Consider the following 69,277-nt stretch of genomic DNA (forward strand, 5'->3'; position numbering starts at 1 on the left):
AGTGAAGTGGCTGCTGACATTCACCGCTGATGCCCGCGCGTCTCTCTCGCAAAGCTGCCTCGGGAATGCAGCCTGGGCCATCTCTCATCTCCCCAGTTTGCATCCTTCCTTCCAGGGTGAGTCCATCACTGCCGGTCACAGCCATGCCCGAGTGTGGCGTTCAAGGTCCCTCAGCTCTGCCTCCAGCATCCCAGTCTCTCTAGCCTCATCCCCTGCTTGTTTTATTTATTTAAAAATACATAGGTATTGATCCCTTATGTGCCTGGTAGTGCTCTACATCCTGGAGATACAGCAGTAGAACAGATAAAACCCCTGCCCTCCTGGACAGACCCGACAGTCAGCAAGTTATTAATAAATAAATATGTAGTGTCAGACAGAGAAAAGGGCTTTCAAGAAAACCAAAATCAAAACAAACCAGACTCTTCCAAGGGAGCTGCAGACAGAATTCAGAGGGTCAGTGAAATCAAAAGGGGGAAATTTACATTTTTATTTCACTTGTTTCATGAAATATAGCATTTCTCCTCAATTATAAGTGTGGGCAGTACATCGTGTGGTACTGGCAACGCTGTGACTTTGTCACCAGCAGAAATCAGATATATCCTATCACATTACAGCGGTTGCAGACATTTTAAAATATCATTGACACTCATCGGCACTTCAAAATTGTGGGAGTTAATAGAGGTGTCACTAGATCTTGTTATCTAATGCGTTAATAGAGAAGCACCTATAGGGCTGTATCACACATTTGTAAATATTTTGAAAACTCTATTTCAGTTTGCTAAGTCGCTTCAGTTGTGTTTGACTCTGCGACCCTCTGGACTGTAGCTCCCCAGGTTCCTTTGTCCATGGGATTCTCCAGGCAAGAATGCTGGAGTTTGCCATGCCTTCCTCCAGGGGATCTCTCCAACTGAGGGGTTGAACCTGCATCTCTTTTGTCTCCTGCATTTGCAGGTGGGTTCTTTACCACAAGTGCCTCCCTATTTCAGTATAATTGGCTTCTTTTGTAATTCTATGTATCTTTTATGTATTTAAAAAGGCTATTCTGGGAAGGGGTCCATAGGCTTCACCAGAGGCCCAGAGGTCTGTGGTCCTAAATGGGTGAAGTCCTGCAGTGGAGAGTGATGAGAGGAAAGTGCCTCCTCCCTGTTCATTTTTCCCAACTCTGGTATCATTGAGGGCTCTATCAAACTCGTCAAACTCTGGTATCATTGAGGGCTGAACCCCTATCAAACTCGTAAAAGAAAAAGAAAACCTTTATGGACTCAAGCCATTGTAGTTAGATCTCTGTTATTAGCAGTCAAATAAGACGCCAACTGATACAGCCACAGTCCAACTACCTGTTAAATGTCTCCATCTGAACACAGGCCAATGGGTCTGATGCTGGGTCTCCGTGTTTCTCTCAAGGAACTCCTGGTCAGGGAACTCAGACATCTGGGGGAAAAGGGAACTAACAGTACAAGAGCTACACACCCATCCAGCTATCCATCCATCTCATCCATCTAATCATCCATCCACCCATCCACCCAACCATCCATCCAGTTATCCATCAGTCTATCCCTCTATCCATCCATCCATCCCTGTATCCATCCAGTCATCCATCAGTCCGTCCATCCACCCACCCATCCATCCATCCATCCATCCACCAACCATCCATCCATGCATGCAATACCCAACCCTCCATCCATCCATCCATCCATCTGTTTGTATGTCCAGCTATCTGACATACTTTTAGCAAGCATCTATGTATTCTGGGCCTTGTGCTAGACACAGGAGCTAGAGATGTGACTAATATATTTTATGTGATGCCCATTTGCCTCTATATGAGTAGGATCTCTCTAGAAGGAAACATCAGAAGAAAACCATGGCTGTCCCCATAGAGGGAGACAGGGCAGCAGGAGACATGGGTATTCATTCCTTTTGAGCTTTGAATTTTGCTTTGTATGTATGTATTCACTATCTAAACAGTTTTAATTAAAAATATGTGTTTGTCTCATGTAAATTGTCAGAATTTGCCTTGCTCCTGAAAGGATTTGAGGCAGCTTACAAGAATTCACAGAGATGAATAGATGCGGCTATGCTGTCAGGGAGTTGACAGCCTCATGGGGAAGAGAGACGCGTAAACAATTCCAAAACAGTGTCACTCAAAGGGTAGAAGGGCACGGGGCTACACTCAGTCCCGGCTCCTGAGCAATGACCTGGCACAAGAGTCACCTTGGTCTTGCCCAGGCTGAGCCTGAGAACCGAGATGCCCACCTCTGGGTTATATGGCCGGGAATCCTCCCGCCCCCACCCCACCAAGTTCAGGCACCTCTGTGAGCTGACTCGTGAGTCACGGAGCCAAACTCATGTCCGTATCGCAGGTCGGGTGGCTGGAAAAGCAGCCCGTGGAGTGGGGGGGCAGGGATCCTCCTTGCCGGCCTGGTACTCGTGTGTTTGTTCCACACAAGGCCCCTGGGCCGGGGGGTGAACACATGGGGGACAGGAGGGAATTGTCTCCCGGGCCCTGATGTCCAGCACGGCCAGGACCCCTCCCACAGCCCCCGATTGGGAAGACGGGGCTGCGGGCTGACGGAGGACAGGAGCCAGGATTGCATGGCCGGCCGGGCCAGGGGAGAGAGAGGAAGAAAGAGAGAGAGAGGACCAACCTGGCTGCTTGGAGGATTCGGGCCTTTTCAGAACAACCCTTTGAAATCGAGCAAGAATAACTTTAAACAATAAGATGCTTCTCTCTCCCCCTCGGCTGTTGCCCAGGCAACACCAGAGTGCTCAACAACTGTTTAGTTTTTTAAGAAACCAAACCTCCCTCCCTTTGGTCAGCCACCGCCAGGAAGATGGAGAGGCGGCGAAGGCGGCCCTCGTGGCCCATTGTTTGGGGACCCGGGTCAGCTGCCTGCAGCAGTGACATTTAAATCTGACGCCGCGTATTATAGGTGAACCTGGAACTGCACTCCTCAAGCTCCTGCCCGGACTCCTTGCCCGTGTGTGTGGCTCTGGCAGTTTGGAGGCGGGCTCACAGAAGAGAGGCTGACCTTCGCCTGCAAGGCAATTCGTGGCCTGAGTGGGTTTCAGGAGGCCACCTGTCCCCAACCCTCTGTGTCACTAGTCCCAGGAGAATCCTTGTCAGGCCAGGGACAGCGCACCCGTGGGGTTTTAACCTCGAGTGTTTAACCTCGGCATGCATGTTCGGGCCTCAGCCGTGCCCGACTCTTTGTGACCTCCTGGACTGTAGCCCACCAGGTTCCTCTGTCTGTGGAATTTTTCAGGCAAGCCTACTGGAGTGGGTTGCCATTTCCTCCCCCAGGGGATCTTCCTGATCCAGGGATCAAGCCCGCATCTCCTGTGTCTCCTGCAATGGCAGGCAGATTCTTTACCACTTAGCTACCTGGGAAGCCTGTTTAACCTCGGAGGCTCTCCAAAAATCTCCGCCTTTGAGCAGAGAACACCAGCAGCTCGCCTCTTGCACAATTTCCTTGAAGGCAGTTGGATGCCATCATCTCCATGGGGGCCTCCAACGACCTTGGGAGGGAGGTTTTTTTGTGAGCCCAGGTGCAGGCAGCTCTCGGAGAAGGCTACGGGGTGTCAGGCACTTTTAAGCAGAAATCCTTATGACCATGCAAGGAGGTAGGTGCTACCAGGATCCCATTTTGCCCAAAGTGAAAGCTGGGGCTGCAGGGATGGACGTGACAGCCAGTGGGTGTGCCAGGATTTGAACCCAAGCTGGCCCAGCGACAGCGTCTGCACTCCTGTGTCTCAGCCCGGACTGCCTTGGCAGGGCTCTGCGTCACAGGCAGGGACACATCTTTCCTGGCTGCTGGGACTTGGCCAGTGTGCCTTTCTGGAGGAGAGACTGACGCCCGGCTTGGCCTCCACAGAAGGGAAGTGATGAGTGTTGGCCACATGAAGTTCTGGGTCCAGCATCCTCAAACAGATCAAAACAAAGATTTAAAACCTCACTTTGCTCGTCTGTAAAATGGCAGCGCAGTTGTAGAGATAATAATAATAGCTGCCCCTTAGAGAGAACTTACTATGTATTCAGCAGTATTCAAAGTATTTTACATCTATTACTTCATTTAATCATCAGGGTAACTCCAGGCACAGGCAGTATTATGATCTCCATTTTCACATGAAGAAATGGAGACCCAGGGAGGCACAGTCACTGACCCAAAGGCACAGCTGAACCTGAGAACGAATTGACAGAAACCAGGGCGGGCGGGGCCACTCCTGGCACCTAGTAGGTTCAAAGCAGAGGCTGGCTTTCATTCCCCAGGAAGATAAACAGAGGGGCTTCTGTCTCTGGGGTAACAAAACATGGGAGAAAGTTAAATTTAGAAAAGCGAAACCAGGTTAGCACAAGCCCCTTCTCCAGCTCAGCCGCAAAATCAGGAGGGGAAATTGCCTTCAGCCACAACAAAAAGCCAGCCGGGGAAGCCTGACAGGGCTGAAATGAGAAAGACCGCGTGGGGGAGGGAGCCCGCGGCTCGCAGGCGGAGTGCCTGAGACCTGCTCCGCCAGGCCTGGGACAGGGGGCCCTGCCCCGGGCCGGAGTCCCTTGGGGGCCCGCGCTGAGTCCCGCGCAGTGACAAGGAACACAGGCCGATGACAAGCGCCAGCGCATTACATCGACAGGTCTCGCCACACCCAGCCCAGGCCCTTCCACCGAGGAAACCGGAGTAAGTTCATCCGCTGCTTCCCACCTCCACCCGGAGAAGGTGCCGCCCGCCCCCGTCGTTTAGCGCTGCTAAATGGCCAGCCAGGGGGCGCGGCAACAGAGGGGGTAATGAACTCCCATTGGCTTCTTTCACGAGATCACTGCCTTAATTTAAGAGGCCTGAGTGAGCCTCATTTCCCCAGTGCGCGTTGAGTAATTAACTATTAATAAAAGCATTACTGAGTTAACCACGGGGGCATGTTTAATTCATGGGGCAGCCCTGGAACAGGACGGAGGCTTTGGCGCAGTGGGGGATTCCTCCCAGAGCAAAACATGGACAGCAGAATGCGGTTGCCCCCAGGCCACTGGTCCCCCTGCGGCGGGCAATTCTTCCTGTCGCTAACCAGAAGGGCGGAATCCCAGGAGGCAGGTAAGACTCCTGGCATCCCAGTAGAGGGCTGCAGAGCAGAGACGTGGAAAGACCTGCCGTGAGGAATCCTGGCTTCGCTTGCGGGCAAGGGAGGTGAGTGATCTTGGGCGAGTAACCTGGTCCCGGGAGCCTGTTTCTCCTCTGCAAAGTGGGGCGACTGGTAACACTGACCTCCCAGGCATGGACTGCAGAGGCGAAAAAGGATGGGAAAAGATGTGGTTAACGACCAGATGCCCTTCGCTTGGGTGGGGTTATCTTTAGGACCTCCCCCACCCTCCCACCTGGAGATAAAGTGTTGGCAGCGTGGAGGAGGAGAGATACTTCCCTGTTCAAGAACAACCTGAGCAATTTCTATCAAGACACCTCCTTGGAACCTGGGGGCTTTTCAAAGGAGAAGACCGCCCCCCCCCCTTACCCGTGCGCACCTGTGACCTCCCACGGAGAGCTAATTCCCGTGGTGGTGAAACGCACCGGCCCCCTTCCGCTCACACCTGGGCCTGCGTCTGGTCTTCCCCCAGCCTGGTATGCCTGTCTCCTTTTGTCTGCTTGGCAACTCCTATCCAGTCTTCAAGGCTCACTTCAAAAGGGACAGCTGCTCCTGGGGATCTTTGCTCTCCTCCTGCCCCAGGCAGAATTGGTTGCCTTTTCTCTACCTTCCACACCGTCTTGTTATGGCATCTATCCATCCGCCCATTTATCCATCCACCCATCCATCATCCATCCACTCGTATTCACTGAGCACTAATAGTGTGCATCTCTGATGATGTTTTGAAGTTTTGGATAAGTCTGGCTTTCCTTGGACTAGTGGTTCTTAATCTTTGGCGGGGCGGGGGGTGGGGGGTTAAGAAACCCTCCCCCAAGAAAATGAACGAACATGTTAGATGTTGCTTTCCTCTTCAGGGATCCCTGGTCATCCGCAGAGCAGACAAGCGGAAGGCGGGCACTGCGAGGTGTGAGCCCCGCCACGAGGGCTCCTGGCTGTGCTTGGGGGCGAGGGAGGTGAGTGACCTTGGGCCAGACGTGTGGTGGATGTTGTGATAGGCTGCAGGTCGCCCTTTGGGAATGAAAGACTTACTCCACGAGCCCCTGGGAGTGTGGCTGGAAGGATGGTCAGCCCTCTTTGGAGGGCTGTCTTGACTGGAAGAAAACTGCCTCATCCAAGGCTATGCCACCTTCCAGGGTAGACTCAGTTCCAGCGACAGACCAGTGTGGAAGCGCAAAGGCCTGAACCTCTCTCACCCTGGCTTGGGACAGCTCTGCAGGGTCATCCCAGCTCCAAAGCTCCCCATGGGGCTGACTGAGGCCTTTGTCACACATGCCTTGAAGCTTGACTTCTTCCTCCGCTGAAACCTGCCTCCAGGTGCCTCCCTTCCGCAGGTGTTTTTCCAAGCCCCCTCTCTAAATAACATCTTGGACTTCAATCTTTACCTCTGGGTATACTTCCCAGGGAACCCATTAGATTTAAAAGCCCTGCAGAAGTTTCTTGAGGACAGCAACAGCATCTATAACGCCTTGTGTATCTCTAGCAGCTCTCGCTGGGCAGGGCATGGGGGGGCTAGCTCCAGAAACAGTTATTGAATGCATTTGAATGCATTTCCTCCTGCTTCTCTGTTCTGTTCCTCTGTTGGCCCAGCAGGAGAGTTCTCATCAGATATCCAGGAGAAAAAGATGAACCCGTTGGCATGATGCCAGCTGGACTAGGGCTTGTGGGCCTGTTTCTGGGGAAATGTACTAGTTGCCAACGAAACTGTGCATAACCATGGGAACAGAAGTCAAGCTAATTGGTTGCTATGAAACAAGGTCAAAGGGGCCCGGCTGATGTCAAGGCTGTGTGGTTAGGATGGAGGCTCAAGGGGATGGCTGGGAGGCCGGCAGGGATGGGTGATGGTAAGGGCACAAACTTTTCTTGTTCGGCAGATCATCTAGAAGCTAGACTAGTCCTCGGAACCTGGGGAAAACCTCGCTTCAGTTTCCACTGTTGGAAATTCCTTCATGAAACAAACATCTGTCAAGTGTCTCCACTGTCCCAGGCACGGCAGCAGGAACAGTGACCTCGAAAGGCCAGGACCTCAATGTTTGCTCTGCCACTCACTTGCTTTGTCATCCAGGTCAGTTATGTGTCGCATCCCCATGGCTGACGTTTGCTGAATGGTTATTACTGTGTCCCCCATACGTGTTAACTGCTTTACATACACGAGTTCATCTTCACAACATCTTCATCATCACAAACATCTCTCGCTAAGAGATATATATTATCATTCCATCTTTACAGAAAAGGACATGGGCTCAGAGGGGATCAGCGGCATGCCCGAGACACACAGCTGGTCCCAGGGCCAAGGAGGGATGTGAACCCAGGTCTGGTGGAGTCCCAAGGCTGCCTTCTTAGGCACTATCATGCTCGATGTCTATGAGCTCAGTTTCCACAGCAATGAAATTAGGTACAATCAATTTTGACTGTATTGGGGTTGTTAGTGATTAAATGACTGATGTGAGGCTTAGAAGGTGCCTGGTGAATGTCCACTGTGTTCTCCTCCCCATTTCCTTCATCCACTGTGCCTCAACGCTTCCCTGGACGGGAGAAATGATGGCCCCATCTGCCGTCTCTCCAAGGACACACGTCTCTGTCCCAGGTCCAGCAGTGTCCGGCATGCGGCCAGCGCTCACCGAATGCTGTCGGCCCCAATAGATGATCTGGGGGTCCCCACTCTCAGCTCTCTGGATTGCAAATCAGGGACCCCACTCAGTCTTAGTCCATGATGCAGCAAGCTGTGGCAAGTTCCACAAAGACAATTCACTGTGCAGTGGAACTCACTGTCAAGCCACTGGAACTTCTGGGTTTTTCTCAGCAGAATGGAGTGTTAACAGGTAAGATGTGATCCCCTAAGCCCTCCTGGCAGAAAAGGTACCAGAAGGAAGATGAGGGTATTCCCGGTCCAGCCTGATGTCTCAGCTTTCTCCCACAGGCAAACTCCAGCTTGTTCTCATCCTTACCACGCCCCCAACTGCAGACAGGCTCATATATTGGGGGCATTAACCTTCCTCCCACTGTAGGCCCCTGGAGAGGCAGTGGGCATGTAAGCACTTAAAACTCGAACCTGTGGGTCAGCCCTCCTCCCCTCCTCCCTCCTCAGCAGAAGCACTGGAGCTGGAGGCTTCGTGGGGACAGACGCCACAGCCTTGGAGACAAGTCACATCCTCAGCTTCCTTCAACCTGTGCGCGCAATGGAGTTACCATGGCGACACTGCAGCCCTGAGATGCAATAGCTGCAGACGGCATGGGTGCTCCCGGGGCTCAGAGCCGAGGGGAACGCTGTCTGACCTGGGAGGCCAGGCGATTGGGTGGGCCCAGTAGGGGGAGGAGGAGAGCGGAGCCCCCCTCTAGGCTTGGCTGGTAATTGCCGCTAAGTGAGGGGCTGCCACTGAACCCAACGTGCTGACAGTGGGGCCCCCTGCTCTGCACCCTGTAATTACTGCACCAGACAGCACTTGCTCCCTGTGCGGGGAGAGGGAGATGGAGCGGGGAGCAGACAGGAAGCTCTCACCCACCTGAGCCAGCAGGGCTCTGGCAGCCTCTCCCCACTGCCCAAGCATCCTGCATCCCAAGCAGGTTCCCTGGCAGAGGCGGAGGCCCCGGCCCCTCCTGTCTGCTGGCTCTCCTCACATCAGCGGTGTGGAGCATGAGCTTCCTTTAATCCTACCTTCTGAGCCTACAGAATCCGAGGGCGGGGTGGAGGTGCAGGAACCAGGTAAGACACCACCTCAGGGGAGCCCTCCTCCATCTGCGGGAGAAGCCTGCGTTGTGAAGCTGAGCTGGCGGCAGGAGACCTCGATTTTAATTCCTCCTGGGCCCAGAAGCTCTGGGGGCCTCAGGCTACTCACTGCTCACTCCTGGGCCTCAGTTTCCCTAGCCGTAAGACTGAGCGTGGGACTTACATCGTTCTTAAGGCTCCTTCTACAGCAGGGGCTGGCAAACTCCAGCAAGCAGGTGGAATCCTGGTTTTGCAGGAAGCGTTCCCTGGAACGCGGTCCCGCCCTTTCGCTTCTGTACCTCTGTCTGTGGCTGCTTTCCTGCTACAAAGGCAGGCTTGAGGAGCTGCGACAGGGACCATATGGCCCCCGAACGGAAAACATTTACTATCTGGTCCTTCACGGAGAAAGTCTGTGTTTCTAAAATATTAACGTTCTCCTGGGCATGATGTGCGGGGCTGTCGTGGCTCTGATCTGATTAGACCAACTCCTAACAAGTCCCTCTACCTGGAGGCACCAGGGCGGGTCCTCCTCCCAGGACTCTGCCTGGGTTTGGACGGTGCCCGGCGATGGGCGGGGAGCCGAAGCCTGGTGCGGTGGCGCCACCTGCTGTGAGTGCTGGGCGCACGGGGGCCCCAAGGACCACCCGCCTGCCCGCTCCCAGGGAGGGCAGCCATGCAGAGGAGAGGCCGCATCTCATCTCCTCCCTCCCTATTTTATAAAGAAGACTGCAGACTGGTGGGCAGGCGGGACCTGTCCAGGGCAGGTGGGCCTAAGGCCCAGGTCCCAGAGGCCCATAACCCTTCCATACATGTCCGCAGACACACACGTAGACACACAGCGCGGGCCGTGAATTTTAGCACGCCTGCTCACTTAGTCTTAGCCCCATGGTTGTCAAAGGTCTTTCAGAATATGCGCGTAAATAACGTTTGATCTGCTACCAACATTGACTCAGTCCTCAGAACAACTCCCAGAAAACCATCATCCCCATTCCCCAGACGAAAAGACTGCGGTTCAGAGAGGTTAGGTAATCTGCTTAAGGTCACACAGTGAATGACGAGTCAATATTCAAATCAGGCTGTGAAAACACTGGAGCCCCCAGAACGTGAAACTCAGTACCTGTTCTTTGCTGCCTGCGGGTGCGGCAGGGCCCCAAGAGAGGGCCCTGGGGCTCTGACCGGAGACGAGAGACCCGGGCGGCCTGGAGTAGGGCGAGTCTGCTGACGGAGGCGGAGGGGGAGAGGCCGGGCCCCTGCCCCCACACCTCCAGGCAACACAAGGTAGCCAGTGGACCGGAAACCCTTTATTTCCAAGCTATAAATAGGTCTGCTTTCGGAGAAAGGACACTCTTCTCCAGGTGACGGGGGCCCCAGCGTCCCCAGCTCCCGTCCCTAACTGCACTGCAGTTCAAGCCAAGGCCCCCGGAAACCTGTCTTCTCTCTAAAACCACCACCCTGGCTCTCAGAGCCCAAGTGGCTGAGACAGCCCCCTGCTCCTGCCGCGACACCAGTGCCGCTGGGCCCCCGCTCCGGCCAGGCCCGAGGCTGGCCTGATGCCCACCTGGTGCACCAGTTTTCTGCCCCGGCCCCACCACCGGTCGCATGCCCTCCGAGGCCCGGCCCGGGAGACGCCGGGCCCGCTGCTGCCTGGCGGTCGGGAGGAACCACCCAGGTCCCCGAGCCGCCGACTGGTCCCCTGGCTGCTCACTGCTGCCCCTGGGCCACGAAGTATTCCTCCTCCTCGTTGTCCTCGTCCTCCGGCTGGCCGCTCCGGAGCAGCAGCTCCAGGTCGGGGTTGGAGCCCAGCCCTTTCAGGGGCTTAGGGGTGCCGTCGCCTGGGGACAGAGACAGCCACGTCACACACCCAGCAAGGGTCTGTCTGCCCCGGCCTGACGGGAGAGCCTGACAAGGGACCCAGGCCCCCACCCGCTCCCTGGAGATGACCCCTGTGACTTCTCAGAGTGGCGGTGGCCGAATCACCAGGCAAACTCCCTAAATCAGAGGAATGGCCAGGACGTGGGGCAGCTGAACTGAGCAGACCGGACTGCAAATGCCCTGGCAGGGGAGTCGGGGAGGGGTGTCGAGAGCCACCTGCCTCCTCCCGGCAGGGATGGGTAGAGGAGAAATCCAGGGGGAGAGGGTCATCAGAAGACAGAACTCTGAAAGGGGGCTCCGGGTACCTCTGGCGTGCAGGGCTTTGAGGGCAATGTGCAGAGATATTCCCGAGAGGCAGAGGGCAAAGCCCAGCCAGTTCAGGAGGCTGATCTGGTCGCCCAGCAGATGCGCTGCCAACAGCAAAGTGCAGACTTCCTGCAGGAAGAGAGGCAGGAAGGGGGCGTGCTCAGGGCCGGGGGGCGGGGAGGGTGTGTGTGTGTGGAGATCCTTGGCAAGGAAGGGGGGGTGGGGGGGACAGGGCCGTCAAACTGCAGGGGAGAGCCAGACCTGCCCAAACTCCCTGCAGCACAAAGGGGGAAGCCTCCCTGAGCTCGGGGCCAGCCTGAGGCCTCCCCTGCTCTGTGTTACTGTGAGCAGAGGGGAGCTGCTTTTCACAGAATTCTGTCTGGACTGGAAGAGGCAGACCGAATCCAGGCTGGGGACACAGGGTAGCGAGTCCGCGGCCACGTCCACAGGCAGGAAGGACAGCTGCCCTTCCAGAACCACCTGTGCACGGAGCGCCTCTGCTGCTGGGGCGGGGGTGGGGTGCAGTCACACTGGTCACGGGGTTCTTCGTAAGCACTGGGTGCAAAGGGCACTGATCAGATGACTCATCCTGAGAAACACGGCTCACACATCATCACTGGGTGGGCGAGACCCTGGGGGAGCCCTGTCCGGCTGGTTTCAGGGAACAGTGCTCCAGGATCAGGGTCTGCCTGTCCACGGCCCCGAGCAGGAAGCAGTGAGTGATGATGGGGGGAGGAAGGGGAGAAGTGATGCAAGGAGACGGCTAGGGGCTCCTAGACAGCGGTAAAGGCAGGATCAGCAGCCACAGAGCCCTCGTGATAGAACCATCCCTCACTGTGCTCCTGGCAGACACTGTCAATCAATCACTGCCATGCACAGAACCCTACGCTGATGAGTCTGACTGGGGGCTTCTCAATCCTGACTCCAGGCTGCTGCCTAATGACCAGAGTTGGCTTTCTTGGTAAGATGTAAACATGTCCCAGGCCTAGTGGAGTCAGCTCAGCCGCCTGCTAGCTGTATATCCCTGGGTGAGGGCAGCTCTTCATGTCTGTTTCCCCGTGTGTGAAGCAGGGCTGCCCCCACCCCCGCCCCCACTCCGGGCCGTGGTGATGATGGACGGGCTGCCAGGTGAGACAGGCACTTCCATCTCTTCCCTGCAGGGCTTTGGGAAGCAGGAGCTAGGACACCCGTCGGAGAGGAACTCCCCTCTAAGACAGGACTGGGGTGGCCTCCAAGACTGTACCTTAAAAATGCCGGCGATGGAGAGAGTGAGGCTGGAGGTCCTGGAGACCAGGAGGAACTCAGAGAAGCCCAAACCAAAGGCGAGAATCCCGCCAAGAAAGAGGCTCCCGAGCACCCGCAGGAGCAGCCCTGTGTCCTGGAAACGGAAGATTTTCTCAGATGTGGACAAATGGAGACCTGGAAGCAACGGGGGGAGAGAGCGGGGCGCCACGTCCTGGGTGTGCCTGCCTGGGCGGCCTCACCCCACCCAGCCGTCGGGTGTGATTTGCCACGGCTGCACCCCACCCTCCCTGCACCTGTTGCCTGTCTGAGGCCCCGAGTTCTGGGATAGGAGGCGTCAGAGAATCCCACGCAGATGGCCGGGGACTTGGGGAAACCGGAAGCAGGGCCAGCTGCCAGGGAGCCCGGGGGTGATACAAGCCAGGGATCCTAACAGGGAGTGATGGAGGCTTCTGAGCCACTGGAGGCTGGGGGCTGGTATCGCAGGGGCATCGGGTGGAAGCGCCTTGCTCCTTCACACCCCATGTACCACCCGTCTCTGGGGAGGAGGTGGCGGGGGGTGGGGGGTGACTTCCTGTGGCTTTGGCAGCTGTGAGACCCCCATGGGCCAAAGAGAGATGGGGCACCCGCTACATGAGGACTGTCAGTGCCCGGGGCCACTGGAGGAGGCCCTCCACTTCAGGTGGGTCCAGGGACAAAACTCCATCCACACAAACCTCCATTTCACTACAGAGCTGTGGGGTTTGGCCGAGACATGCGCCCTTTTCTGGACCACCATTTCCCCACTGACAAAACGACAGGGACTAGACCGGACAGTATAGTTTGCTGAACAGTTCTCAAAAAGTAAACACACACACGTTCAAAGACACGACAAAACCACGGCCCCTTGTTCCAGAGACACCCACACAGGCGTCGACACACCAAGGTGTGCCCAGACTTTTGGAAGACCTTGGCCCTCCAGCACTGCCCACCCGAGAGAATAGGAAAGGCTCCTGGAGGGTAGAAGCTGGTGGGAAGGTGAGCCCCAGAATGGCAAATGGACATTCGTGGGAGCAGGAGGCTGGCCGAGCCCTGTGAGGGTTCTGGAGGGAAGCACCAAGGAGATGCAGAATATCAGAGCCCCCTGGGCACACAGCCTTCCGACGCAGGACATCTTGTCTGGCGCTAGGCTCGGCAGCACTGCAAAGGCGTTGGCAAATTGAAGGGAATTCGGGGAAGAGCAACATAAGTAATGAAGGCGCTTGGGGGATTAATTTACCAGAAAAGATTAAAGAAGCTAAATCCATGCAGCTTTGCTAAGTGATGACTACCAGGGGCTCTCGGGTGCGGGTTTGCAGAGATGGGGAAATGGTGTAAACACCCGGGAAGGGAGGGACAGTGTGGTGCTTGGTGAGGGGCAGAAGGAAGGGATGCAGAGAGATTTTAAAGGGGGAAAAAAAAGAGGTTGCAGAACACAAGTTTCCTGGACAACGGGGCTGCAGAATAATCTTCTCCGAGAGGTTTGAGACGCTTCACTGCTTGAAACTTAAATGGATGTGGGACAGAATTCTCTGTAATGACCCTGAGAACAGAGGGGACTCTGGGAGGAAGGATAAACAGACAGGGGATGAAGACCAATTTCAAAGCCTCAGGGAGAGGAACATGGTGGCCCTCCCCCACACCCCCTGCCCTGGCCTAGCCTAGGCTAGACACATCCTTCTAACTCCTCCCTGGGAGGGGAGGGGGGAAGAGGGGAAGGAAATGCGCACCCACCCCTTCCTCGCTCCCCTGCTGCCTGCCTGACTGAGAAACAGCCAAGCCAATCCCACACACCTCTCCATGTCTGAACCTCCTGTTCCCAGTTCCGGGGGTGCCCGCCCCCATCAGGGGGTCAAAATCCCATTCATTCTCCAAAAATTCACTGTCTGGGAAGCCTCAATCTGCCTTTCTGCCCCGCCGTTCTGGAATCACTCATGACTCTGTGCTCTAAACTAAGAGAAAGAGGGCATTGTGGTTAGGAGAGGGACTCCAGAGCCAGGGGCTGGCTTGTGTATGAACTACTGGACCTTGGGCAAGGCTATCTTGACTTCTCTCTGCCGCAGTTTCTTTTATCAGCACGATGAAGCAGTCCTAGTACTGGCACATGGGGTTTTGGGGGAGTATTAAAGGAATTAATATGTTTAAAACCATCAGAACAGCCCTAGTATACCTTAGGGCTGTGTGCATTCACCATCATTATTGCCTGGTGTGTTTTACATGTGATTTCTCAGGAGCATTTATCCTGCGAGATTCTAGCCCCTTGGTTTAAGGGTCTGGCCAGCCCCCAAACCAGGCACTGCCAGGGTCGGGACCACCATCACTGATCTCTGGAACCTCCGCAGCGATCACAGTGCTGGGCTCCGAGCAGAGATCAGAGCTCTGAGCCAAGGTCCCCCGAGGTGGATGACCCCACGTACCTTCAAACACAGCAAAGAGAGGGAAGAGCCCCAGGAACATGAGCGGCTGCAGGTGGAACATGGTGTCGATGGGATTCTGGAGACCTGCACAAGTGACATGGGTGAGCCATCGTGCCCGGCCCGGCCCGGCCCGCCTCCACCCTGCCTGGCGGCCCGGACCCTCGCTCACCAAGTTCCGCCTTCTGCAGGAGCATCTGTGTGAGGGTCCAGCGAATGCCGCCGATGAACGAGGCGCCCAGCACCAAGGCGAAGCCCTCGATGTTGAACTGCGTGGACTTGTAGGTGAACATGAAGAGGCCCCCGGCGATGAGCAGGACCACCAAGACTAGCGCCGCGCGCTGAAAGCAGAGGGGGGGAGAGGCAGGTCTCGAGTTCATCACACTTGGGAGTCTGGGGGTCACTGACCATCTTGGCTGCCCCTGGGTCAAGGCATCCTTCTACCTGCCCCACCCTGGGGTCCTGGCTGATCCCTTCCCCTCGGGGTTACCAGGGCTGACACCCGGCTGGCACGGACCCCAGACCCTGATTCATGGCGGCAGTGCTGTCCCACAGCGGTCCGAGGGCCGCACATGGCCCCACCGCCCCCCTGGACCCAGCAAACGAAGGGCTCCAGCTGCACAGCGGGGAGCCCCCGGGACCCACTGCCCCAGCCCCGTGTCCTTGAACCCTGTCTCCTGCGGTCACCGCTCCTGCCACACCGGTTCCTAAATCTTCTCCAGCAGTGCCCCGGATCTGTCCCCAGGGACGGAGCGCCACTGAGCTGGGCCTGCCTCCTTGGTCACAGGCAGGGACAAGCCACCGCACAGCTCCCTCTTTCTATTCTTAGCATCGGTGGGGGCTGGCGGGACGCGAGGAAAGCTGGGGCCTCACCAGCTCCTCCAGCTTGAAGATCAGAGAGAAGATGAGGATGAAGAGGACGGCTGAGGACTTGGTCATCGTGTACCTGCAAGGGCAGAAGTCCCCGTGACGCGCTGCTGGAGCCGGCAACGCCGACTTACTGCCAGGAAAGGAGCCCACACGGCACCACCAGGGGGTGGGAGGAGGCCAGGGGAGACCCCCTGACTTCCCTGAGGGCCGCAGGCCCCGCAGGATACGAAAGACCAAAGGAAGGCAGCCCGAGTCTTCTGGGTTGACACTCGACCTTTAGTCGGAAGGAATCTCTGACTCGGAGGCCTCTGATTATCACCAGGGGAAAAAATAACTGAGCTTCCCGAGTCCTGTGATTTACCTGCTGTTTAGTGGAGATCAGGACTAAGGAGGGAAGAGAGAAATGGAGAAAGAGGGGGCAGCCACACGGGGCTCGCTGAAGTGCAGAATCTGAGATACGCAATAGCTGCTCCCTCTGCCCTCCGTGCCCCCTTCCCCACTGGCAGGAGGGGCCTGGCAAGGAGGTGCAGCCCCCGCCCCCCGCCCCCGCCTGCTGGACAGACGGCCAGAGGGGCCCAGGACTCACAGCGAGACGGTGATGTAGAGGAAGCTCCAGTTGGACAGGCCCACATCCAGCGCTGTGGCCAGTGCTACGGAGACACGGGGCACCTGTGGGACACTCCGCCCCGGCAGGAGCCCTCCTGGAGCTGTCTTTTCCCCCCAGCAACTGAAGGGTTAACTCCTGGCCCCACCCCGCTAAAGGGGAGGGGGCTGCTCCACTGTTAGGCCAACAGTCCACTGTCTTAACTTCCCACTTGTTGGATATTAGGAACGCCGCGCCCCTACCATGAGGGAGCGGGTGTTCATCGGATCCTGAGGACCCACTACTGGAAACCCTGCAGACTGGCTCCCGCCTCCCTCGGGATGAACCACACAGTCCCCCACCCCTGCCCCCAGGACTTGGTCCTCCAGGATCTGAGCCGGCTGCCTTCTCAGTTCTGCTTCCTCTCCCGGCTACGAAGCCGAGTCCTCAGCTTCCGGAGACACTTTCAGTTCCCTCGCAGACCTGCCCACGCACCAAGCCTCTCCCGGGCACACGGGAGCCTCCCCTCTGAGGGGACCCGCGCCCCAGCCAGGTCTCAGCCCCCAGCCCCCCGCGCCCGGAAGCCTTCCCGCGCGGCCCCCAGCTGGCGCCCTCCCCTGGGCTCCGTGGGCTCCCGTGCCGGGCGCAGGGCTGGCCGCGATGCGCCCTCTGACCACTGTCTCCAGGCCGTGATGCACATGTTCAAGGGTGGGGAAGGCTGAGCCACCGCATCCCCCCCAGGAGACGAGGCAACAGCGGGGGTGGGGAGGACGAGGAGAGGAGGGACCCCAGACGGGCTCAGCTTCCCGCCTTCCTTCCCCTCTGAGCAGCCCCCTCCCTCCAGCCCGCAGGCAGGCGCGCACCTGTGGGAGCCACTCTTCTGAGGTAGTCGGGCCAGCTCAGCACCACGCGGGCCCTGTGGCTGGAGCACTGAACCAGGGCCCTGGACAGGGCGGAGAACAGGAAGATCACGGCCAAGTGCAGCATCGTCATGAAGAGGGGGAAGTGGAAGCTCTGGGGAGCCCAAGCACAGAGCGGGGTGCCTCCGTGAGCACCCACCCTGGCCCCCGGCCCCCCACCTCCCTGCTGGCCTGGCTGCAGGTTCAGGGGCCTCTGGGGGCTCTGCAGTGTTTGAGGGGCCCTCTGACACCCAAGTTTGCCCGGCTCACTCCCCAGTCTCCCCCTTTCCTGATGCCCCTCCATCCCGGTATTTCAGGGGACTCCCCGGCGAGGCCCTGTCCCACCACAGGTGTGGACTGGCTCCCAGGCTGGCTGGCTGAAGCCCGTGCCTCCCTGCTGCTAAATATTAGGGGGCACCACGGCCCCCCGCGCACCTTGGTCAGCCACTTGTTGTAGAAGGTGATGCCGATGGAGAAGCAGTAGTAGAGCAGCACCAGCCCCAGGGTCAGCACCGCCCTCCACACGAAGGCCACGTCGGGGGCGCACCTCCCCATCCGCGGACACTGGCCGGCGGGGGTGGCAACCACCTCTCGGGAAGATGCCCCGCAGGAAGGGCCGGTCGGGGCTGGGCCCGTGACTTTTAGCAAGCACGCCTCCTGGCTGCCGTTTCCATGATCTGGAATCCTCCACGGAGCCCCAGGTGCCGTCTTCTTGTCCTCACCTTCGGGGCTGGTGGCTCAGGCCGACCCTCTCCATGATCAATGGCAGATGCGGCTCGCTGGACCCCAGCGCTGAGACTAGAAAGAGGAAAAGGGTCGCGCCAGTTGGCGGGGGCAGGGGCTGGGTGACCCGACGCAGCCACCCCGGCCCTGGCCTGCAGGGAGCAGGGGTTGACCGGGCCGTGGGACTCCCCGCAACCTGTCACCTCCACTCTCCTGTCACCCTGAGCTCTTTTCCATGAATTTGCACCAAAGTGACCTTTTCAAAATGCAAATGTGATCATGTCAGAGCAGCTGCAGCCCTTCAGCAGCTGCCAGGGCTCTCACAGCAAGATCAAGACCCTCCCGTGGCTAAGGAGGCCTGCCCCGTGGCGGGGCTCTGGGTGCCCTGTCTCACCCAGGGCCTTCCTCTCCCCAGACACGCAGGGCTCTCCCCTGCTGCCCCAGGGAGCCAAACGCTCTGCACACCCTGCATTCCTTCCTCCGCGGGTCCTACTGATCATCAGCTCAGGTGGCTCTTCCCGGGGGAGCGCTGCCCCCACAGGCCCCCCGAGACATGGCTGCTCCCCTACTCCTCCGTCATCACTCGTGTGCCAGGCCTGAGAGCCGGCTGTGTGCCCCGTCGTCAGGCGGTGAGCCCCAGGCACACAGGAGGCGTGGTGTTCACGACAGCTTATGGCCACCTGGCACCTGTGTTCCCTATGTGGTTCGACGAGAGAGGGCACGTGATTTTCGGGGGATGATCTGGTCTTGGAGGCGTTGAAAATGAACCAGAAAACTAATGCCTCCTGTGCCTTAGCCTCTAACAACCACTTCCAAAAAGGTGGTGCCTGCCTTCAAGTCTCAGCCAAAGAAAAGCAGTGAAACCAAGCCCTGCCTCCTTATCAATCCAGCCAAGCCTAATGAGCGTCCAGAGCGTGCAGGCTGGGGTGGGGGAGAGACCAGGCGGACCCGGGTCCAGTGTGACCCACCTGCGGCCCCATCCATGTGTCTCTCCTTCCCCATGCTCCTGCCTGCTGAAATACCACCTCCTTCTGGAAGCCTTCCTATCAGACATATCTTACCTCCCCCAACCCCAGTCCTTTCTGAAAGGAAAGCACTCAGTTCTGTACTCTGGAACCTGGCTTACCATGTCCCCTCCCCCTTGTGGGAGCTGGCGCAAGGCCTGGCCCGAAGGACACCCGAGGCTGTGGTTCTCTTCAGGAAATTCTGGAAACCTGTGCTCCCCGCGTCAGACTCCTTCACATGGCCAGAGAGTGGAGCATGCGGGCACCAAACCCACCTCTGACAGAACTCCAGGCCCACGCTCCTTCCTCTATACCAAGGCTTCCCAACTGTGGCATCAGTGCTATTTGGGGCCAGATAATTCTTTGCTGGGAGAAACCCTGTCTGTGCATGGGAGGATGTTTAGCTGCATCCCTGGTCGTTGTGCACTAGGGGTCTGAAGCATCTCTTCCCTGCAAGTTGGGATGACCAAAAATGTCTCCAGATGTTGCCAACTGTTAACGTGGCAGGGCTGGGGCGGGTGGGGGGGGAGGTGCAAAACCGCTCCTCCTTGAGACTGACTGCTAAGTCCCACAGGCAACCGGGCCTGCTGGCACTAGGCATTCCCTCTCCATGGTTCACGTGCCCCACACCCCCCACACCAGGGCAATCTGCACCCTGCTGGGAATCGACTTCTTGCATCTTCTTGCTTCTGGACTGGTTTCCACCCAACACTGCCATGCACGCGCTCCCTCCACTGTTCAAATCCTGCCCTTCTTTCAAGGAGCCAGCCCAGGCCCGCCACCTTTGGGAAGTCCCCATGAGGACCCCAGCCCACAGGGAGCACCTTTTCGAAAGTTAACGAGGCTCCTCACTGGTGTCCCTGCTTCCAATTCCTCCTACAGTCTGGAGGCCGCCATCCAGCCGCAGAGGTGGCCTGGGCACAGAAAGCAGACCAGGCCCTCACAGGGTTAATCCCAACTCCTCAGCAGACCCGAGGGGAAGGCCTGCCATCCTCTGCCCGCTTCTGCAACCTCATCTTCCCCTCCCCACCCTCTACCCGCCACGCTGGCCCCTGGCCACTCGTCCAACACATCAGGCCTGTGTCCTTTGTATTCGCGGCCGCAGATCCTTGCTCGGCTGAACATCTTGGGGCCTGGGGCGGGGTAGGGGTGTGGGGAGGGGGGCGTCTAATCCTGGTGGCACCTCCCACTACCTGACGTTTCCTTGTTTGTCCACGTGTTTACCACCCACCCCCGACAACCACCCCACGGCGGGATGCGGCCTCTCCAACTGCAGGGCCCGGTCCGCGTGATGCCCGCCTGGGTCACGCCGCGGGGAGCGAGCGCGGAGCCCGTGCCCCTCCACGACCGCGATACCGAGGCCCGAGAGGAGGAGGACCCCAGCGGCCCCGCGGCCGCGGCGCGCGGCGCCGAGCCTGGACCCCGCTCGCAGCCCCGCCCGGGTCCCCCTCCAACCCCGGGAGCGCGCGGAATGCCCGCCGCGCGCCCACTCACCTCGCCCAGCCGGCGCTGCAGGCCCGGATCCTCCTGCCGGAAGTGCGAGGCCGACCGCCGCCACTGGGGGGCGCTTCTGCCGGAAGCCGCTGGGGGCGGGGCCGGGTCGGGGTCGGGGGCGGGGTCGGGGGCGGGGTCGGGGTCGGGGCGGGGGCGGGGACTGGTCCTCCCGTGCGGTCTGTGAAACCGCATGCTGCGCGCCTTGGCTCCCCAGGAGCCCGGCCTGAGCATCCCCCTTGGTTGTGTTTCCTGTGATCAACCAAGGTCCTGGTCAACCAAGGTGCCTGCTGCAAGAGCCCTGCGCACCACTGGCAGCCAGGAAAAGGTCACCTACTTACAAATTTAAGTACCTTATTCCAACCCAGTGCTGGGCAACCATGGAAACACTTGGATCTCTCCTGGGCTTTTTCCTATGGGAGCTCAAGCCAGCTAGGGAGTGATGTCGGAGGTATCAGGTTTCAGGACTTAGAAGATCCGTGGGAGGGAATAAATAGTAAACATTGGTGAAACATTTTGAGTGCCTGAAAATTTTATGAGCATGGTCTCAACTTCAGGAACTTGAGTAAGCAGAGAACATCCCAGGCAGGAGAAATAAGAAGGCGAGGAGAAGGCTGGAGTCTGGCTAGGAGCCCACTTGTTTACAAGAAGTTGACAAAAACCATGCGTTAGAAAAGTAGGCAAAAGGCAGGTTGTGGTAGGCCCCAAAACGCCAACTGGGGAGTTGAGATCTTACCCACTTTTCAGAATTCAGGGAAAGCATTAAGACCATGCCGAGAGAGAGAACCATTTGGAGGCCAGAAGCGGCTAGGGTACATAGCGGGGTTCAGTTTGGAACTTTTTGCTCTCCCTCTCCAGCCCCTCCTGGATGGCTCACAGGCTGGATGCAAACAGGAGTCCTTGCAAGTGACCCAGATGGGCTCCCTGGCCTCTCGGAACAGAAGGCACGAGGCCAGAGTGTGAGCAGTTCTTCATGCAAACCACTGCTGCCCTGCCCCCGCCAGCTGGCATCACCCGGCATTCGTTCATTCAGCACTTACACCAACACCTACAATGGCACCGAGGCTCTTGGCTTTATTCAGTCAAGGCTGCATACACTTTCTGTGCCTTTTGAAAGCACTTGTCCTCACCCACTTCTTCCACAGAAGCAAGATGAAGTATCTGTTTCATCACGGCCCTCATTCAAGCCTCCAGGCTACCAAGGCTGAGGTTTGGAGGACAGTATGAAACACCAGCTGGCAGGCTGGGCACCGAGCACCGGCAGCACACAGGGTGAAGAACATGTCTTCCTTGTAAGGCACAAGTACTCGAGCTGTTTCCTGGTTGTGTCCCTGGCAGGGAGAAGAGGGAGGCCATGTCCTCAGGGCTGTACCTGGCAGGCCTGAGCAGAAAGCACTTTGTCCCAGCGGGAGAGTCTGTGTGTGTGTGCAGTCCCGCGTGTGGTGGGGCAGAGTGGCTGAAGAGGCGGCGGCGGCGGCTCTGGGAAGGTGGCTGAGGACTCCAGCTGGAGCTCTCCAGCGTCTCCCAGACACAATGAAATGAAGGCTTGTCAAGGTGAAAGCTCCCCGGGGCAGGGAGCCAGTACAGAGAAACAGCTGTTAGTGGGAACCGGTGTGTACATGAAAGAGTATTTATTGAAAACATGGTTACTGACAGGAAGCTCCTGGCCACTCTCAGGTTACAATCTTGGCTTGCAACTGCAAGTGTTGACTTTTGGTTTGTGTTTTTTTTTTTTGGCCTCCCATTTTATTTTCCCTCCAACATTCCACCCTAGGATAGGTAGATCTTATATAAATATATATACATGTCTGTAGAAGTATGGCCTATAGTAAAGAAAATATACAGTACACTCTTCACTGGGCAGTCCCCACCATGCTAGGCTACCAATACTGAAAGCCACGGTGCCCGCGCGTGTGGTTTACGAGTGCTGCAGCACCAGGGAAGCCTCATGGGCACAGCGGGGGCCTCTGCGGGCCCCAGCCGGCTCCCTGAAATCATGGCCAATGGCAGAGACCACAGCGCTGGGGGAGGAGGGCAGGGGAGGCAAACCTCCCGAGGCCGGGAAGGCCGAAGGAGTGCAAACTGGAAGGGCAGCTGTTCAGGTTAGGTGGGAGTTTTCTCCCCAGGCAAGGACATGATATAAATGTGGAGGGGAGAGGAGCGGACTCCAGTGACCGCACCAGTCTAGGCCCAGGCCTCCTCTCGGCTCTGCCTCGAGGCTAAGAGGGTGGGACTCAGTCTGCATGGCTCTGACTTGCCAGGATGAGAGACTGTGAGCTTGCACGGAGACACGTCCCTCTGCCCAGGCAAATGAGTGGGCAAGAGGACCTGGTGGCCCCGGAGACCAGAGACGTCAGAGCAGCAGCAGCAGCAGCACGTTGGCCCCGGGCAAGGCCGGGTGAGCCCTCACGAAGACGGCAAAAGCAAGGGCAAGGCATCTACTGAGCAGAGGCCGAGGCTTCCACTTAGATCTGAGACACAGGCCCGGGTCACTTGAGGCTCTCAAACCACCCAACATGTCTGTCCTCTGCGGGCAGCCTTTCCTGGGCCAGCTCTTGCCCCCTTGGGGGATCCAGGCGACCGGTGAGCAGGCTCAGGGAGAAAAGGTGAGTGGCTGTGGTTGACTCTGGCTCCAGGAGCAGTTTCTTGGCCTGGAAGGCAAGGGTGTCTGCTGTTCGTCCCTCGTGGCCCGTCCCCAGGCTCCACGGTGATGGCGAGGGCAGAGCACCCCGCCTTCACGACTCGGAGTGGATGGGGACCGAGAGGAGGCTCGGGGTGGCCCGAGGTGAGTCTGAGGTGTGACTGGCACTGACTGGCCCCCACGGTCACTACGGATTCTGTACAAGCAAAGACAAGGCACCAGACTGCGAGTGTTCCTCCTGGGCCCCAAGTCCCTTGCAGGGTACTGTCTGCTCCGGCTCCAGGCTCAGCCGTAGTGGTAGACGAAGTCGTAGCTGCTGGGCTCCTTGGGCACCGGCGGCGGGGCCTCGGGGATCTGGATGTTCTCCAGGTCCAGCAGCCGCAGCTTCATCTCCATGCTCAGCAGGGTGTCCAGGTCACTCTTGGTCAGCTCGCTGGACATGTCCTTCCCCAGGAGGGCACTGAGGCCATCGATCCAGATGCAGTACTGTGGGGAGCAAGTTGCAAATGTCACCTGGGGGCCCCTGGTCAGTGGGAGGGCCTGCTGAGGTCCCTTTGCTGAGAGGGCTCAGAGAGTCTCTTTGGGCCCCCTGCAGGACAGGCAGGACCGATCCGAGATAATGGCGAAGGTAAGCTGGGAGATGCTTGCTGGGAGGTGCTTGCTGGGAGGTCACTTGCTCAAAAGACCTTTTGATTTTTATAAGGGATTTACATTTAAACTCCCTAAGATAATATGAAGTGTGATTTAAAAAAAAATACTATTAAGGAAAACAGCAAAATGGGATCTAAGAACAGGGACATCAGCTACCTGAGATGCCCCCAAATCTGGAATACTGGGAAGGAAAGACATATCCGGTGAAAAAGGCAGGAAAGGAATCCCTGTAAAAATCAACTTTTTTTCAAGAAAAGTCAATTTTTAAAAAAGTCAATAAATGTTAAAAATAAGTACTAGAAAAGCTGAACTTGAGGGTTTCAGGATAAGAGGGAACAACAGAGAATTCTCAACCCATTCCTCCCTAATTCCTCTTGTTCCATCTTTTTCATACCTTTGCTCACCTGTCTCCCACCTGCAAGTTCTTCATTTCTTCCCAATAAACTCCACTGGCAGCTCAGGCCCCCTGCCTTAGGGTCTCCTCTTCCAGAAGCCCCACCCTCCAGTTCCCTCCAGTGGCTCCCAGAGCTCACCAGACACGTATGCTGTTAACCACAGTTGCTCTTTAATATCTAGCATCTTCTGGTGCTACAGATGAAACTGCAGGCCCCATGTCAGGAGCGTAAGATCCACCTGGCTTCAAAGCCCAGGTCAGATGCACTACAACATGTGCCCCAGAAACCCAAGGAGGGAGGATTGGTCAGGTTCTCTTGGGTGGGTGGCCATGCAGAAACTGCAAAGAGGAGACTTTTCCTAGTTCCAGGCAAATAAGTTACCCCTAGTGGACCTTGTCCTTCTAAAGACAACCTACTGCTGGAAGGACCCCCGGCATGGCAGATCTTTGGTGTCACAGTCTTCAAGACACTCTGGAGGCCCCTGCCTTTAGAAAGACGTGCCTGTTCTGCCCACTCCTCCCCTCCAGCTGCAGAGTCACAGAGAAGGCTCGGCTGTCCAAGACAGGGCCACATCGCTCACCTCGTACTTATTAGGTGCAATGAAGTTTAAGGTCTCATCAGGGTCGTACAGAATGGAGAAAGCCAATTCCAGCACCTCCTAAAGGAGAAAGGGTTCCAGTTATCTGGAGCAATGTCATGGCCTGAGCTCCACACACCGAGACCTTGGCCAGAGTCCTGGCAGTTTGGCACCATCACCAAATGCGCCTGTTCAGATGTGACGGCATCAAGGTCCTCGGGCCCATGCACTAGTGGGGCCGGAGGTGAGGCCCGCAGTCATCAACCTTCACTCACCCACTCCCCACCCAAGTCATGTCTGGGATGTGACGATACTTTTAAGGTTATAGAGAACTCATTTCTCAATACTCTGAACCTTTGAATGTCAGAGTCCATGACTCTGTATTATCTCAAATATATATATATATATATATATATATGGGTAATTAAGCTGAAAGTCTTAACAGTTTTAAAAAAACCCACCACAACAAAAACAAATTGTGGCCACAGATGGAACAACTTGAGCATCAACAACACAACTGTAATCAAAGAAGTATAACAGGCTTAAATCCATGAGTTTATAATAATACTGAAAAACAAAACACATGCACAAAATAAGTCACTGTTGGACGATACCAGAGACCTAACTCCTTGTTTTAAAAGTAGGCACTTAAAAGGCAAGAATCAAGCGTTTAGCCTCCCTTCCTATATACACTGTGCCACTGGGAAAGCACAGTCAGTGACGGCAAGTCTCTCTGTAGAGAAGCAGTTCAGTTAATGCATGAGAAGGGGTGGCTGCACTGGAGCACCACTAGTTTGCAAACCTTAATGTTCTAATGAGACAAGGCTCTGAGCGTCCAGAGTCTGCCAGCGTCACAAAGAGAGAGGCGTTATGTGCCTCTTGATAGGATATGATACCATCTAGGAAGGAGTGTGGCCACAACAAAAAAGGTCAGGCCTGGACCGGATCAAGCCTCAAGGTCTCGCTACCAATTACAGATCTGGGACAGAGGAACAGACTCAACTACACCGTGGGGAGACAATCAGCAGATTTTAGACTCTGGAAAACTGCCAAACAAGCAACCCGGTTTCCTCAACTAATGAACTGCAAAGAGAGAGGGAGAAAGAGATGGAGGGGGAACTTATGAATTAAGAAATTAAAAGAGGGAATTCTTTGGCAGTCCCGTGGTCAGGACTCTTGTGTTTTCACCGCTGAGGGCCTGGGTTCAATCCCTGGTCAGGGAACTAAGATCCCACAAATAAATAATAAACAAATAAAATTCTTTAAATTAAAAACATTTTTTTTAAGAATTAAAAAAACCTTAAAAGACTAATCACAATGTGCGTCTGCGTCTCTCGCACACTCGGTCACGTCTTAGTCTTTGTGACCCCATGGATGGTAGCCCACCAGGCTCCTCTGTCCATGGAATTTTCCAGGTAAGAATACTGGACTTTGTTGCCATTTGCTCCTCCAGGGGATCTTCCCGATCCAGAGATCAAACCCACGTCTTCTGCATCGCGGGAAGATTCTTTACCGCTGAGCTACTAGGGAAGCCCCATCACAATGCGCAAACCCTGTCTGGACCCTGATTCGCAGACAAACTGGGTTTGAGTGTGTGAGTATGTGCGTGCAAATGCTTATACACATTTATGTATTTTTATGTGGAGAAAGTGGGATTTTTTAAGACAGTTAGTGGAAAAATCAAGTATCAGTGGAATATTTGATTCTAAATAACAACTTTTTATCTCCTCTTAGATGTGAAAACGGTATTGTGATTATGTTAAACAGAGTCCTTATAAATCAGAAATACAATCTAAATGTTTACAGGTAAAATGAAATAACACTTGAGATTTTCTTCGAAGTAATAAGTGAAGAGGGACAAGTGGACGTGGACACTGCCATGGTGGATGAGGCTGGGCAAGGCCTATATGAGGGTTCTTTCTATTTTGGTGTCTGTTCAGATTGTTCTTAATAAAACATTCAGGGTCAGTTTAAAGAGAGAGAATGGGAGGCCATGCATCCAGAAAGCAGCCACCACCGGCTATGCCCAGGATCACTCGGACAGCAGCTCAGACCCAGGGCCGCTCCTCCACTCACCTTGTTCTGTTTTAGAGCACTTTTCTCTTTCATGTGGGGACAATCCTTCCCAGTGACAATGGCCTTAATGTCTGCAACAGGAACTGAAAAACGAAGAGAATCAGTTTCCGGAAGCTTTATGCTGTAGGTTGGTCCCTGCATCCAACCTAGCGCTGAAAGGGACGCCCTAGCCCCCGGCCCCACAGGGCTGTGAGCTCAGGGAGGGCGGCCTACGTCATTCCCTCCTCTGTGGCCCCTGGGCCTGGACCCTGGCCTGCTGGGCTGGGTCAAATCTAACTGGGGTCAGTGCCGGACCTCTGCATGGTCTCCCGAAGGAACGGGGCCTCAGACACCTCACTTCCACTTCACAGTAACAAGGATGACAACGTTGGCCATAGCAAACGGCAACTAATGATTACTCTTCCTCCCTGCCAGCGACCGTTCTAAGTGCTTTACAGATAGAACTCATTCAATCCTCTGAAGGGGGCAATGTGGCTATTATTCCCGTTTTACAGAAGAATCTAAGGCAGAGAGGAGAAGTAACTTGTAATTAATTAGAATTAACAGCAAAGCCAGGATCTGAATCCAGGCAGTCAGGCTTCAGAGCTTCTGCTCTTAACCACTGCCTTTCAACTCAGAATTGCATCATCCTTTCCAATCTGCAAAACCCATTCCTATCTGTGATCTTACTGAATCTCCAAACAGCTCCTTGACGTCAGCCCGGTAGAGATAACCACTGACCACCCGGGAAACAGATTCAGATGAAATAACGGGCCTGAGGCCAGATAACCAGTTGGAGCAGCCAGAAGCAGAACTCAGATCTGCTGACGGGGAGTCCGGCTACAGGACAGCCCAACGGGGACCTGAACTTACTCTTCTCCTGCAGGGATTCAAACGTCACCTCCCCTTGAGGGTTGTCATCCAAGTCCCCGTAGTGCAGGACTTTGTGGTTCAGGGCCAAGCGGCAGTACCAGAAACGCTCTGGAACACACGGGAAGCCAGGCAGGTGAACGAGGACAGTTCTAGGAAAGGCCGGGGCATCCAAGGGGCCAAGAGGGGACTCGCTCCTTGCCCGCTCCCCCCAGGGACGCCGCAGGCCCGCGAGCAGCGGCGCCAGGCAGGAGGGACGGACGCCCGGGGAACGCGCCCTCAGGTCACCTTGCCTCCGGCGGTTCCCAATCTTCCGGAAGCTGCTCCCCTCACAGAGCCGGTTCAGTCGCTGCTGCTTGATCAGCTCCAGGATCTCGGGCTGGATCTTCTCCCTCAGCTCCCTGGGGTGGATGAGCACCTGAATCAGGGGAGGTCACGGGGACTGGGGGTGTGGGGGGGTGGGGAAGGGAAGGTGCTGGCAGCACCCCCAGCACCGCCCCCGTCCGGGCACTTACACGATCGGCGGGGACTGGAAATCATCCTGACTCATCCTCTCCGACTGGCGCAGCCGCAGGATCTCGGAATAGCTCAGGCTCCGCAGTTTGCTCTTGAACTGGTCCAGAGAGTTGGGTTTGGAGGGCAAAGCTCGAGTGATCTGCTCTCGGACCACCTGCATGACCTGAGAGAGGAGGAGGCGCGGCCTCAGCACAGCCCCGGGAAACGGACCCCGGGCTCTGCCCTCTGGGTCCTGGGCAGAGCAGGCACCACGGGCATCTGCTGGGCGAGGAAGAACACTGGCTCTCAAGGCATACTGCCTTAGACGGTTACGGAGGACCGCGATGCTGACAAACACTTCATTTCTCGTACCTCTCAACACGTCAACAGTGGGGGAGAATGAGAGGAGGTGGCTGGACCAGAGAGACAGGGGTTTAAGGCTTGACTGTGCACTTTAATCTGTTCCTCGAGCAACTCACTCAACACCCTCAGGCCCCACCTACTCGTCTTTAGAGTGAGAGAAAGGAAGACACATCTTCGATGGAGGCCGCCATGAGGAATAGGAGACCCCCAGTCTCTGGATGCACCATGCCTGGCCCACTGGTGTGAGTGCAAAATACCTGTTAGTTCCCTTAGAATAACAGCTATAGTAGAAAGCAGGACACCATCTGTACGTCCCATCAGCTCCCTACCAATGAAGGAAAAATACACAGAAAAAAAAAATACTAGAGGGAAACATAATCAGGGTCGTGGTCACTGGGCAGGGGAGTTAGATGTTCCCCTTCTTAATATTTTACAAAGTTTTTACACTGAGGTGAGCAGCTTCAAAAGAGCCAGCTCCTAGATGACCAGCTTTTGAGGGCCTGGCAGTGCCGTCAGAGAGGTAGGTACCCAGAAAGCATCGAGGAGTGCTCCTACTGCTAAGCAGCCCTGACGTGAACTCACTCTGGTCGCTCGGACCTCTAACACCGCCGCGGTGCCTGCGCAGCCCGTGTGCTCTGTCACCCCTGCTGTCCCCAAAGGAAGGCGGGAGGGGCTGGTACTGGTCCACCGGGCGGAACAGCGGTCCAGCGGGGAGACCCCTGCTCAGGGTTCCGGGGGCGCTGACGCTCTCAACGCCTCTGTCCTGTGACTCAGCGCTGCCAACCACGCCGTCTTCCAGCTCAGGGATGGCCAGGCTTGGGCCAGCTGCCCCAGGCTGCCCTAGGGCGGCCTTGCCCAGGCCTCGGAGCTCTGCGACCCTGACCTTGTTGAAGTCCTCGGCTGTCGCCCTCATCTCCTTCCAGGTCTTGTTCAGCAGCTGGATGCAGATGCCAAAGAGCTCCTCGAACGCGCGGTCGTGGGTGAAGAACATCGGGTGGTAGTCATTGCGTCCCTCGTTCGCTGTGGAAGGAGAAGCGGGCAAAGGATGACGCTGGGAGCCCGTGTCCAGAAGCCTGGGCTCCTTTGCAGTCCGGAGGAACAGAATCAGACTCAGGACTGGGAGGGTAAGTGGGTGGTGGTGAAGCTGCCAAACGTTCTCAAATCATCAGCTCAAACAAGCCACGGCCACGACTCCGGTAATAAACAAGGGTAGACGGGTTACAGCCCACTCAGTGATTAAAAAAAAAAAAAGCCCAAGAAGGCTGTCCAGTCACACGGATGCCTAACGCCGCACCCTCGGGTCTCACCGGGCTCCTGAGCCCAGGGAACGGGCGTGCGGGGAGCCGCACACTTACGCAGTTCCCCGACCTGCAGGATCTCACACAGCATCTTGGTGAGCTCGATCGCGCTGCGGCCAAAGGGGCACTCGTGCTTGTCTTCTCGGCTACTGTTCTCCAGGACGATCTGCAGGGGAGGAGAGGGCGTGAGGGAGGGAGAGGGGAGGCAGCGACGGGGCGTCCGCGGGGGGCGGCTGGCCCCAGCCTTTACCCGGATGTAGGTGTCCTGGTGGAATTTCGCCAAGTACAGCATGTTGTCCAAGGCCAGCATCCCAGGCGGAGTCTGGGTGAAGTCCATCGCAGGGTTGATGTGGTTCTGGGGAAAGAAAGACACCTGACTTGAGACCTGACGGTCTCCCCGTGTGGGGGCTCACTTGGGGGGACGTCCGATCGCCCCTGCACTATGCCTGCCCCTGCTGAAGCCCGTCACATGCCATCTCTACTACGAGGGGTTGGGCTCCTGGCCACTGGACTGTGGCTGACTTGTCTGGCATCCCCAGGGCCTAGAATACTGCTGGTTGCTGAGTAGATGCCCAGTAAGTATTTAATTAACTCCATCCTCAAGCTGTCTCCTATCACAATACACACTCCAGCTTTTCATGGAACCAGCTGCTTTGATGAGCGGTCCCCTCTCCACTCATCTGGCCCACTTCCTGGGCCCTCCTGCAGATGGGTTTGTTTCAAGGGGCCAAATGTTGCACATAAACTTGTGAACCTGCCACGGCCAAAGTGGACCAAGTGTCGAGGGCCCTCGAGCTTCTCAGCGTCTCCGGTTCCGGGGCTCCCGACGTTACGAGATGTTACGAGGGAAGGCTGTCAGGGTTCTGTCTGGGGGGGGCCTCTCACTCCCTGTCAGGGGAGAAGGTCTACAGTGTTAGTGCTCTGGGAAACTTACAGTGAACCCCAGCATTTTGTAGTCCTTGGTGTACATGGCTTTGCGTTTCTCAGTCCCACTCCCAGGGGCGTTGCTGGGGTCAGACTCTGCATCAAATGCAATCCTCCTCAGTTCAAATATAATGTCTCTTTGAGCCTGGGAGGTGAAACAGACTGTCAGCAGATGAGTCAGCTGATCAAAGGAAGCAAGGAAAAGAGTGGGTCGAGCTTTTGCGGGCAGAACCCTGGCCCGGATCAATCCCTGAGGAGGCATCACACAGAAGGACACAGATGGGCTTGGCCCAGGATCACCAGCAGGAAGGGATCGCGGTGAGGCACAGAGCTGACAAAACCGTTTCTGCAGACACAACGAAGCACAGTTCCTGGCACTCAGCAAGTGCTCCAAACACAGGGCGGAGGGCACCAGGTCACAAGGCACAAGATGCCAGCTGGGAGAGCCCGGTCCCACTGGCAGCCTACCTGGTCGTTGGGGTCCATCTTGGTCATCATCCTCTCTTCCAGAAGGTTAAAGGTCAGGACTTGCAAGACATACAGCTGATGGGCCATCTCGGTTTTGATTGGGCGGTTCCCTCGGATCACATGCTGGAAAGAACAAGAGCAGAGGGTTGAAGTGATTTCTGCTGGAGGGTCGCATCCACGCTGGTGAAAGAGACAGCACTGGGCAGGGGACAGGGTTTCCTCCCCCCAGGGCACCTGCACGCTCCAGAACGGGGGGGATATGAACGGGCCTGACTCGGGCAGCGCTGATGCACTGCAAGCCCCAAGGGCACCGTCTTTTCTTCTGCCCAGCCCTGGGCAGGGAAGTAGGACAAAGGGTAAGGTTATGATGTGGGAGGTGGGTGGCTGGGCCTCATTCCAGTTGATCCCAACAACAGAGAGTGTGTCTCAAGAGTCACTGGCAGAACTGGACGGCACGCTTTTCTTAGGAAAATGTTCAGGATGGCCTCATCGAGGAGAGAGGTTTCGAAAAGATCCTTTCAGTTGTCTTGAGACATGCACACAAAGGCGGGGGGCATCTAATGCTCCCTGTAGGGCCCCCACTCACCCCTTCTGCCTCCCCTTCCCCCGCTCACTCTGGGTACGGCCCCCTCCCTGTGCCGCTACCCCAGTCCCTCTTCTCTGACTATCCCCCCCTGCCCGGAGCTCGCCGCCTCCTCCCGACACCCGCTGGCCCCAGCCCCTCAGGCCTCCTCCGCCGCCCACGCTGCATCTCTGCCCTGCCCTACTCGCCCCGCTGTCCTCCGGGCTGACCACGCCGGCCCACCCCGTCTCCCGCCCGCGGTGGCCTCCTGCCCTTTGCCACGTGCTCCCTGCGCCTCACCCGCCATCCGGAGGCCCCGGCGCTTTGGTCTTCTCTCATCAAATGAAACTCCCGCCTGGTTACCCACACGTACCACCGTCTGTCCCTTTCGCTTTCTCTTCCTCCGTCCAGCTCGTCTCGAGAGCTGTGCTGGCCAGCATGCGAGCCCCTGTCATATGTGGCCACGTGCCTCTCAGTCAGTTAGAATTAACTCAAGTTACGAGGCCTCACTTGAAGCTGAGGCACTGGCCTCATTTTCAGCTCAGGAGGCACCTGCGGCTGGTGGCTACCATCCAGCGACAGAGCTGGTGTGGAACATGTCCATTCGCAGAAAGTTCTGCTGTGTCTAAAGTACTCTAGCGCTCCCTCACTCTAGATCAGTCCTTCTCCAGAGCTTGCACACTCTCTTCAGATCTGTGCAGCCCAATCTGGTAGCCACTGGCCAACCGTGTCTGCTGAACACTGGAAATGTGGCTGGTCCAGACCGAGATATGCTGAGAATGTAAACTGCACACTGGATATCAGGGTGTTGGTGTAAAAAAAAATGTAAAATATCTTCTTAATCATTTTTCTATTGATTACATGCAATATCATACGGTTTCAGACATACTGGGTTAAATGTAGTCTGTTATCAAAATTAATTTTCCCTATGTACTCTGCTATTAAAAAAAAATTAATTTTCCTCCCTTTTTTGATGCTGCTACTAGAACACTGATGATGAAACCTGTGGCTCGCATTGTATTCCCACTGGCCAGCACTGCCCTAGGCTCCCTCTCCCCACCTGCGACTCCAGAGCTCTTCCTTTCTTTTCCTTTCCCTGGACTGCAAGGCCCATCACAGCATCCACAAGCCACAGGTGGGTACTGGAATTAAACTGAAACTGTCCAGAACGACAAGTCCAGTTCTCCAGGCGCACCGGGCGCATCTCCAGCGCCCCACAGCCGCCCGTGGCATGGGCTCTGCGCTGCCCCTGCCTGGCCCGCGGTGCGCACGCTCCGCCCTCATCTCCCACGACAGCCTCTTCGGCCGCCTCTGCCGTGGGTCTGGGTGTCCATCTGTCTCTCCAGCTTCCTTTTCACGGTCCGCCCCCACCAGTCCCTCTCCTCCGCCTTGGCCGCTTCGGGCCCCTCCGCTTCCGCCCGAGTCTCTTCCTTTCTCCGGGTCCCGCTGCCACCCTGGTTTCTCCCTACCTGTCTGCCCCCGTTCCTCCCTCCTCGCCTCGCTCCATGTCATAAAGCCACTCCGAAGAGAGCCTGGTTTTCATTCACTATAATCCGCCTTCCTCACACTGAGAGACGTCGTAGCGGGGGGAGGGTGATGACTCCAGCCCTCGGAGGCTTAAGGAGGGACAGCTCCAGTCTGATGGAGTCTCATTCGACTGTCAAGCACGAGGCCTCCGCTCTCTGACTCGACTCCACTAAATCCAGACGGAAGTGAGCGCGCATTAACCTTTCCTGAGCGGACCGTTTGGGTCCCGAGTCCTGATGCCGAACTGTCTTCTCTAGTGGACGGAAGCCTTGCTTGTTCGCCAGGTTTGTCCAGGAACAAGCTGAAATTCTAAATCCACTGAGGTAAAGGACGAGCCCCGGAATTCATTCAAATTCTCTCGGGAGGGCACCCACTCCCACACACGCAGAGGACGGCTCCTGACAGCTGCCCGGCACGTGGACGGGCCCCGGAGCCGCAGGCGGGGGCAGCGGCGTCTGCGCCTGTCCATCCTGCCGTGCTGGCAGGGGGGCTCTGAGCGGGGAGGCAGCCCCAAGGCGGGGGCTGGTTCTGCGGGGTGGCGTCCGGCTCTGCCTGTTCACAGCAGCTGACCCACTTCTCAGGCGCCCACGGGGACGTCTTGAATCGTCCCCCCTCCATGCGTCTCGTTCACGGTGAAGGAACTGCCCCTGTGAGCAGAGCGCTCACCGAGCGCTAAGTCCTGAGTGTGTACATTAGCTCATCGGTCCCCACATCCGGGTGAGCAAATCGAAGCCCACAGAAGGTAAGCAGATTGCTCAAGATCAAGGACCGGTTAATGGCGGGGGGGGGCGGGGGGGGGGTGCGGGCGGAGTGGCAGATGACTCCAAAGTTCATGTTCAGAATTCTGAAGGTTTCACACTTGACTCTCTGATTTCTCATTTTGTTTCCTTCACTGCAGTCTCCCAGTTTTGCCTTGTTTTTGACAACTGATACAATGGCCTCCTTTTAACCAAGCTCCTTGGCTCTCTGCCTCTGCCCTCACTGCCTGCCTCAGCTCTCTCCCCACCACCGCCCCTCAGAAAACACAGACCTTGTAGTGTGATCTTTCTAAAAGACAGCCGGGTTATTTCAAGATCTTGATTAAAGACCCTCAATTGCTTTTTGAAAAAGAAAACCAAGGTCCTCTTTGCTACCTCACCAGCTGGTCATGGGCTTCCCTGGTGGCTCAGATGGTAAATAATCCGCCTGCAATGCGGAAGACCTGGGTTTGATCCCTGGGTCAGGAATATCCGCTGGAGGAGGGCATGGCAACCCACTCCAGTGTTCTTGCCTGGAGAATCCCGTGGACAGAGGAGCCTGGAAAGCTATAGCCTGTGGGGTTGCAGAGAGTTGGACACGACTGAGCGACTAAGCACAGCACTCAGCCGATCACAAATCCTTGCTCCACCCTTTACAGGACCACTCACTGCTCCTGGCCGTCCCCCTTCCCCACGCAGGAATTCCTCTTCTGATTGGACTGCTCGCATATTCCCAGCCTCACCTAGAGCCTCCTACATCCCTCCTTCACGGAGGGACTGCCGGGTCCTCCCCTGGAACCCACAGGCCGGGCATCCCTCCCACGGCCCCACACAACTCGGGGTTATGACTGGTGTCAGTTGAATGAACTGCTCTTTCTGTGTCTGTTTTAACACAGTCCTTCTGGATACACTTTTTTTGGAGTTGTGGGACAAAACAGTTGGCAACAAACAGCCAGCCAGTGTTAGCTGGCTAAGGACCTCTCTGGAGGCTCTGCAGTTCCCGGTGGGCCAGCCTCCTCAAGACAACCCTGCTTACAGGATCACAAAACACAGCTTTCCAACTGAGGAAGGGTTAAGTACCTACCAGTAAGTTTCCTGAGTGCCCACCTTGCTCCATAGTCATTTCACTAATAATAGTACAACTATAAGAATCGTAGGGGCTTCCCTGGTGGCTTGGTAGTAAAGAATCCACCTGCCAATGCAGGAGACACAGGTTCGGTCCCTGATCTGGGAGGATCCCACGTGCTGCGGAACAGCTATCGGGCCTGTGCTCTAGACCCAGGGAGCCACAACCACTGAGCTCACGTGCTGCAGCTACGGAAGCCCACACACCCTAGAGCCGGTGTCCACGCCTAGGGAAGCCACTGCAAGGACGCACCTGCGCACTGCAGCTAGAGAGAAGGCCCCGCTCGCCACAAGCCTCCGCCGCAAAGACCAAGCACAGCCAAAAATAAATAAATAACTTTTTAAAAAACAATAATCGTTGCAGTTAACCATAACAAAACAGTAACAGTAACAAAACACAGCTTGTCTGGGAACTTACATTGAGGATTATGGACCGAAGGTGCTTCTGTGCAAATGCGTTGGCCATGTCCTGTTGAGAAGAAGAGGCAAACATGAGCCGGTGGCAGGCTTGCAGTTGTGACAACAATCCAAAGGAAGGGATGTCACAGCTCTTAGGCTATTTCCCTTGATTTTTTTCTTCTTTTCAAATGAAAAGTGGGCACATGGGGTAAAAATTCACAGACCTTCAACTATGTATTTTATACTCTGAAAAATTCCTACACATTTTCTTTTCAGAGTACAAATGAAGGTAAACAGGGCTTCCCTTCTCAATGGCACAATCAACTGAGTCATCTTCAGAGAGGGACAAAGACTGCTTTAGGACGAGACGTTACAAGGACGCTGGGCGACGGACAATGAGCACAGGGCACAGAGCGGCGTGATGGTTCCCAGGCCACATGCATGGTCGCCGGCTGGAACCACTGCCAAGACTGCAAGGGGCTCTGGTGAAATGCTGACTCCAAACCAGGGAAAGGCCTTGGCCCCAGCATCCCCCCCAGCCCCCAGCACCATGCCAGCAGGAGCTCAGGAGGGATGCTCTGAAACAGTAAGTGGTCCATGACTCACTTCTGGCTGGTTTTAGAGAACAATCTGTTGTGTGCTTTGGGGTAATTTTTCACAACAGGGTCACCTTTTTTATTATGTTGGGTTCAGATTTTGACAGTAACTATTTAGCACACTCAGGAAATACAGTGTCTTAAGTGAATCTTCCAGGGAATGAAGCCTTAAGGGTCCTCTCAGAACCATTATTTTGACCATTCTTGTGCTAATCTTCTCAAAATATATACACTTCTTTATTTCTGAAGAGACTATAACGATTCTAATTTAATCACTATCAAGGATTTGGTTCCATCAGTAAAACCCACATCAGTTATTATTCTGTGTTGTGACACTGTTAAGGGGCTTCTGAAATGTGAAGCTATTTTCCCCTAAACAAAACGCGTCTAGATTACTATGCTTTTAATTTTTTGGACAGCTTTTCATAATTCTTCTGTCTCCTCCTTCCAGTGTCAGCCATCACTTCTTATAATGTTAATTCGTATGACTGCACTTTCTAAGCTGCCTTCATTTAATTCCACAGATAATCATCTTTCTTAGCTGGAAGGCCTCTCTCGCTTCTAGATTTCTGGCCACACTCTGGACGGCTGACGCTGCCAGGAACATTAAGTTTTACTTTGTGTCCCCCGAGCACACACTGGCTGGCAGAGGAAGAAGGTGGACTAGAAACTTCTTCAGTAGCTATGGGAGCCTGGTTATGGAGCTTAAACCTTGCTGTTGACAACTCAGAGAGTGGGTAACTGCCAGTGGTCTGCTAGTGGAGCATAAAGGCCTTCAACCAAAGACTTCTCTGCGGTGCTGGCAGGGGAAGGTGGGAGAAAGCACTCACTCTTTCATATCCTTGTAGAGCTGACCTCTCTGAGCTCCCTCTAACCAAGAAACGACCATCTAAACTCCCTCTGTGAACTGTCTAAAGCTTCTCCAATTCCTATAGTCCAGTAAGCATCCAGAAGGGCACACATCTCCCTTTACTACTGCTGCAGCAAGCAGGAAGGCGATGCAGCCGGCATCATTTAGATGAAAGTCACAAGATATTTCTGAATCTGATCTTCTCCAGCTGAACCACAGGCCCACGTGGAGGGGTTACAAAGCACAGACTGGGCCACGTTCCCCGGGGCAGGCAGCCCCTAATCCTTGTGGTGACTCTGATCCTCGGTGCTTCCCTCGGTGTCCTGACAAACGAGATTTACAGCACACAACCTTTTCCTGTGTCTTGGAGCTCCCTGAACAGCCTGCTCAGATCAGGAGATTTTCGCCTGGCTTTGACCTCCCCACCTGGAAGAGAGCAGGCCCCTTTCCACACGGCAGTGCTACTTACAGTGACAGGCAGGTCTAGAGGATTAAGGTGCTTGTCCTGCCGGCAGAAAGCAAAAAGCACAGAGAGAAGCAGATGGAAGAATGAGCTTTCGGCTTACATTCACAACAGGACTAGGGAGGAAGAGATGAACAGAGCAAGCCATCCAAGAAAGACAAGGACAGACAGAACCACAGATGCTCCAGGTCCTCCCACCAGAACCTTCCAAGAACTCGGTACATGATCCCACGGGAATTATAACTTACTGAGCCCAGGGTGTTGATCGAGAATTACACAGCCTTTCTTATGTACCTCTCTTGGGCTTTGACCAGAGAAATCTAGAACGGTAGTGTTGCAAGGGCACTTACAGATCCTTTAACCTGGCCCTTGCATTTTACAGAAAGAGAAGTGGAGACCCAGAGGGGTCAGAGCACTTGCCTTGCAGTGGTGAGAAAAACTCGGCCTTGGGCTCTGGCCTCTGAGGCCAGTGTTGGCTCCACTGCTCTGCTCATCCCTAGTTTCCTCCCTGGGAGAGCAGGGCTCTGCCGTTTTCTCATGACATCCTTATGAATGAATGGGGCAGATGCTGCCCATGTTATAGGTGAGGAAACTGGGGCTCAGAGAAGTAGAGCAATTTGCATCATGTCACATAGCTAACTAATAGGGAAAAGTTTAGAACCTGGATGAGAGGATCTTTATACATGAAACTTCGAGCCACGTGTCTCCGCTGTTGCTTCCTTCAGCAAGGATGGCATCTGTTTCTGTCTCCTAGGACCCGGCAGGGCTGCCTGGACAGTCTCCTCTCCCTGCTTCTTAATCCTCTAACCCAGGGGTAGCCACACCAAGGCCAAATGAGATGTCAAGGTCTTATGCAAAAACAGTCACCACACCCACCTGTCTGAGGCTGCCTTTGGCTATAGCGGGAAGGCTGAAGAGCTGCCAGGTAGACCATAAGGCCCACCAAAGAAAACAATACTTATTCGGCCTTGAGGGGGAAAAGTCTGCAGGTCCCTGCCCTGACCTAGGACCCGGCTGGTCTCCCCCACTAGGCCTTCCCAGGGTCTTCCTTATTAGCAAAGCCACTGTGATAGGCTCTTGCTACAGAGGGACAGGACGAAGGACTCTCCCAAGAGTCCTTGACTGGCTGGGTGAGGTCTTCTCTAGGAAAAGCCCAGATGAAAAGCTTGAAAAGGCTGCCACAGACCTGTCGCTTGTCCTCAGGGGCCTTCAGAAAAAGTGCATTAATCAGTGCAATGGCGTAGGTCTGAATCTCCTGGTTGGAGCTGTGTCAACGGAGAGAGAAGGCAGAGGGAGATTAGAAGATTGACCAGCAAGAGATGGTTTACAGTAATCACTGGCAGACTGTCATACAATAATCAGAGGCCAAGGATCAAAAGCCTTAAAACAGGGCTGAGCCCCTGACCCAGCAATTCAACTAGGAGGAATTTATCCAAAGACAGCCATCAAAGAACTGTGTGCAAGTTACTGGCAAAGTGTTTTATCAAAGTACTACTAAAAAGAAGAACAGGAAATAACCAAATGTCCACAGGAGCAACTCTGTCCATGTATATTAAAATCCTAAGCAGTCACTGTTTTAGCACAAAGGTTCTTCATTTGGGGTTAGGGATGGGCTTAGTGTATCTATACACCCTAGAAATGGGATAGCCATTATTCCATTTATCCGGTTGACTATGTGACAGTTCTTCCATGGAGGTGAGAGTTCATAACCATTACTGGATTTTCAAAGGCATCTGGAATGCAAAAAAAATTAAGAACTACCCTTTTAGAAGGTTCTTTGACATGGGAAACGTTCAAGAGCTATTACTCTGTTTAAAAAAAAAAAAAGTCAAGGCACACAAAGTATGTATAGTAAGATTCCAACTTTTTCACAAGTATGCATAGAAGGAAAAAAAAAAAAAAGACCAGTGAGACAGTCAATTTAATGTTAGAGACGTCCCCGCCAGTCCAGTGGTTAAGACTCTGCACCGCCCATGCAGGGGGCTAGGGTCTGATCCCTGGTCAGGGAACTAAGCTCTCACATGCCTCAGGGGTGGGTGGCAAAAAAAAAAAAAAAAAAACAATGTTAACAGTGGTTATGTCCAGAGGTGGGATAATGGGCAAATGATTTCCTTACTGTGCTTCTCTGTTTTTTCGAAGTCTTCTTCAACTGTGAACATATTTTATTTTAAACAAACGGTAGCTACCACTTTTCTCTGGAATCTCACACTCCCAGCAATTGATGAGAACTCTCCACCTGCTGTGTCACAACTGCCTTCTGGGGCTCTTTCCAGAGGGGCTGCGGGGCTCCCAGGTCGGGCGGGGGCATCTTGGAAGTCTGATTGAGGGCACTAGGGGTCCCTCAGTCCAGCAGCAGTGGACATGACTTCTGGGGACAGCAATGGGTTGAAAATATTCGCAGACTGACCCCTAAGAAACGCCTAGCTCCTCTCGCCTCCCTAAGGACGTGACTGGGTCATTCCAATTCAGAAACAAAGAAACAGAGGTAACTCTGAGGTCAGGAAATCAGAACTCTCCATCTGGGGTTGATCATGTCCCCTCACTTCAATCAACCTTTGTGGCTTTGGGGGCATGAAAACAGGCTGAAGAATCCCCCAGAGAAGCGACAAGGAGGAAGGAGTCAGAGCTGCAGATTTCCTGGTGCTTTTCTTCACTTGGGCTCGTGGGAAGGTTTGGGCTGAGAGCACAGCTGAGTGAAGAAAAGGCTGCTAAAAACAACCGAGTCTGGGAATTCTGGCTTCCCTGGGAACCGGCAGGATATTCAGTCAACCACCCACATGCTGGAAGGGGGCAGGAGGTAGGAAGGTGTCAGCAGTATCACCATCCTTGCTTTTGGAAAGTCCAGGCCCCTTAAATTGCGTGGAACGGCTGAAAGGGAAGAAAAAAGAATGGGGAAGGGAAAACAGGCTCCAAAGGGTTCATCTGTCTTTAGCTTCTGTTTACTATCTATTAAATATCTTAGGATGGGATAAACTTCTTAAAAAAACAAAGACCAACAACAAAAAAACCCTCTCCTGAATGAAGACGTATCCCATGTGGGTCCCTGCACTAGATCTTTTCTCTCCTTTGATCCTCACAAGCCTGAGAGGTGGGAAGGATTAACCCCAGGGTAGAGGCGTGGAAACTGAAGCCAGAAGAGAGGAGGCAGCTTGTGAGGGCTGAGACCTCGTCTGCAGCAGTCTGAATTAGAACTCATGCTCTGCAAGATACTTCCTGCTACCCTCAACCGCATGCTGCTAGTTCAGCAAGGGTTCATTCAACAAACACTAACAGAGCTTCTACTTAAAATAAGGGATACAAAACTGGTCCCAGTTCCCAACTCAATGTTTAAAATGGGAGACAAATAATAAAAAAGACAGTATTTCATATGACTGTCATAGGTACAAACAGGGACTATTGGGCTCATAGAGGAGAAAGCGTCTAATTCTGTCTGGCACCATGGTGATACACGGATGGATTGGGAACAGTTTCATGCTATCCTAAGAGGTGAAGAGAGTCACAGAGGGTTTCAGGCGGGAGCGGGACACGACCAGGTCTGATTATGGGAGGAGTTCCGGCAGTGAGTGGTAGGGAAGAGGTGACGAGTCACAAGCAGACCGGCATCTGGGAATACAGCTGTGGCAGGAGCAGGGCGGAGGGCAGGGGAGGCCGGGCCGGGCGGGGTCGCACTTACACCTGCAGGTGCGAGATGAGCTGCCCCACGGTGATCTCCTCCGCGACCTTCTGGTACAGGCTCTGGCTGTTCAAGACCATGCTCTCCAGGATGGCTAGGGACCTCTGCAGGATGGACACGTCCACCATGGGCTGGCTCACGTACCCCGCGATCTAGAGCCAGAGAGGGCGAGGCGGTCAGGAAGCCCGTGAGGGCTGAAGGCTTAGGTTTCGGATGCCCGCCCCCCGCCCAGGACTCTCCCCGGCTTAGGTGTGCTGCCCGCTTTCTGGACAGTTGCCCCCAGGCGACAGTGGTGTCTGCTGTGTTGGCCAGGGTGCCAGGGAGTCCCTGGGCATGGATAATGCATAACTCAATTTCAAATGACAGTATCCACTCAACTGTGTTTCCTTAAACCAAAGGGCTTAATCCCTTGTTTTTAAAAACAAGGGTTTGGGCCTGGAAGGGCTGAGGGTGAGGAGCAGAGGCTCTTCCTGTTGCTGGGACCTTGTATGCTTGCCACGTGCGGTTCCCCTGACGTACACTTGTCCCTGTACACGCAGACTCAGGGACACGGAAAGGACCCGAGTCTCGTAATCTAGTCTCTGTTCAGTCCCCATGAGAATATCCTTGACACACGGTCATTGCCCTTGTGCCTAAGTGTCTCCAGCATCAGGAAGTTCTCAATGTCCCAAGCCAATGACAGGTGCAATCTAGATCAGCTGAGATAGCACTTATTGGTTTTCAGTTCAGTTTTTGGAGGTGACACTGCCTCTTCTTCTAGAAGAAGGACAAAACTAGAAGTCTCTCCTCTCCACACTGAGTTCATCTGACAAATAGGCTCGCCTGCAGATTCGTAAACAGAAGGCACACTAGTAAATGTAAGAGAATATAAGGCAAATGAAATGAACATTTTTTTTTTTTTTAAATCCCAAGAGGAGGGAGGGCTCAGGAAGCAGTCAAGTGACTTAGGGATGGGGCTGGCGGGCTGGCTGGCGCTACCGCAGGTCTCATGGACGATCCAGTCCCACTTTGGCCACACTGGGTTCTGGGAGCCCAGTCCCACCTTCTCAGCGCGGGCCCTGTGAGTATAACAAAGTCTCGGTACATCTTCCAGGAGCCACAGGAAGGCCAGAGCCTGAGGATGAAAAACCTGGCCTTGGGGCTAGAAGGCCGAGCCTCCCCGGAGCAGCTGTGTTGCCTGCATCTCCCCTTGAGCCTAGAGAACACCTGGTGACGAACGGCGGAGAGACGGAAGTTTGGAAGCCTCACCTGCTTAATAAAGGTGATTGAAACCATGTCCCAGGAGACAATGCCATGGTCCATGAGCTCTAAGAAGGCAGTCAGGGTGAATGCCAGCATCTCACTGTAGCTGAGACATGTGCAAAACACACACAAAACGATACGAAGATTCAGCACCAGGGAACACAGGCGAGAAGGGAGCTACAGCAGGCACGGGTTTGAGCGGAAGCACCATGCGAGAAATCCGCGGACGCCACAGGGGCCTGGCGCCTGGCTGACGCCTATGCCAGGCGGGAGCGGATTCCTCCCCAGATCTCTAGTATCACAGAGGGGAAGGCGGCTGGGCGACCAGGCTTCCTCATCTCAGGGAAACAGTCCCTCAGCCATCTCCCGTCCACCAAACCCCCCTCAAACCGCAACACCTGGTGGGGGTGCCCAAGGGAGCTTGCATCCCAGGTCCACCTTTAGGCCAGGAGGCAGCAGAACGCAGGAGAAAGAGGGTGAACTTTGGCCCATGGTTTCAGCTCCTGTCCAACCACCTACTAGCTGTGCAAATCTTATCTTTTCAGACTTCTATTTCTCTCTCTGCAAAATGGAGTTCCTCTCGCAGTGTTAACCTCACGGGGTTGCGGTGAGGACAGGATGATGAGGCATGAGAAACCTGACCAGAGTGCTGAAGGACAGGAAGGATTGAAATGGTTTCTCCCCCTTCTCTGCTCTGTACACACCGTATCCGTTACACACCCGTGCCTGTGTGTGCGGGCTCAGTCCCCTCAGTCGTGTCCGACTCTGCAACACCACGGACTGTGGCGCGCCGGTGCTCTATGATTTACAGACCGTGTTTCCACTTACAAAGCACGTTCTGACCCATCTCACCCACGATCCTCCTCAGGACAGGGCAGCCAGCTGGGTATCACCTCCATTTAAAGAGGAGGGAACCACGGCCAGTCTAACCCTGCACTCCTGCGAGACTGGGAACCCCCGGGTCAGTGCCAACAGCAGCCAGAGGCTTCAGCATTTCCGTGCAGCCGGTGAATCCACGGCTTAAAACAAATACCCAAGATGAGTAGCTCAGTTTGGCTAAGAAACTTCAGCAGCTGATCCATTAGCTGAGAGAAGATTTCTGACTCCCTCTCTGCTGGCTTAGGTTCCATGGGCTTAGAAGACAAACTAAACATGTTTATTCACTGCTGATATCAACAGGGCACTTTCCTGCCACGTCCCCCTTGGCACTCGAGTAGCACAAAGACATTTCCGGTGCATCACAAAGTTCTGGATGCCCCGTCTAACCCCACCCACTGTGAAAACGGGTGACAGGGAGACAGTGAAGGGGTGAGGGAGAGCTATTAGAGCGGAGGGCCACACATGTCTGTGTATCAGGAGCTTATGTATGGGGGGCAGGGGAGGTGACTGGAGAGGGAGGGAGGTGGGATGTGGTTAAGAATAGACAGACAGTATCTATTCTAGTTGATAACGGACAGCCCGCTCACTAACCTCCATCACGTCGCATCTACTTTCCAGAAATGATTGCAACTGCGAGCTGACCTCTCTCTTTCCAACATCCTCAGCTCTGAGTTTTACTTCTCACTTAGCACAGAGCTACTTTGCCCCGTCTCTGAATTTGTGAGAGCCCAACTAGACTAGGAGAGTTAGGGCCACAACAAGTTATACCCCTCTGTGTGAACCTCAAGTGCTTGGCACGCTGCTCTGTATGCAGATGGAGCTCAGTAACTGCATCTGACTCAATGGGAAAGAGACTGGGATGCCCTGAGGAGTGTCGTAGATCTCTGAGAGCCCCCTATCGAGACCTTGGAAACACTCACTGGGATAAGAGCTTGGTTCCGCTTTCCACGAGCCGCGTCAGCACAACGATGCCATCCATGTTGATGAACTCGGTGGCGAAGGTCACGTCGGCAGAGAGCTTGGCCAGCTCCTTCATGGCGTCTAGCCGGGTCTCCATGCTGGAGGACTGGGTCCTCTCCATCAGCTGGCGTGCGGCCCGGGACTACGGGACCAAGGAGAAGATACAGGACATCTGCTCCCCGTGGTGGGTCGCTGCTCTGGGAATAGCTCACAGGGGCCCCTGTGGACTCTCAAGCCCGAGGCAGAAAGCGCTTTTCACACTGCTTAATATTTGCTAAATAAATGTTTACTGGATCCATCAGGGAATCACCAGTAGGTCAAGACAGATCTGTAGCCAAGTGTATCCTTTCTATATCACTCTGGTCTATGTATTAAAAAGAGTCCCACAGAGGGAATATAAGAGATCTGAGGGATGACAATCCACTACCTACGGCAAGTCACAAAGAGACAGACTAATGCTGTTGTTAAGTTGCTAAGTCGTGTCCAACTCTGCGACCCCATGAACTGCAGCACGCCAGGCTTCCTTGTCCTCTACTATCTCTTGGAATTTACTCAAATTCATGTCCGTTGAGCCAGTGATGCTATCAAACCATCTCACCCTCTGCCATCCCCTTCTCCTTTTGTCTTCAGTCTTTCCCAGCATCAGGGTTTTTTCCAATGAATCAACAGATAATGGTTCAATCAATATTGGAGAGTTTTCCTTTTTTAAAACTGACTTCCAGTTGATTTAGAATGTTGTGTTAGTTTCTAGTGTACACTGAAGTGTTACATGTTTTCTACATATACGTTCTTTTTCGTATTCTTTTCCATCATGGTTTATTATAGGATACTGAATCTAGTTCCCCGTGCTATGCAGTAGGACCTTGTTAACCTGTTTTATATATGGTAGTTTGTGCCTGCTAATCCCAACTCCTGATTTACCCCCCCCCACCCCCTTTCCCCATACCCGTAAGAGTTCTCTATTAACTAAAGCCATCAGACAGTGGAAGAGGTTGTCTCTTGAAGTACTGGGCTTGGTCACTGGAAGCAATCAAGGAAAATCTGGATGACATCTGTCAAAAGTGCTATGGGAGGGATTCCTGCATTGGGTGGAGAATTCAATCTGATGACCTCTAAGGTCTCTTTGTCAATCTGAAACTGGTAAGCCCAATACATATATTTATTTTTACTTTCTCTCAAAAGTCCATACTATTGTTCCTCAAAGTGCTAGCCCTGGAGGAACTTTAAGAATACCAAGCAGCAGCTGATTTCGAGAGAGCTTTTAGAAAAGGATGGCAGGAGCCAGAGCCACCCCCGAGCAGGTGACCCTTCCCCTCTTGGAGCTCCTGCCCGCTTCCTGCAAACGAGGCTGCGACCCCTCCTCTCGTGTCCACGGGTCCTTCCTGTTGCTGAACTTCTTAACCTTACAGCCAGAGCCTCACATCTTACTGCTTCATCACTCTATTTTTTGTGGGTTAATTTCATGGTCTCGGTTGGAATGGAAGAGTCTGGAGAGCAAACCCACTCCTGGGGTCTTCATTTTTCTTTACAGTGCTAAAGCAAGTGACGGGAGCCCCCGTTCTCCGCTGTCAAGGAGTCAGGCTGCCCGTGTCTGGCCCTTCCAACCGCACATGCCTCGAGGACATGGAAATCCTCCGCTACCACCTCCGTGGAGAACATGAGGGCTGAAGAAAGGGCCACAGGACAGAATGATTCCAAGAGCATTGGCCCGCATCACACTTAGAACCTTCCAACTCCAAATGTTCACTTTCCTCCTGAGACGGCGTTTCTTGGCGGCCACCTCCCGCAGCACCCTGCCCCAGGGAAAGTCACCTGCTCTGCACAGGGGCCCGGAAAACACTTGGGCACTTCTGTGAAGGACACAGCTCCCAGGCTGTCACATTAAACTGGCAGAGCATCTGGGGGCAGAGATGGGGTCCTTAGGACAAGGACAGCTGAGGAGAGAGGGAAGCGGGAGGTGGAGGTGCCACGAACACTGGCCCTGAGGCTCCCGGACCTGGGTCTGAGAGGCGGCTCTGACCTGTCCTGAGTGTCCACAACCGGCGACTTGTTGAACCCAAGTCTCAGTTTCCTGGTCTGAAAAATGGGGCTATCGAGAGTACTCATCTCATGATACCATATGTGAAAGGATTCAGCTAAACCCAGGCACTCAGCAAAAAGCAGCTGCTGGTATGGTGTGGACGGAGCAGTTTCTCATGTTACCGGGGAACAACGGCTGGCAACGCCCTCCATTATGTGTCCGTAACAGGACACACGAGAAGCTGCAACAGAAGCTGCAGATGTGCCGAGGCCACCCCCGTGTCACCAGTCCCGCTCCGGCCGAGCAGTCAGGGCGAGCCCCTCGCTGGGCGATGGGCCCCTCCTGTCCCGTGGGCACCAAGGTCCCGCCTGCCCCATCACTCGCCCCCTCTTTTCCGCACTGGCAACCTCCATCTCTTTCATCTGAAAACATTCTCAAGGACACAGAAAAACCGCCAGAGAAGGGAACAACCCTGACGGGTCAGAGGAGGCGGGGAGCTAGGCAAAGAAGATGAGAGTTGGAGGGAGACCTTTTGCTGGCTCTCTGTCAAACCTTTAAGATTTTAAAATACACAAATGTTTCACCTCTTTTTAAGAAAGTGTATCTTTTCAACTCTGTATCCTGGAGCTGGTACCTTCTGTATCTACTTCCTCTTAAACCCAGCTTCCTGATAACGTGGTGAATTCAAGGTCCTCACCTTGGAAAGTCGACACACTGCCACCTGGCTTCCAGCGGCCGCGAACCGGTCTCCCAGATCATCAGACGGCTCTTCTGTCCTCAGTTTCCTTTCTCTCAGCTCACCGCGGACCACGCTGCCCTCCATCCTGACGCTGCCCCTGCCCTCGGCTCCTAAGCCACTTCAAGCTCCTGCTTCCTTCCCACCTTCTGGATGCCTCCTCAGCTACCTGGCAGCGCTGCCCTGGCAGGAATCAGGGGGCCAGCATGGACTGTCTCGCTCCTTCCAGCTTCTTCGCCAAGCTCACCTCCACTTTTCCCCGCCCACCCTTTCATCTCCATGGCCACTGCCTTCATGGGCTGTTAACACTGCTCACCGGCTTCTTGAAGATGCCTTCCACCATCTTCCATACTGTCACTAAAGTCATCTTTCAAAATACAAATCTAAATACAATATTGCTTCCTGCTTAAAATCTTTCAGTGTCCTCCACATCCCCTTCTGGATAAAGTCCAACCTGCAAGAAGGCCACCGAGGAACCTTTCGCTGGCTTCTGACTGATCGCTACAGGTCCTCGGCCACCCAGCACTCCCGACCCCCCTAAACAAAGCATGTCTCTCTGCCTGGAGTACATTTCCTTTTGCTCTTTCTTCAGCTGATTCCTGCTTACCCTTCAACACCGGAGCCACGTGTCCCCTCCTCTGGAAGGGCTTCCCGGGACTCCTCAGGCTGAGTCCGGTGCGCCCTTTTCTGAGTTCCCACGGCTCCCTGAGAGACGCTCTCTCCAGACCCCGGAGGGAGGCCTTATCCTGTATCTGTTTACTCCCCACCAGGCTGTGAGAGCGAAGACGGGCATTTTTCACCTCCAGGTCTTCCTTTCTAGAACAGAGTCTGGCCCACGGCAGGGACTCACGTACGACTGACAGATAAAAGAATTCCTAAGGAAAGCAGAATACCTACCGGGGAGACAGCCAGCTGTAAGATCGTCCCGTTCTTAATGTCGCTGCGAGTCTGGGCGGCAAAGAGAAACAAAGAGTGGCTAAGATAAAATACAAAACTGGGCAAGCAAGCCGAGTCAGCAGGAACTGTCTGTCATTTTTAAAGGAGATGTAACTGACACTTTTCAGTCAGGCCCTCTCCTCCTGCTTGTTTCTTGGCCATGAATTTCTAAGATGCTTTTTGAGCACCTCTCAGGAAGCAGAAGCCACATTCTCCAGCCACCACAGAAGAGTGAGGGCTGACGTGCCCCGACCTGCCCAGGCAGCAGCTCTCGCCCCAGGAGGTGGAAGCTCCCGAGGGCCATTGGCACCACCGCCTCAGGCGGCTCACTTGAGAGCCAGTCCCCGTACTAACCTGTTCGGTGATGTAGAGCTGGGGGCCATCTGCGTAACGGAGGGTGTAATACTCCGGGTTTGGCAATGACCACCTATGTAAGAGAAAAACAGTACAGCCTCTTTGGCCATACATACCTGGGGGCCTGTCTAGAAGCTGCAAATAAAGAACTTTCAGTAGAGTTGCTGAAGGGATTGGGTGGTCGCTGTGATGTATGGGGGGGCAGGGGGCAGGGGGGAGGCGTGCAGAGTGGGTGGAAACAAAGCTTTAGGTTGAGATATTCAACAGTAACCTCCTTTGCCTTCTGCAGAGACTGGCACCACAAAGGTGGCACATATAATTCAGCGCGGGTCTCAGACCCCACCAGGACCTCAGGTGGGGCATTCCTACAGACTGACAGCAGATCTTGGGGACATCCCCACCAGCGATACTTCCATCATGGGACGATGATCCATAAAAGCCCCGGACTGGGGATCTGCCTAACTGCAGGTCCTCGGGCAGAATTCCTTTCAGGGTCTGGGAGTGCTCCTCTGTCTTTAGCCTGTCTAAAATAGGGGGCAATTTCAACTTACCCATCACAAACTTCCTTGATAATGGATGCCAGGGGCCGTTTCTGAAAGAGAGGGGGGTGGTGGGGATGAGGGGAGAGATCCTTCACCAGTTGCCACATCCTGCTACTGCCAGGGTCCTGATGAGAGGGTCTGCCAGGCAGGGTCAGCTTGGCACCTGAACACAGACTTCTCTGAGAGCTTTTCTCGAAGAGGAAGCCTCTTACCAGCAGTGGTGACCAGCCTTTCAGAGCAGGGGACAGGCCTTGACTGACTCCTACTTCTGATGCCAGTGGTCTGCCAGTGGTCCCTACCCTGAAAGATGCCTCCTGCCCGGCATTCCCTGACTCCTCACTTCCAGAGCTTACCTGGTCAATTTCGAGGAGCTGCGCATTAGCACCTGGCCATTCGATAGCCACTTTGACGATGTCTGATGGTGGTGGCATTGTTCCCAACGGGGCCTGCCTCTCCAAGACAGACACACAGACACAGCTGCCTAGGGAGAAAGAATAGGAAAGAATGACTTTGCCTTCGTTTTCACTTTTGTTACATATTTTGAAAAATCAGAAGGTAGTGTCCAAAGAAACATATAGAACTACTTGCTTTGCGCTTTCCGAGATCAACCACAACCTTTCCTTGGGCCTTTTGTCTCTTTAGATCAGATTTGCTAGTAGAAAAGGGACAAACCTATCTATCCACTGCAGACAAGCCAGCGACAAGATCTGCAATGTGACGCTTCAGCTGGAGGCCAGGAGGGCCCCGTGGTAAATGAGCATATTGACTGCAAAGCCCTGTCCTGGGACCTTGAGAGGGAGAAACATATGCCCGAAGACCAATAAGAACAGACACAGGCTGCTCCTGGCTGGGTGGTTAAAGAAGCCCCGCCAGCTTTGTGGTCAGCCCAGATCCCAGAGTCAGCAGGGCCCGGCCACAGCTCTCTTGCTTCCTCCCTGCTTATTGCTGCCACTCCTTCCCCCTCAAGCCTCCCCCGTGTGGGATGACACAGGGTTCAGAAAATGGGGAAGAGAAGCGGGACAGGAAATGCTATTTTCATCCCAATTGCCCAGGGCAAGGGCAACCAAAACAGAAGTGGAGGGAGGTGAGGACACCTCCACAAAGGCCCCACTATCGGAGGACAAGGCTTCGGAAGTACTTCTGACCCCACTCCCCCACTGCCCTACAACATAAAGGAAAGTAAATCATTTTGAACAAGTCTGGAAGATGGGCCCATGTGACCAGTCTCCTAGGCAACTGAGAGCTTAGTGGCGTTCCAGGCAGCAGCTAAAGCATTCTCTCTCCAAGGTCTGAGGAGGGAAGTCACCCCACTGATGGATGATTTCAATGTGTGTTTACACTCCATGCCCGCAGCTTCAGGAGAGGCCTCGCTCTTCATCAAAAAGACCTTTTTCCTGTATCCTCCTGGTTTAACCACTCGCCTGCAATTTCTGCTTCCGAATGGATACTGCCTGCCTCTCCTGGAACATGCAGCATAGCTGTTGCTAAGCTGGTATTCATGGATGCCATCACTTTTTCAACCCAAGCACAGATGTTAGTTCTCACAGTACTTGTAAGTGCAAACCTCTTTGGTGACGGGGTACAAGTCCCTTGGACTTCCCAGGTGACACTAATGGTAAAGAACCCACATACCAATGCAGGAGATTTAAAGAGACGTGAGTTCAAGCCCTGGTTCAGGAAGATGCCCTGGAGGAGGGCATGGCAACCCACTCCAGCATTCCTGCCTGGAGAATCCCATGGACAAAGGAGCCTGGCGGGCTACAGTTCATGGAGTCACAAAGAGTTAGACACGACTGAAGCGACTTGGCATGTACAAGTCCCTTACCCTACCAATCCACAGGTCTCAGACAGAGGGAAGCTTTCCTGACCATTTCCTCACCAGGATGGGCTGCTTCAGAAGTCTACTGTCAAAAGTACCAGCACTTGGACTTTCCTGGTGGCCCAGGGGTTAAGAAACCGCCTGCTGATGCAGGGGACACATTTTTGATCCCTGGCCCAGGCAGATCCCACATGCCACGGGCAACCAAGCCCGAGAGCTGCAAGTACTGAAGCCCACACACCCGAGAACCCCAGAACCCGTGCTCCACCACAAGAGAAGCCCAAGCGCCACAACAACAGTAGCCTCTGCTCACCACGACTAGAGAAAGCCAGCGAACAAAGACCCAGCACGGCCAAAACACACACACACACGGTATATTCATATTACCAGCACTGTCAGAGCGCCGCAGTGCAGAAGAGATGGTTTTCGACGTGCTATCACTTACTTCATTGAGTTCTGCCAGCAGCCTTATGAAGTAGGCAGAACAGGATTATTCGAAGACATCTCCATTTGAAGGTGACAAAACTGAAGCTCAGTGGGTTAAGCTACGTGAGTTCACCCAGCATAAAAGCAGTGAAGGGGACAGACATGAGCTGACTTTGGCCAGCGCGCCCCCTGCGCCCCCACCCCCCTACCCCCACTGAGCTGGCCTGAATTTCTGCTCACTGCAACTGAATCAAGCCTAGAGGTGAAGTGGGCTGGCCTCATGGCCCTGAGAGCTTTCACAGCTTCTGCAGCTCCAGGCAGAACCTCTCACGTGCGATTTCTATGTGCCTAGACACACAACAAATCTCTAAAAAGAGACAGGCCCAAGTCCTGGTGGAGATGCTCTGCTCAGGTGACAGAGCAAAGCAGGCATGGTACCATGAATCTCTGGATCCCCAGGACACCCTTATCCTTTTCTAAGGGTATCCTTGTCATATCATTTTAATCTAGATATGCATTACATATAATAAAATGCAGAGCTTATGTATATATGTGTGTATACATATGTAAATAAATATGTATATATATACATACATACACACAAAACAGAAACACACACACGCACCTTCCTGTAACCACCCACCTAAAACAAGACACTAAACATTTCACACCCCCCAAATTTCCCTCCTTCCGCTTTCTGGTCAGCCCCTCACCCACCAGCCCTCCTAGAGGCAACTTCTTTCTGACTTCTATCACCAAGGATTTGTCCTGCTGGCTTTTGTATTAATATAATACTTCATACATGTGGAAATGCATAACATGGCCTCTAAGATCATTTGCTATTTAGTTTAGTTTCTTCTTTTTCTTTTTACTTTTTGGCCAGAGTGAAGCATATGGGATCTTAGTTCCTGGACCAGGGATCGAACCCACGTCGCCTTCAGTGGAAGCACAGAGTCTTAACCACTGGACCTCCAGGGAAGCCCCTGGTTTCTTCTTTTTAAAATCAGCAGGCCATGTAGGTGCAAGAGGAAGAGTGCTGGGCTGGGATGCCTGTCCCTGCTGAAGAAAGCACCTGGGTTCAGAGCCAGAGGCCTCAGGACCTCATCACAGCTCCGTCACTGAGTGTCTGTCTGGGAGATAAGCGCATGTCCCTTCACCCAAGTCTTAGTTTTCTTCTCACCTGTGAGGCGAGACTGTGGAGGCTAAAGCACGTGTAATGTGCCTTTTAAGTCTAAGATTCTAAACTAGAGCTTAAAATTCCAAATGAAGACTGCTCATTTCAAAGTTCTCTGCATAAGAAGCTTTACCCTTACTTCAGTGGTACTGCTAAGAAACAAATCATATATTTTGGAACTCCTAAACAAAGCTAATGTTCATTATTGTATTTTACAGTTACACTTCACTTTGACCCCATATGGCATTTCCTAGGCTGATTATCTCTTTATTAAAGTCAGTCCTGAGTGATTCTTGTCTGTTCCAAAAATTCACATCCATGTGAAAGCACGGGGATTTGAACCACCGGGACTATTCCAGAGACACTGTAAGCCCCTGTTCTCTGCGATTCTGCCCTTTCCCCAAATGCCCAGGCAGCCCATGTGTGTTGGCACTCTCTCCACCCACACCACGGCCTATGGGACCAAGGTGAACACCCACCCTCCGCAGACTAATCCAATCCGCTCTCTTGAGCTTAAAAGACACAAGCCAAGGGAGATGGATGTTGACGGGCTCTGGAGCAGAAGGCCACAGTCAGCTTCAGAGTGGGGACCACGGCAGGCCAAAGATACGAAGATGCAAAAATCATGAGCCTTACAGAGGAAGGAGATGAACAGACAGCAGCCTAACACGCACAGGATGACGGCACAGAGCAGGCCCGTAAGGAACACTGGCCTCAACACTGAAGAGCAAAACCCGCTTCGACAAGTCTAGCCTGTTTACAACAGTTCAGTTACGTGGTGGCTTCGTGGCACTCGTCCCGTGTGTAACAGTAACATGCAGACAGCCTCTTACACTTCATCACACACGTCTGTGGCGTTACTACTGCTGATGCTCACCTAAACCCTGAACACCATCCCCAGCAGACAGATGAGGCAAAGTTCACACGCGATAACAAACGGGTCTTCCACATGCCTCCTTCCCGTCTCTTCCCCGCAAAAAAAAAACAAAGACACCACATCAGACCAGATCTCAAGACCGGCTCTTAGGGGGACCTTCCCTGGTGGTCCAGTGGTTAGGAGTTCACCTTCCAATGTAGGGGATGTGGGTTTGATCCCTGGTCGGGCAACTAAGTTCTTGAGCCACAGTGGAGACCCAGAGCAGCCAAAAAAAAAAGAAAGAAGACCGGGCCTTGGGACTTCACAGCTGGTTCTCTTCTGTCGCAGCCCTGTGTGACGTCACTCCATTTTACGGACAAGAAATAGAGGCAGAAAAATTAAGCTCCGTGCTCAGCGTCACGCAGCTAGTAAGCAGCACCACCAGGATCTGACCCCAGCCACATGAAAGCAGGGGGCACTGTACCCACAGCAGGTCCTCCGGGGAGGATGTGGGCGAGCTGGACTTGAAACAAGCACGCCAACGCTACACCAACAAGAGCTCACCACGGTGACAGAAAACAGAGTCCACTGTCTAAAGAAGGTGACCTCCACTCTCCTGCATGGGGCTCGGCCCTTCAGGGTCCAGCTGGACCTTCCTGGACTACTTGTTACTTCCACGAGGCAGGGCACATTCCTCCTCCTCCATGTCTTTGCACATTTCCTTCCTTCCTTGGACTGTCAGGAGAGCTCGTATGCAAGCTTCAGAGCCCTGCGCAAATGTCATTTCATCTCTGCACCAGTCTTGGCGAAGCGAAATAGGACGGGACCCCATGCTCTCATGGCCTTCTGTCCACAGCTCTGTGAAGGCTCCCAGGTTACCCCATTACAGCTTTATATTCAGACAGCTCTCTTCTCCACTCTCTCCTCCTGGGGTCAGGTCCAACCCTGCAGCTTCATCACCAAGCACAGCGCTGTGAGCATCCATATCTGCTCAAATCCAGCAGCTCCAACTTCCTCAACTCCTATAAGCCAGGGCCGGCGCCACACGGAAGGGGGCGGGCACCAGGAGCTCTGGCTGTGTGTTCCCTCCATGACCCAGCACCTTCCAACTCCACAGCATTTCCAGTGTCTTCACATCTAACATCAGGATGTGTCTCACTGGAGAATCAGATTTAGCACTTCTGACTCCAGTTAAAAGATGGAGGGAAAACATCCTTCTGCTTTCCTCCCTTGGAAATATTAGGAGACAGGAGACTAGAAGAGTAATATTCTCCAGGTGACAGCCCCAAGGGCAGAGGAGCCTGGAGGGCTACAGTCCGAGGGGTCACAGAGTCGGACTCGACTTAGTGACTCAACAACAATAACAAACAGCCCGAGGATAAAGGATCTCCTTGTGGGGAACCCTTTCAGTGCTCCTTTGCTTACTCTTTTCATTTTCACTTTAGAAAGGAAGCGAAAATTAGGTCGAAGCAATTCAATAACATTGCAAAATTCTCAGGGTTATAAATAGCGTCTTGCTCTTCCCGCTCAGCCGTCCCATAGAATTCAACAGCAAACAGCCAGGATGAGGGAGCTTTGGGTCCACATCCAGGACCAGAGGGCAAAGAAGTCATCGGCCTCTTTGAATTAAATGAGTCTCCACCCCACCCCACCCCACCCCACCCCCTTTCAAGTACTACAGACACAAAGATGACTGGGAAAACTCTAAATGCCACCAAACTAGAGAGATGCACAGCGATGTGGGGAAGATGATCCTACTCTAAGGCTTGAGAATGAAAGCCCAGGTTTTCCAAGGCGAAGCCAGGGAAAACAAGAGGAAAACAGGACCTTCTGGGTCTCCAGTGAGCCCTCTTTAAGTGGCTTCTGGAAGGTGTGCTTATAAAATCAGCAGAGTTACAAAAGGCCCCACGGAGCTCCACCAATTAACCACGCCTGCGTGGGGGTGGGGGTGTGGGGCGAGGACCACTCCTGGGAGCGGGATGCCGAGAGCCTAGCAGAACGGAAGTGAAAGCCGATCCCTGGCCATTAGTAAGGAATTCAGATTGAAGAAGGAAGGCCAGAAGGTTCCAGCTCTCCACCCTCCCCCTCATTCCTTTAAGGATCAGGGCTGACTGTGCTTTTTGTTCCATTCTTTTGCTTTTGACTCAGTGGGGGAGGCACGCGGGAGGTTGGTTTCTGTTTCCTGTGACAGAACCCACCCCACCAGAAAGAGGACCAGAGGTCACGCCCTCTTTCTAATCAAGAGCACAATCTTCACAGAGGCTGCTCTCTCGGACCGCTTCCCAAGTGAGAGGTGACTCAACTTCCCTCGGGCCAGACCCCTGAGTGAAGGCGAGACGCGGGGGTACGGGGAGGGCAAGCTGGGTTTGCAGACTCAGATTCTGCCAATTACTGCTAGAAGCGCCTAGAAGGACCATCGCATCAATGGCAGCTGAGGTTTCTCCTCAGTTTTTCGTCGGACACCAAACTCACCCAAACACTTAGTTAAAAGCCACTGACTTAGAGCCACAAGCGCGGTGAGGAAGGGTGAGGGAGCCGGTAACTGTCTGGGTTTCTTCTCACGTAACACCTGCTCTAAGAACCACCCAGGTCTCTGGCTTAGAAAACTTCTGCAGGGCCCCATGCTTACAGAATCGAGCTTAGACTCCTCAGCAGGGCACCTGGATCCTTCCAGTCCCACCATGGATACTCCCAATGTCCCGGCGGACCACCCTGTTCCCCCGACTGCCGATGCTTCCAAGTCATACTTCGGTCTCAGCCGTTACTGCTTCCCTCTGGTCTGGCTGCCAAACTTCTCGTCGCACTTCGGGGCCCAACAGTCCCTCTTCTGTGTGGCCTTCCTGGTGCTCTGACCTCAGGCAAAGTGAACTGTGCTCTCGTTTGCACTCGAATCTTTTACAATCGGTCACAATCCAGCTGATTCACAACTGCAGCCTTTTCTCTTGCTCTTCAGACTGTGACCTGCCCTCCAGCACCACCAACACTGCTGGGGAGCCCAGGATAACGCAGAATCACCCACTCCAGCCCTGACCCACTGAACCAGAAGCTGCTTTCAAACAAGATCCGCAGCTGGTTGGCACGCACATGACAGCCTGAGAAGCCAGACTCGAGCCCGGTGGTTCTCTGCTCTGGTTGTGCCTCATCCAGGCCCACCCCGGGTGGCCGCAACACCTACCTCCCCACCCCCAGCAGGGGATGGTGATGGGCGGCCAGGGCCGGGAGCCACAGCTCCAGGCTGCCAGCTGAGGGCAGGGACTCATCAAGTTCGCATCTACTCCCCTGCCCACCTTTCCCTAAAGCTGGCGGCACAGGGGCTGGCACACAGCTGTGCCCACGGGATTCCACGCCAAAAATACCCTCGAGGATGCCCTGGACCTGACTGCCTTTAAAAGAGAAACAAAAACTCTATAACGACAGAGGACTAGCTGTTGCCTGCTGCTGCTGCTAAGTCACTTCAGTCGTGTCCGACTCCATGTGACCCCATAGACGGCAGCCCACCAGGCTCCTCCGTCCATGGGATTTTCCAGGCAAGAGTACTGGAGTGGGGTGCCACTGCCTTCTCTGAGCTGTTGCCTAGAACTATGCAAATCCCTATAGTCATCGAGGTGGATGTAGAAGGGGTCAGTGCTTCCAGATCACTTGCCTCAGTTTCCGGAAATGAAACAGACACTGAAGTGGAAAAGAAGGATGAATCAGAAGTCCTGCCGGCCTTCATGGGGCTGTGGTGGCTGCAGCGGGGAGGCAGAGCCTGTGTAGGGAGCGGGTGTGCTGCGCTGAGAAGCCCTGGGGGATGACTGAAATCCCGGGCTGGGGGCCCAACTCCTTCAATCCTGACCCCAACAACGCAGCATTGCTCTCGCTGGCAAGCTGGGCCAAGCCTCTTGTTTTATGAATACGGGAACTGAGGTCCAGAGAAGCTGGCAAGGCCCCACCACCAGTCACGGACAAGAGAGGGCCTCGCCCCTCGCTTCTGGGTCAGTCCTCCCCCTGAGCACAGGAGGCCTGGCCGACAGCTCTGCCACGAGCCCGAGCCTCTGGGCCTTCGGTCCTGATCGACACGAAGAGACTGGACTAGATGTAAGTGAGGTCCCTTCTAAGCCTGACCTTCTAGCATGGCAGAGTAACTTACTGAGGTTAGGAGCGCGCGTTCTTGGGTGGGACAGACTTGGACTTGGATCCCAGCTCTAAGAATTTCTTTATCTGTAAAATAGGGATTTGAATCAACTGACCCTACCCTATAAGGTTGTTGTGAACACGGGGGTGGGATAATACATGTAAATCATTTAAGCGTAGTACCTGACCCACAGTAAGAGGAATTCCAACAGTGTGAACTTGACAAAGTTGCAAAAACACAGTAACTGTGTTTCCCTGGCATGACAAAGCCCTACCTGCCGGGCTTTAACGTACTGATGACAGAATGAAAGAATATACGTTAAGGCAATCAGGGAGGGAAAATACAAAAATAATGATGATAAATATAGTAATCAGACAATAAATATCATTAACGATTGTATAATATAGTATAATGCTTATATGACATATATTATAATACTTAACATTCCTTTCCTAGCAGAAGAACCTTGGAGAGCTTCAGGGTTCCAGAGCAGTGGCCAATACAATGCCTAGCACAGAGCAGGTGCTCAATAAACCTTTTCTACTGGCTCAGTTAAAACTAGCGTGTCTAATGGGTTCACAAATTTTGGCTGCTTAAGCCAGGCAGCATCTACATGGGAACTGTAGGAAACTGCAAAGTAACCCCCCCAAGCCTAGAGGATTTCAAACCCAGCGCTTGAGACACATTATGCAGCCGCGGCAGCCTCTGCACGCCACTGCGGCTGGTCCTCCACTACACTGCACAGCATCCAGCCGCTCATCTAATCATTCCGTGAGCTGGCCTTGTCTTTCCGCGTACCCAGCTGGCATCCTGAAGATGACGGCTGTGACCACACTCCCCAGTCTCCCCAGATGCTGGTCTCACGGTGATGGGGACCTCACTCAGCGAGCAGCTGTTGAACTGAACAGCGGGACAGTTAATTGGCACCTTGTATGAGATGCTACGGGCTGGGTACATTTTTCAACCCAAGGGCCAGGCTGAGTTGGTGTAAGCGCTGAGCTGCAGTGACTGGACCCAGAAGCACTGGTTTTGCAGATTTTTCCTTCAACTGCATCAAACCTGCTTGTTCTGAGCCACCTACATAGGTGGTACTGATGCACCCAGACACACTGACTCTGCATGGACAAGGCAGAATAAGCATAGACCCACAGGTGCCATTTTTTGGGGGAAGAAGTTTAGCCCCCACTTCTGGCACCCCCAAACTCCCCTGGCACTTCCTGGAAGTGGCATAGGGTACAGAAGGACCAAACTCCAGATGAAGAGATTGGGGTCCTGGGCCCCATCTTGCTTCCTCCGCTCACAAACTTTAGGATGATTGCTGGCAGGCAACATAACTTCTAGGAGCTTCATTATGTTTATTAGTGAAATGCACGTAACAATAATTACCTCAAATGGTTTAAGGCGATTAAATGCCGCAGGTATATAAAGCTTCTAGCACTACACACCCCTATGAGTGGCTATTGAGCAGCTCATAGGTGGTTATCACAAGCTGAGATGGGCCCTAGGTGTAAAACACACATCAGATTTCAAATGCTTATTGTTCTTGTTTAGTCTCTAAGTTATGTCCAATTCTTTTGCAACTCCATGGACTATAGCCCATGAGGCTCCTCTGTCCATGGGATTTGCCAGGAAGAATACTGGAATGGTTGCCATTTCCTTCTCCAGGGGATCCTCCTGACCCAAGGATCGAACCCGTGACTCCTGCATTAGCTGGTGGATTCTTCACTAGTGAGCCTCCAGGGAAGCCCTTCAAAGGCTTAATAACACACAAAAATGTTAATACCTCACTAGCAATGTTTTTCTATTGATTATATGTCAAAAGAATATTATTTGAGAATCTACTAGGTTCAGTAAAATGACAAGAAGTAATTTCACTCCCCCCCCCCCTTTTTTTTTGGCTGCTCCGGGACTTAGATGCAGCAGGCAGGATCTAATTCCCTGATCAGGGATCCAACCCAGGCCCCCCCTACACTGGGAGTGCAGAACCTCAGCCACTGAATCACCACGGAAGTCATTTGCTTTTTTTAGTGTGGCTATTAAAATTTTTTTAACCACAAATATTGCATTATATTTCCATGGGACAGCAATGCTTGAGCACAGAGCCTGGCACAGTTTGTGGAGGACATTAGAGACAGGACTCACACCCTGTACCTCTGGCCGAAGCCAAGTCCTCCGTTCATTTGTTTAATACATATTCACAGTGCCTGGCTCTGGGCAAGATGCAGGAAATACAAGGAGCAAGGGCAGACCCTTTCTTTTCCCTTGTGGATCTTATTACCTGGGGAGGTTGGGATAGACCGACAGGAATATGTTCATAAATATATGTCAAACAGCTGCTGTTCAAGTGGTGTGAAGAAGTACCGAGGGTGATGAAAGTGGGGAATTCACTTGCTGGGTGAGTCGGGGACCAGGGATGCCTCTAGAGGAACTGATACTTGTGTGGAGATTTGAAAGATAAAGAGGACTTGACTGGAAGAAGGCTGGAGAGGAAGGTACTTCCTGGGGAGTAGGAAAGAAGGTTAAGGGTGCAGATCCTGATCTGGCCCAGGGCTCGGTATGTAGAAGGAACAAGAAAAGGCCAGTGTGACCAGAGTATTGAGCAAGAAGGGTTAGTAGACTAAGACTAGGGAGGAAAGGTGGGTGGCATCCCATCTCCAGAGTTTGGGTGAGGATCTGAGGGTGGTCCTGCAAAGAGGTGGAAGCCGGCCAGTTACAAAGTAAGCCAGCGAAGGGACCTGGACAGAATTTTGAGATCCCTCGGGCGACGGTGCGAGGCCCACTGGAGAGAGGCCCCAGCGCCTGTGTGGGCAGATGGGTTAGAACACTGCATCAGTCCAGGTAAGAGGCGAGAGAGGTCTGCACTGAGGGGGAAGCGGCAGAATGCAAGTAAATAAACGGTCTGGGGGACTACAGGGCCGGCCCGGTAGCCAAGGCGGGGTGATGAGCAGAGTCTGTGCAGTAGAGGGTGGCGATGTCAAGGGAGACTCCCCAGGCTTCCGATGGGTGCCACCCAGCCCCACACACTCCCGGGTTCCGACCGAGTCCTCAGCCAGCCGTTCCCCCTCCAGTCACCCCCTCCCAGCCCCCAGCATCTCGTCTCGCCCCCGGGTTCCATCCTCCCACCCTCCTCCTTCCCGACCTCGCGTCCCCTACCCGTCCTAGTCGCCGCTCCTCAAGGCCTGGTCCTCCCTCTTCCCCACCAGCCGGCCCTTCCGTCTTGGGGACCCGGTGCCCTCAGGTCCCGGCGGGCCCACCTGGGTCCTGCTGACCCCTTCGGGGCTCGTCGAGCCGGCACCGGGCGGCCCAGGCCCGCCCTCTCCAGTCCCCAGGCTCCTGGGCTGAAGCAGGCCGCAGCCCTCCGCCCGCTCCCCGGCCCGGCCCCTCTGCCCTCCGCCCCTCGGGCCAGGCCCCGCTCTGCTGCCCCGCGCGCCCGGGCCCCAGGAGCGCCCCACACTCACCAGGGCGCCGACCAAGGCCCAGCTCCCGCGCCGAGGTCCCCCAGTCGCCGCTCCGCTAGCCTCCCGCCTGCCCGGCCCTCTCGGGACCCCGCCCCGCGCACGCCGACCCGGGCTCCTATTGCTCCGTTTCGCCGTCACGCTGAACTCTCTTTCTTCAACTGGGCGGACTGCCTGTCACTCAAAACAGGGCGGGCCCAACCGGGGCGGGGCAGAGGGAGCCGCCGGTCCCCGCCCGGCTGCCGGAGGCCTCTTAAAGGCGCAGGCTGCCTAGCCCGCCTCGGGCTAAGGATTTGGGAGAAATGGGATTGCCACCCCTCCTCCGGCCCCCCGCAAATGCAAGAGGCAGCCTTTCCTCCCCACATTCCCCTGCTCCCCGAAACTTTTCTTTTGGCACAGCCTGGGCCCCTGATGATAAATCAGAGGTTTTGAGGGCTCAGATGTCCTCTAATGGCACTCGGCCGGGTGCCCAGCAGGCATGGAACGCACTCAGCAGTGGGATAACTGGTTTGGAGAACTGTGTGGGAGGTGACAGCCGTGTCAGAGGCTGTGAGCAGCCGCGGCTGCTCACCACCGCGCTGGAGCTAATTATACCCGCACCCAGGGCTGACCGTGGGCGCGGAGCAGAGGCAGAGGGGTACAGCTCAGCCGTACTGCTGGCAGGGGCCCGTGGGAGGTGGTATTTGTCACTGCACCTGCAGATCGGAGCCCCTGCTCCAGGGCCTCACTCGTGCGGCCTCCCTTTTACACGCACTGCAACTCCGATGTAGGTATTAAATGGATCCCCTGACCGCGCAGCTAGTGATGGGCAGAGCAAGACGCCAGCCTGTGCCTGATTGATTCTAAAGTCAATGCTTTAACCGTCTTGTCTCACAGATCCTTACAACCCCCTGAGGGGTGGGTTTTTTGTTGTCCCTTTTACAGATGCTCAAGAAAGAGAGGAAATAATGAACTGATACTCAGCAAAGAGACTAAATAAGGACTCCCATTTATATGGCACTTTACACTCTGCAAAGCATCTGAAAAGCTGTTTTACATATGTTGTTTCATTTGAGCCTCAAAACATCTTGGAATTGAAGATGACTTTTATTTGTCCCCTTTTACTGGTGAATACAATGATGCTCATGGAGGTTGTGGCTTAGTAATAGCTAAGGTAGCTACAGCCCTTGCAGAAGTCATCAGCAAACTTTCCATAAATATCCAGATAGTAAATGCTCTTGGCTATACAGCCTCTGTGAAAACTATTCAACTGTGCTGTTGTACTGTGAAAGCAGCCACAGACAATATATAAACCAGTGAGGGTGGCTGTATTCCAATGCAACTTTACTTACAAAAAAAACGGTGTTGACCTGTGGCTGTACTTTAAGCTTTTAGTAGACCATTGCTTTGTGAGATCTTCACAGAAGACTGTTATTATCCAGGCTGTTCTTTTTAATTATTAATGAATTACTGTTGATGTTATCATCCTCATCATTTTACAAAGGAGAAACTGAAGGTTTAGCAAGGTTAAGGATTATATTTGAGGTCAACTCAGGAACTAGAACTCAGGTCCAGCTTTCCTCATTCCCAATTTCATCTTCTGTCTACAGAACTGGTTGGAGGAGCTCATGAGAGTTCCACCTTGGTCTCAGTTCAGTTCAGTAGCTCAGCTGTGTCTGACTCTTTGCGACCCCATGGACTGCAGCACACCAGGCTTCCCCATCCATCCCCACCTCCTGGAACTTGCTCAAACTCATGTCCATTGAGTCGGTGATGTCATCCAACCATCTCATCCTCTGTCGTCCCCTTCTGCTTCTGCCTTCAATCTTTCCCAGCATCAGGGTCTTTACCAATAAGTCGGTTCTTCACATCAGGTGGCCAAAGTATTGGAGCTTCAGCATCAGTTCTTCCAATGAATATTCAGGACTGATTTCCTTTAGGACTGACTGGTTGAACCTCCTTGGTCTAGCAGACCTTTTTTCCTGCCCCATTGCACGATGACAGGCCAAGTTCATTTTCCCTCCCCAGCCTCGGGTGGTAATAACTCCTGCAGGTCCCTTCTTCAGGAACATTCTCGCACCTCTTCCTGCCTTATTCATTTGCTGTAGCCCATAAACACCTCTCCCTCCCTGGGCCCCTACACCAAGCAGCTTTTTATTTTTATCACTTTTTAAAAACTTTTAATTTTATATTGAAATATAGGTAATTAACAATGTCATGTTAGTTTCAGGTGTACACCAAAGTGATCAGTTATACATATGAGTATGGATATCTATTCTTTTTCAAATTATTTTCCCATTTAGATTGTTACATAACATTGAGCAGAGTTCCCTGTGCTATACCTTAGGTCCTTGGTTATGGATTTTAAATATATCAGTGTGGACATGTCCATCCCAAACTCCCTCACTATCCCCTCTCACTCTTTCCCCCTGGTAACCATAAGTATGTTCTCTAAGTCTGTGAGTCTGTTTCCCTAGTACCCTTGGTTACTGAGAATAGACTGCTGGGAAATAGACTCCATGTGGGCAATGGCTTTGGTGGAGTCTGCTAGCTAGTTGTCTGCCAAAACCCCTTCTCCCAGCCTTTCACAGTAACAGGGCTGCCTAGCTAAGCCTCCCTTCCCAGCCTCACTTACAGTTAAGAACAAATGGGTAGGGACTTCCCTGGTGGCCCAGTGGTTAAGATTCCCTGCTTCCAATGCAGGTGGCCCGGGGATAATCTCTGGTCAGGGAACTAGATGCCACGTGCCACTCAACTATGACCTGGCACAGCCAAATAAATTTTTAAAAACAAAACAAAAAAAGACTGGGGAAGTTTCTGCCAGTGGAAGTGATATATGAACTTCAGGCAAGGCCTTTAGTTAATAGGCCTGGCTCCTCCCTGCTCTTTCGTCTCTCTCTAGCTGGGTCCAGTTTTGACCTTGTGATGATTATAACATGCTGGGGGATGAAAGGACCATCACATAGAAAGTTCTGGGGTCCCTGAATAGATCACATGGAGAGAAAGCTATGTGCAGGCCTGGAATAATTCTAGGTCACCTTATGCTCTTATGTGAAAGACAAGTAATCTTTGTTCTTTAAACCATTGACTTTTGGGGGGTGGGAGGGTAGGTATCTGTTTGCCAGAACCAGCCCTGCACTTACACAACCCCGAGAGTGAAAGCTTCCTTAAATTTTGTGCCCTGGGTATCTCACTTGCCTCACCCTAGTCTTAGCCCTGTTCAGTACACATTTAGCCAAGGGATGAGTCATTCCCTTTAACTTTACAATACTTGGTCTCCTCACCCTGCCACCCACCCCCCCGAGCACAGGTTCTTTAGTTGCAAGTCTCAGGAACCAACCCTGGCTAACTTTAGCAGAAAAGGAGTTTCTTGGCAGGCTAGTGGCAATTCACAGAGGTGACAGGAAGCTGGAGAACTAGGCTTAGAAAAGGAGAGAGCCTGGAGATGCTTTGGGTGTTTAGGTAGCCAAAATGAACTCATTCCACCCTCTTCTCCCCTTTCTTGATCAGATCTTTCTTTGATCAGAGTCAAGGTCCCTGGAGCAAGAGTCTAGCTGGCTGGGCTCAGGTAGCATGCCCAGCTAAGGAAACATCTCTTGGCTAAGGAAGGCAGGCACCCTGACTTACAGCTCCACCAAGGCTACTACACAAGGCAAGAATTCTCCAGATCCCTCCATCTCCACTCCCAGCTGAGACACCGGCATTTCAGACCAGGCGCCCTGTTTTCAGACTGAAATCAACTAGAAGTACCTGAAGCTGAATGTCATCATTATACGAGCCCAACACAATGTCTGTCTGGCAGCCAATACGGCATGATAGTTATGGTCCCTGGACCTTGTAATTATACAAGAGCCCTTTGTAACTGTTGGCCTGCACCTCACAGACCTGCAAGACCAAAGGAAGAGCCCAGAGACAGAGACATCAAAGGTTTATTGTCTCTTACACAAGGGCTTTCCTGGTGGCTCAGAGGTAAAGAATCCACCTGCCAAGCAGGAGACTTGGGTTTGATCCCTGGGCCTGAAAGATCTCCTGGAGAAGGAAACAGCAACCCACTCCAGTATGTTTGCCTGGGACAAGTGGAGCCTGGCAGGCTACGGTCCATGGGGTCACAAAAGAGTCAGACTCGACTTAGCAACTAAACAATAACAACTCTTACACAAAGGGTCCTGGAGCAACACCTTGTCGTGTGTGGCAGACGGTGGGCATGGCAGCAGTCTCCACTACTTGGGTGGAGGAGGAGGTGACCGTTTATAGGGGGAATTGATGCTAGGTGGGAGCATTAGTTACTAGGGTCTAATTAAGCCCTATAATTAAGAGAATTGGATATTCATGTGAGTGAAGCGGGGCCAGGTTGAGCGGGGGAGGTACAGAGAGCAAGAGAGCAAGCCGCAGTCTTAAATGGCCCAACCATACAGGCCAAGCTGTGCATTCTCGGGTACATTAGTAGCTCTCTCTGAAGCTCAGTCTCCTCATCTGTACAATGGGGATGATAACAGTATCGACCTCGGTGGAGAATTAAATGAAATACAGTTAATGTCCAACACTTAGCAGGGTGCCAGGCACGTGATATGGAGAAGGGAATGGCAACCCACTCCAGTATTCTTGCCCGGAGGATCCTGTGGACAGAGGAATCTGGTGGGCTACATACAGTCCATGGGGTCGCAAAGAGTCAGGCACGACTGAGCGACTAAACAGCAACAGCAGGCGCATAATAAATGCTCGTTAAGTTGTATGTAGTCTTCAGAATTATAGTAAGCCCTCAGTAAGTATTCACTGTATTCTTTTAGTTCCTCTAAAGTCACATCTGAAACTGGAGCATATGGAAATACTTCTCCCAGTTCTCTAATCCTTTGGCCTCCCACATTTGTGTAGTCTGTCATTCCCTTTGGGGCCTCACTTCCCTCCTTACCCGGCTTACCTGCCTTACCCTGATCTTCACTATAATCATGCCCTTGTGTTCGCCTTCAACTCCCGTGCCCCTTTCTCTATCTACTCACCTGGAGAATCCCAACTCTGCTTAAACCTAAGTCACCATCTGCCACACCTGTGCCCAGCAACGGACTGGAGCCAGAGAAAAATACAAACCCTCACATCAGTCCTCCAGAGGAGACAATTCCTTATTCTTAACTGATGACCTTATCTCTCTGACAAAAGAGAAAAAAGAAAGGAAAATAAACAACAAGAAGAAAACAATCTCATCTTCCCACTGCAAATCCATCCATCCATCTGCATCAGAGCCTGAATGCTCTGCGTCCTTCTCAGATTCTCCATAAGGGAGATCCTGGAGGTGCAGGTGTATTTCATCTCCTCTCACCTACTCAGAAATGTTACTTCTGTAGATCTCTCCTCTCCCTTGCAGACCGATGCTTTGGTTATTCCAACCAGCATCCACCTATACCATACTGTGGTCTATCTCTAGAGTGCTGGGGGTGCTTAGACAGAATCTTCACCATCATCTTCAAGACCTCAGATGATCTGGCATTTGATTTCTTTTCACTCTCCTCCTAGCTCACTCTATTTGAGTCTCATAGGTCTAATTTCCCATTCCTTGATCAGTTTTTTCCTACCTCTCGCCTTTGCACGTGCTGTTCCCTCTCCTGGAATGCTCTTGCCCCATCATCACATGGCTTACCTTTTTATTTATTGAGGTCAGACTCTAATACCTCCTCCGGCAAGTCTTCCCTGACCACACATCATCTGTAATCCCGCTCCTCCAACCCCACCATGTTTCCTTATCCTGCTCCAGTCTCTTTTGTAGCGCTTGATGTCATATTGCTGTTTTGTTTTATGACTTTCAGTTTGGTTGTAGACTCCATGATAGCAGGGATATTGACAATCTTGCTCCCCAGGACCTAGAGCATGTGTGTGCATGCTAAGTCACTCAATCGTGTCCGATTCTTTGTGACCTGTGGGCTATAGCCAGCCGGCCTCTTCTGTCCCCGGGATTCTCCAGGCAAGAATATTGGAGTGGGTTGCCGTGTCTTTCTCCAGGGGATCTTCCTGACCCAGGGATCAAACCCACATCTCTGATGTCTCCTGCATTGGCAGGTGGGTTCTTTATTACTAGCGCCGCCCGGGAAGCCCACCTAAAGCATATCTAGTGCATAATAGACAGTCAAAATCTTATGTATTGCATCATCAAAGAAACAAAAAGAAATCATGGGTAACTGGTCTCTATGAGCTTGACTCATGCTATGTTTGAATCTTCCTAAACACTCAGAAGTTATGCATGTTCCTTCTCACAAACAATTATTGTTGAAATATGATTCCTGCCACCATATCAGAAGGGTTTCTGATATGATGGCTCATAATCAAAACCAGCATTTATCTGCTAAAAGAAATAGAACTCATACTTATTACGGGTCTACTATGCACCAAGACTTGTGTTGGGGGCTGTTATGCACATGATCTCATTTTAAACGGCCAACTTTCTATGAAGCACTAGGGTGCCCATTTTACAGATGAGGAAGACTGAGGTTTAGAGATGCAAGGAAACTTGCCACGCAGCTTGTTTGGTACCCAAGTCAGTCTGACTTCAAAGCACATGACCTTCCCTTTATTCTCACCACTAAAAATAATACACCTGGGCATTTCACTCTTTGTCAAACACTTGTTAGGCTTGGATAGAAAAGAGATTTTGTGCCAAGGTCTTTACATGATTTGTCTCACTTGATGCTCACGCTCCCATGAGGTATGGACTCATTACCTTTATTAGACAAATGACGAAACTGAAGCGCAGAGAGGTTCAGGCATTTGCCCGGGGTTAATTGGTGGCGTGGTTAAGCCAGTCTTCAAATACAGGTCGAATTTCAAGGCTTGGATCTCTTCTGCAATATTGTACCGTCTCCCTTAAGACAACTCTCTGCCTCAGAAAGAGGAGAAAAATGACTAAAACAGGCGAATAAAGCATCATTAAGAAAATTCATGGTGACTTGGTTTTTAAGTGGGAAGCAAAGGGCAGGAGGCAGACAGCCAGTCTAGCCTCAGCTCTTGCAGGTTGGGGGTTCACATAACTCACGATAACTTCATTTGCGAAGATCGCTGTTCCAGGAACTGGGGCTTATCTTGTGTTTGTGCAAGTGGAAGCGGAGCCGGGGGTGGGAGGTGAAGACCCTGGTGAGCAGTCAGCTGTCAGCCCCGGCAGGGACAGACTCCAGCCGCTTGTGTGAGACTAGCGCCTTCTGCTGCCGCTAGGAAGTCATCTACCAACATCTACAGCTCTGTGGGTGGGTGGGCGCGTGTGTGTGTGTGTGTGTGTGTGTTGGGGCTGGAGGGCATCATGGGAATGAGATATTCAATGAGACTTGCAAAATGACTAGCACACCTAGTAGATAAAAATAATGGTTACCACTTACCAGGGTGACGTTAGGGACAGGCACTGTTTTAAGGACTTGGGGCTGTGCTTAGTCGTTCTGACTCTTTGCAACCCAACGGACTGTACCCGCCAGCCTCTTCAGTCCATGGGGATTCTCCAGGCAAGGACACTGGAGTGGGTTGCCATGCCCTTCTTCAGTGGATCTTCCTAACCCAGGGATCAAACCCAGATCTCCCACATTGCAGGTGGATTCTTTACCGCCTGAGCCACCAGGGAAGCTACATTAATTTTATTTGCTCCTAGAGACTTTTACATACTTTATCTAATTGAACCTTCACCCCTACCTGCTGAAGTCAGAATTCTGATTATTATTGCTCCCATTTCTCACAAGAGGAAACCGAAGCACAAAGAGGTTAAGTCATTTGCTGTATGGCTATTAAGTGGCGAGTCTGGGGCTTGAACAAGCGGACTCTCAGCCTTGGCGTCCATGCTCTGGAAACCACTGCATGGCCATTCTTTGTGCCCCGAGCGCCCCCTGGCAAGTCCCCCGTAAGCAGCCTCACTGAGGGCGCACACACAGTAATGGCTCAACAGTTTCTTGGGAAATGGTGAGCCTGCTAGGACTTGCTGCTTTCTGGACCCGAGCGGGGGGTTGGGGGAGGTTGCAGGTTCCTCCCCAGGACTAGTCTTACAACCCACTGCATCTCTCTGAACCGGAGATAAGCCCCTGGCCAGTGCTAAGCTTGGCCCCATGGATCCGCTTCTCCTCCAGGAAGATTTTACTTACAAGAGAAGCCGAGAATCCTAAATAATAATGTGAAATATTTAACAACCAGTGAGGCATGAAGACTGACAGATCGGAACCGACAGCTCCTGGAGAAGATTCCTAAGAGCTCTGTCCCTCCCCCCTTCCCATATGGCCATCGCTGCTTTAACCCTTTAGTAACTGGATTGTGGGGAGGTGGAGGGGTCAGAGGTAGAGGGGTTAGAGGTGGAGCGAGAGCTCAGAGAGGCTAGAGCTGTGGAGGAAACGCTGAGGGGTTTGAGGCATCTACTATTTATCAACTAATGTGGGGGAACTTTACCACTTTAATGGTTGCTGTGGCTACGCAGGCTGAGTGATGCCGTCTTTACTGTGGGTCCTCAGGCTGGCTGCTTGACCTCTCTGAAATGTATTATCCTCATCTCTAAAATAGGGATGAGTGGAAATTGACTCATGGGGCTGGTGAGGGAGTTATATGAGGTGAAACCAAGTAGAGGTCCTGCTTGTAGCTCTGAGTAGGCGTTCAGTCGATGGGGGTTGTTATTCGTGGCTAAACAGATGTGTGTGTGTGTGTGTGTGTGTGTGTGCACGCGTGTGTTTCTGTTAGGTGTGCGAGGAGAGTGAGGTAGCCTTGTTGACCGAGGGCCCCTCTGTCTCACCATCCCTTGCCTTCATCACTTTAAGTGTAAGCCCAGCCCTGGAGATGAGAGCTTGGGTGTGGGGCACAGGTTCCTTTATTGGCTGCCACTTCTTTTGCTCCTGGAGACACCTCCATGAGTGTTCCTGAAC

General features: G+C 53.6%; 2 protein-coding genes across 5 annotated transcripts; both read right to left on the reverse strand.

The window, feature by feature from the left end:
• Window positions 1–10,115: 10,115 nt before the first annotated feature.
• On the reverse strand, window positions 10,116–20,385 carry SLC35C2 (solute carrier family 35 member C2). Of its 3 annotated transcripts, XM_043478633.1 has the most exons (10): window positions 20,253–20,383; window positions 17,467–17,829; window positions 16,996–17,146; window positions 16,136–16,199; window positions 15,553–15,625; window positions 14,852–15,020; window positions 14,683–14,766; window positions 12,249–12,424; window positions 11,005–11,134; window positions 10,116–10,659 (listed from the first exon to the last, which is right to left on the reverse strand). In XM_043478633.1, the coding sequence occupies exons 2-10, from the start codon at window positions 17,584–17,586 to the stop codon at window positions 10,529–10,531; spliced, it is 1,098 nt and encodes a 365-aa protein (XP_043334568.1). In that variant the 5' UTR covers window positions 17,587–17,829; window positions 20,253–20,383; the 3' UTR covers window positions 10,116–10,528. The 3 variants fall into 3 exon arrangements, with proteins under 3 accessions (XP_043334568.1, XP_043334569.1, XP_043334570.1); XM_043478634.1 differs by lacking the exon at window positions 15,553–15,625 and having other exon boundaries at window positions 16,136–16,218; window positions 20,253–20,384; XM_043478635.1 differs by lacking the exons at window positions 10,116–10,659; window positions 11,005–11,134; window positions 12,249–12,424 and adding an exon at window positions 12,448–13,426 and having other exon boundaries at window positions 20,253–20,385.
• Window positions 20,386–21,863: 1,478 nt separating this feature from the next.
• Window positions 21,864–60,567, reverse strand: ELMO2 (engulfment and cell motility 2). Of its 2 annotated transcripts, none has more exons than XM_043478631.1 (21): window positions 60,435–60,567; window positions 48,941–49,068; window positions 48,597–48,637; window positions 48,046–48,118; window positions 47,653–47,703; window positions 43,960–44,141; window positions 42,167–42,266; window positions 40,919–41,070; window positions 38,432–38,510; window positions 35,356–35,406; window positions 30,987–31,109; window positions 30,529–30,663; window positions 29,845–29,949; window positions 29,652–29,760; window positions 29,180–29,316; window positions 27,954–28,117; window positions 27,727–27,839; window positions 27,442–27,549; window positions 26,590–26,672; window positions 24,517–24,594; window positions 21,864–23,376 (listed from the first exon to the last, which is right to left on the reverse strand). In XM_043478631.1, the coding sequence occupies exons 2-21, from the start codon at window positions 49,016–49,018 to the stop codon at window positions 23,176–23,178; spliced, it is 2,163 nt and encodes a 720-aa protein (XP_043334566.1). In that variant the 5' UTR covers window positions 49,019–49,068; window positions 60,435–60,567; the 3' UTR covers window positions 21,864–23,175. The 2 variants fall into 2 exon arrangements, with proteins under 2 accessions (XP_043334566.1, XP_043334567.1); XM_043478632.1 differs by having other exon boundaries at window positions 48,941–49,064; window positions 60,435–60,511.
• Window positions 60,568–69,277: the final 8,710 nt, after the last annotated feature.

This window comes from Cervus canadensis, chromosome 10, assembly GCF_019320065.1.
Source record: "Cervus canadensis isolate Bull #8, Minnesota chromosome 10, ASM1932006v1, whole genome shotgun sequence".
Classification (NCBI taxonomy): Eukaryota; Metazoa; Chordata; class Mammalia; order Artiodactyla; family Cervidae; genus Cervus; species Cervus canadensis.

What these genes read in the sequence shown, in the direction of transcription:
- SLC35C2 (XM_043478633.1), bottom strand. Translation starts at nt 17,586, where the DNA reads ATGGGGAGGTGCGCCCCCGACGTGGCCTTCGTGTGGAGGGCGGTGCTG. An exon ending in CTCTACATCACCGTCTCGCT is followed by an intron (nt 15,626 to 16,135) that starts GTGAGTCCTGGG and finishes CTGCCCTTGCAG; the next exon opens with GTACACGATGACCAAGTCCT. An exon ending in CCATCGCCGGCATTTTTAAG is followed by an intron (nt 11,135 to 12,248) that starts GTACAGTCTTGG and finishes CTCTTCCTGCAG; the next exon opens with GAAGTCTGCACTTTGCTGTT.
- ELMO2 (XM_043478631.1), bottom strand. Translation starts at nt 49,018, where the DNA reads ATGCCACCACCATCAGACATCGTCAAAGTGGCTATCGAATGGCCAGGT. An exon ending in TACAGCTGGCTGTCTCCCCG is followed by an intron (nt 44,142 to 47,652) that starts GTAGGTATTCTG and finishes TTGGTCCCGTAG; the next exon opens with TCCCGGGCCGCACGCCAGCT. An exon ending in GGAACCAAGCTCTTATCCCA is followed by an intron (nt 42,267 to 43,959) that starts GTGAGTGTTTCC and finishes CACATGTCTCAG; the next exon opens with CTACAGTGAGATGCTGGCAT.